General features: G+C 40.1%; 1 protein-coding gene and 2 pseudogenes across 1 annotated transcript in view; 2 read left to right on the top strand and 1 right to left on the bottom strand.

The window, feature by feature from the left end:
* Positions 1-10,120: 10,120 nt before the first annotated feature.
* Positions 10,121-36,975, bottom strand: LOC129084642 (40S ribosomal protein S25-like; annotated as a pseudogene).
* Positions 36,976-38,024: 1,049 nt separating this feature from the next.
* On the top strand, positions 38,025-44,677 carry LOC129084641 (high mobility group protein B2-like; annotated as a pseudogene).
* A 12,962-nt stretch (positions 44,678-57,639) lies between these two features.
* Positions 57,640-64,920, top strand: part of SLC2A3 (solute carrier family 2 member 3) — a 10,111-nt gene continuing 2,830 nt past the window's right edge. The window contains exons 1-7 of the mRNA XM_054590962.1: positions 57,640-57,881; positions 59,485-59,577; positions 60,117-60,277; positions 62,222-62,462; positions 62,742-62,904; positions 63,401-63,588; positions 64,525-64,629. Coding sequence (XP_054446937.1) covers positions 57,867-57,881; positions 59,485-59,577; positions 60,117-60,277; positions 62,222-62,462; positions 62,742-62,904; positions 63,401-63,588; positions 64,525-64,629 — 966 coding nt within the window. The 5' untranslated portion in view covers positions 57,640-57,866. The remainder of the gene's footprint in view (positions 57,882-59,484; positions 59,578-60,116; positions 60,278-62,221; positions 62,463-62,741; positions 62,905-63,400; positions 63,589-64,524; positions 64,630-64,920) is intronic.

The following is a 64,920-nucleotide window of genomic DNA, read 5'->3' as shown; positions in this document are numbered from 1 at the left end:
AAAATATACTTTCCACTCTGCCAGCTACAGGGGACCCGTGGGAAAAGGATAAGAGGTACCCTCAGGCACTGGCACAAGGTCCTTGGCTCACCAGGCACAGAAAGGTCATGGGTTCGATTCCCGTTCAGGGCATATATCTAACTCGCAGGGTTTGGTCCTTCGGTTGAGGCACCTGCAGGAAGTAACCAATTGATGTTTCAAAGTTTCTCTCTCTTTCTCCTTTCCTCTTTCTTCCTTTGGGGGGGGGGGGGGGAATATATCTATATCTATATATAGATATAGATATATACACACACATATATATTTAATGGCTCTAGTCAGGTCTAGTAGGAAGAGGATAAACAACATACAAAATGATTCATTTAGAAAGAGTTAACACACAAAATTTGACCTTACATTTACACATCAGAAAAACCCTAGCTGCTACTTTAAAAGGCAATCTCAGAAGAACAGAACACAGCAGAAGGGATTAAATCATAAGGGAAAAGTTCTTGCCATGGCATTTATTTCCTTTACGTAACGGTAGCTGTGTATTATTTTAAGTTTTATTAATTTAATTCGATATCCTCTACTTAACCCGTTTATTCTTGCTAAAAATAAGACTAAAACTAAGGCCAGGGGACAGAGATGAGCAACTGTGTGGGAAGAGACGTTGAGAAGCAGGATGTCACACCCCAACACCCCAGTTGTTTGGAGGCCCAGCCGCCTAGCCGTTCTGTTCCACCTTAAGGCGCTCTGGCCGCTCCCAAGCACTCAGCTCCTCCCACTCCCGTGTCAGCCTCGACCCGGGAACGTGGGCAGGAGAGGGGAGACGCACTGAATGGAAAGATTGGTGCCAGGGGCTGCAGGGTCTCTCCTTCCCTGACTCTACTGGCACGGGGAGGAGCGTGCAAGCCACCGGGCATTGGGGTGTGGGTCTTTCCCGGAGTATTTAGGGATGTGTTCTGCTGAATTGGGGAGGAGGGGGCAGGTGAGGGGTGGGGCTCATCTTGGGGTAGGGTTGAAAGGGGACCCAACGGGGGCATATATTGTCTGCAGTGATCGCTAGTAAAAAAAAGAAAAAAAAAGTTCACGAGGTCCGGACGCACCTCTTCAAACCATTTCCAAAAGAGGGGCAAGTTTTTCATTCCCCGCCCCAATTCCCCTGCTTCGTTTTTAATTGATTGGGTTTAAGGTAGGCTGGGTCCAAGATTGCTTGCTAATTGGCTACCTAAGTAATCTATCAGGATGACGCAACTATTTGGGGAGGAAGTGAAGATTATTTTGGTACCTCCTGCCCCAACTACTGATTGGTTGAGATTTGCGGTGATGTGAAACGAGGCCTGAAAATGTCCACCAAAGAGAAGGGCCTATTGGCCCTTCTCGCCGGGACGTTGTCTAGGGTGGGACTGGGAAGAGACAGTCGGACTCTGTTATTGTAGTGAAGGACCGAAGAGATTGAAACCCGGAAATGAGTTTCCAAGGGAACTGCGGGGGGGCGGGGGGGGGAGAGGAAAATCCGCGGCACCTTCCTCGCCCTCAAACAAGGTCATTTCCTGCATGAGATCGATAGTTTCCTGTTTACTCAATGAAGCCTGCGTGTATCTTGGCTTCTGGAATATACGTTATAATTAAATTCTTATGCGCCTTTGGTTCTGAACTTCTCATTTACTTACGCTACCTAAGAGAATGAATGACAGAGGAAAGGAAAAGCACGAAGCACGGAGTTTAACACTTCCTTTAGGAAAGAATAGGGAAACTGAGGTTCTTATATGGAAAGCTAAGGATAGCACTGGATCACAGTATTCAAGCAGGTGGGCTTCTAAAAAAACCCTTCATAAAATAATTGGAGAGGGTGGGTGGAGCTGAAAAGAACTCTAAACATTTGCCTGGAGGAAGGGTATTAGTTGCATACAGAAACCTTGAATAGAGAGTATATTACTCATCATTGTATCTCTGGTGCCTGGCAGTTTCTGATACATAGTAGGTATCTTAACCAAACCAGAATAAGTAGACTTGTATAAAGTATGCTGGGCAAATTCTAAACATGTCAGACCTTTCCTATGCCAATTTCATGATCCTGGAAAAACGTTCTACACTTAACCACCCTGAGTTAATCCAGCTGTAGACTGAGTTGTAGATATGCTTGTACCTGTGAAAATGCTACCATTTTCTCCTTAACACCCTGAGGCCTTTAAAACTTAAAGCAGATTTCCTGTCAATCTGCCTCCTAGGAAAATTGGAAGGATAGATGGGATTAAATGAAAAGATCTCTACGTGCAGTGAATGAAAAATAGTCTTTAACCTACAATCTGAGATCCAAGAATAGGAAGGACTACTATTTGAGTGTTGAGAGACACCATCTGTACTATAAATTATGGACTCACTTCCCAGCACAAATGTACACACATTTTTGCAAGTCCAGACTTTTTCTTACAGCTAGACTTAAGCAATGCTTTATCATGGTGTAAAAACTGCTCTGAAACTGAGCAAACAGTGCGAGAACTTTCCATTAACATGTGGACAAAAAGAGGGCCACATATTAAACCTGACAAGCTCAGGGGAGGCCAGACCACATAAGATGGTCTGAAATTAAAACTTAACTGAAAGTGACTCATGGCAGGTAGTCCTGTCCTAGGCCAGTATTTTGCTCGACAAAGGTTAATCTTTACCTTAATGGAGGCAGTCTATTGTCTTTTTGCATCTGATAAAGCATACCTGTGGAATGTCAGAGTACTCCCTTTTTCCATACTCCTTCAGGGCACAATCCCCCACCAGAGCAAGACCCCTTATAGTTATTATCATCATGTTAGTTGTTAACTATCCTATACCCACCTGTGCAAAAGAAGTATGTGTCTTTTCCTTTTGCTCTCTATTTAATCCCAGAGATTTCCCCACTTTGCTTTCTCCCACCTCCCTAATCCATCACCAGTGGATTTCATGTAACCCCCTTACATTTTCCCCCTTAATTCTAATGTGGAAAGTACGTGGTAAAACTGCCATTCTCTGGAGCATTTCTCAATCCGTTGAGATTTTGCTTCCCAGCAATTGTCGTCATTTTGGTTCAAATAAACTCATAAAGTTTTTTTTACAGGTTTGGATGTTTGTTTTGCTAACAAGTATTGTTATAACTATCCCAAGTGCAGGACCCAGCAAGAGCTATTGCTCAAGATCCAGCAACACATACATTCTGTTCATCAGAAGTAATCCCTTCTTTTTATGATTTTCTGGGATCTTCTAGGCCAGATAATTTACAAGAGAGTATATCCTACTGGCTCTTCAATATCATTATAGCAATAGTTTAGAAACAAGGGGAGGCACAGGAGGCAGCTATCTATGCAATAATGAAAGTACCATAGGAAAATTACTACTAGGCTATAAATAATTCTAGCATAATAAGGTATATGTTGCTTACATTGATGGGTGGGAGAAGATGTTAAGAAAATTTTCAAGAATTGTGTTCACAAAAGTGCATTTTTTTTCTGTCAGCATAAGAAACATCCAAACCTGTGGAGAATTTTTATAAGAGTCTATTTGAGCCAAACTGACAACATATACTGGAGAGCAAGATCTCAAATGTTCTAGAGAATACGTTTCTTTTATGCATTTGCAATTAAGGAGAGAACTGTAAGGAAGATTACATGAAGGTGGAAGAAGCAAGTCAGGGATCGGATAACAGGTTAAGATTTTGTGCTCCCTTGAGGGTGCTCATGCTTTAAAAGGAAGAAGATGAAAAGAGGCATTTCAAAGGTTTGTTACAGCCTAGCTGCACAAAAACAGTGGACACGGCTTGCTCAAGACAAAGATGAGCCTTTTACTAAAGAAGTTTTATGCCTGGGTATGACTATACATCATGACCTGTTAGGAACTTTATGATCAGATTACCCTATGAGGTTACCTTCCATACAACCCCATTTTTTGTCTACATTCTTAATATTGTAGGACTTATGTGGAAACATACAAAATGATTTTTAGGTTAATAATTCATATACTGATAACATCGTCACTTTCCTTTTGATGATGCCCAATAAGCCAAGGAGAAGTTGTCTCCGAGGGAACCTAAACCCCAGCACCAATTCTAAGGAAGGGGGGAAAAACCCAAAGCTGTCATTGTTCCTAATCACAGATCCAAACCCTCCAACATGTAAAAATTGTGGATGTAAAAAAGGGGTTCTGTGTATTGTTCCATTGTTTTCGTGTATCCAGGTTAACATACCTTTGAAATAAGCCATAACCATCCCCAAGAGAGCACATAATCTTGTTATCTTCCTGTAATCCAGTCCCGGCCTTGCTTTTCCCCCACCTTCATGTAATCTTCCTTACAGTTCCCTCCTTAATTTCAAGTGTGCTAAAGAAATTACAAAACTGTCATTTTTTTCCAAAATCTTGCTCCCAAGCATACGTGGTCCGTTTGGCTCAAATAAACTCATAAAAATTCTCTAAAGGGTTGGGCCTTTTCTATGTGACAAAATAAACCAGTGGCATCTTGACTGTGAGAACATGAGACACTGAGTCAGAAAGTAGGTAGAATCTTGGACCTTGGAAAAATCCTCACTGGAGTTTAGCTTCTCTTTGCTCTCCTTACCCTGCCACCCCCTTGTGAAACAGTAATCAAAAGTTTCTGGCCCTGGCTGGGTAGTCAGCTTGTTACAGCATCATCCTGATAGCCAAGGTTGTGGGTTGGATCTACAGTCAGGGCACATACAAGAATCAACCAATGAGTGCATAAATAAGCGGAACAACAAATCAATCTCTCTCCCTCTCTCTCTCTCCCCCCTGCCCCCAAAATCAATAAATGTAAAAAATAAATTAAAAAAAAAATTTTTTCCACTCTGCAGTCCCAAGGAACAGCAAAAGGACCTCAAAACACCAGGGATGAAAGCACCAGGTTACACTGTATTTGGCACTTATGGAAAGAAGAACAGGGAAGGCAGAAGTAGAGACATAGAAAGGACAATGTACTTAATATTGCCCAATCAGGTATTCTATCTGTCAGGGTTATTTGGTGTAAACAGGAAGCACTTTATTTAAGTAGAAAAATGCCTCAATACAGAGACATGGGTCCTTAAAAAATTATTTGAAGGACTGGAAGATCAGAGTCTCTGCTGTATCCCAGAAATGGCTCCAAGAATAAGACTACTAAACCCTCCCACCAGGGAAACTTCAGAAAGGGGAGGAATGAAGCCTGTATTGCTGAAATTGTTGCATTTAAAAACACAGTGCCTTGGCCCTGGCCGGGTAGCTTAGTTGGTTGGAACACTGTGCCAAGACGCCAAGGTTACGGTTTGATCAGGGCACAGACATGAATCAACCAATGAATGCATAATTAAGTGGAACAACAAATCGATGTGTCTCCCTCTCCCCCACCCCCATCACCTTCCTCTTTTTAATTCAATCAATACATTTTTAAAAAATGAAATAAAAATAAAAACACAGTGCCCAAGTTGTGATCCAGGAATCAGAAAGCTACCGTTGGTAATGCTGCCTCAACAGCCTTCAGTGGCCACGTGAAGGGAGCCTGGAACAGTGCTGCAAAAAAACCCAGCATCCCATGACCATGCTGGCCAGCAACAGCCAAAGCAGCCAGGAGATGGCCCCTGCCTCACTTCTCCTTCTCAACTGGGGGAGTAGTGGGGTGGGGGGGCGCGGGGAATGGAGACAGCTGCACTTAAACAACAATAAAAAAAAATTACAACTAGAATCTTATGTGCAAGAAAATCTGAGAAATTGCCCTGGCCGGGTAGCTCAGTTGGTTGGAACATCCTCCCATACAAAAAAAGGTTTCCAGTTTGATTCCCTGTCGGCCATATGCCAAGGTTGCGCGTTCGATCCCCGGTCTGGGTGCCTATGGGAGGCAACCAACTGATGTCTCTCACATCAATATTTCTCTCCCTTCCTCTCTTTAAAATCAATAAAAACATATCCTTGGGTGAGGTTTAAACAAAAAACCTGAGAAATACAGTTTTTGGGTTTCCAGTGTTTGCAGTATAGGAAGGTATATAAAAAAACATAGAATGTGGGTCAGCCATATCCATCACAAGTATATATGTATCTATATTTTTTATCTTTTTTATTATTTTTGTACCAACATTTTTAAAATTTCCTTGGGAACAAGTAGAAAAAAAGGATTCTGAGCTAGAAGCAGCACAAGAATGAAGCAAAAGTCTGTTTCAGACTTCTGCATTTTATAAACCATAGGGGCATAGGGGGAGCAGAGAACTTTTTATAATGTCACATAAAGACATTACCAACTGATGTCCACCCTAACTATCATTTTGTAAAAGAATTAACCTTTGTAACACCAAAAAGGTGGGAAGGTTATAACTTCAGAATTTAAAAATTGGATAGATTAACTTCAAGAAAAAATACTACCTGTCCTTTCCTTTCTCAGTCAACACTTTGTTCTATTGTGCCAGGGCTATGAAACCACTGAAAAAGTGCAAGGTCACTACCCTTGCAAGGAAAAAACTTAGCTCCTTGGCCAGCCCTGCTTAGGACTTGCTGAATAACCTTGAACAAGTGATGTTAACACTGGGCCTTCCTTTACTGCTAACTAAAATTAGTATTACAAATAAATATTAACATTTAAAAAAGGAGAAAAGCCCCAGCTGGTGTGGCTCAGTGGATTGAGTGCCTACTTGGCACTGAAAGGTTGCTGGTTCCATTCCTAGCCAGGGCACAGGCCTGGGTTGTGTACCAGGTCTCCAGCTGGGGATGTGTGAGAGGTAACCAGTCACATATCTCTCACCTGTCAATGTTTCTCTCCCTTTCTCTCTCCCTTCCTCTCTTTAAAAGTTAATAAATATGTATAAAAAATAAAGGAGAAGAAAACTGAAAGACATGGTTTCTTTCTCTCTATTTTTTTTAAGAGAGAGGAAGGGAGGAAGAAAGGGAGGGAAACATCAATGTGTGGTTGCCTCTCAAGTGCCCCCTACTGGGAACTTGGCCTGTAACCCAGGCACATGTCCTGACTGGGAACTGAAGCAGCAACCCTTTGATTCACAGGCCAGCACTAAATCCACTGAGCCACACCAGCCAGGGTAGAAGAAATGGTTTCTAAAAGAAGCATATAGTAAGAAAAAAAGTGGTTAATTAAAAAAAAAAAAAGAAAGAAAGAAAGAAGGAAAGGCAGGCATTGGCCTGGTAGCTCATTTAGTTAGAGCATCATCTCCATATGACAAGGATGTGGGTTCAATCCCTGGTCCAGGCATATGTAAAAATTGACCAATGAATGTATAAATAAGTGGAATAACAAACCTCTCTCTTTCTGCCTCTAAAATCAATAAATTTTAAAAATTTAAGTAAATAAGAAAGGCATTAGATTAGTGGACCTCTTATTTCCCATAGAGTTCTAAAAGTCTATTATTTAACTTTTTTCCTGGACTCATAATAACTTTTTAGCTGGACATCAGCTTGTATACTCTACTTATACCAACTTGTTCCAAAATTTAATAAGGAAAAACACATTTTTTATATAATAATTTTTAAAATAGATTTTAGAGAAAGAGAGGAAGGGAGAGCGAGAAAGAGTGAGAAACATCAATTTATTTGTTCACTTATTTGTGCATTCATTTGTTCATTCTTATATATGTCCTGACTAGGGATTGAACCCACAACCTTGGAGTATCAGGATTATGCTCTCACCAACTGAGCTGCCCCCAGGACAGCACTTTTTTTTTTTCATGTTACACTTTTGTTCAGTAGCATTCTATGGCTACTAACTGTCAATAAAATATAATCCAAACTATTCAGTCTCGCATTCACGGTCCTCCTCTACCTGGTCCTAACCCACATTTCTCACAATTCTCTGTCCACCCCTAAAATGACTGGCATAATTTGAATGCATGCCCTTATTTCTGTTATTAATTCCCCTACTTCATTCCAGCAAATATTCATTGAGCTTATTGAGCATCTTCCATGTGTAAGACTTTATGTTAGATTCTTGCACAAGTTCAAAGCTGTGTTAGGCTCAGCCCCTGCTAGAGTGACCATCCATCCTAGAGGATTCCCAGTACCATCTTAGATTTAGCACTGAAAGTCCCCTGTCCCAGGAAACACCTCAGTCCTGGGGAACTGAGACCGTTGATCACCCTAGTCCCTGACCATAAGTAATCTTAAGATCCCTTCTGAAAAATACATAAGATCCCTTCTAACTCAGACACTCGGCCTAGATGCATATTTTTTTCCCCAACTTTATTCCAAAGTAATTATTTTGGACTTCCCTAAAAATTAGCATTCCTATTCCTAAGCAATAACGTTTATGTCTATGTCACCTCCTCAATAATGAACCCCTGGAAGCAGGAACATCTTTCCAGGACTCCGTAATGCCTGCAAGTGTATTTCAGGCTTTTTTTTTTTTTCCCCTTAAAGACTTCTTAAAGTAAAAGATATATGGAAAATGTTCAGCTGAATGATTGTTTTTACGAAGCTAACAGCACACAGACCAACTCACAGAACATACCCCAGAAGCCCTGGTGTCCCTTCCTAGTCACAACGCCCCAAAGGCCAACCACTATCTAGATTCATGACACCATGGATTAGTTTTGCCTGTTTTTGATTTATAAAAATGAAGTCATTCAATACGTTCTCTTTTGCACCTAGTTCCTTTCACTCGGTTTTGTGAAATTTATCCACGTAGTTGCATGTCACTGTAATGCCTTTACTCTCTTTTTATTATATTCCATTGCATGAATATACCACAATTTATTTCTCCATCCTTCTCTTAATGAACACTTGAATTGTTTCCAGTTTGGAGCTATTTTGAAAACTGCTGAGAGGAACATTCTAGTACTTATTTTTTTTTTTGTTTTTAAATATATAATCTTTTTTATATTTTTTCCTAGTACCTATTTTTTGAAGTATATGTATATGCATTTCTGTTGGGTATATAGGAGTGGAATCATTGGGTCATAGAGTAGGCATATGTTCTGTTTTCATAAACACTGTAAATAGTTTTCCAAAGTGGTTGAACCAATTTATCAGTTTACTCTCCCATTACCAGAGTATGAGCCCCAGCAGGGGACCTCAATTGGTTAGACTATTGTCTAGATATGCAAGGTTGTGGGTTCCATCCCTGGTCAGGACACATAACAAGAGTCAACTAATGAATGCATAAATAAATGGAACAACAAAGCCATGTTTCTCTCTCTCTCCCTCTCTCTGTAAAAATCAATTTAAAAAAATGTGTATGAGAGTTCCGGTTACTCCATGTATCCTTCCGAGTTTGTCATTTCTTTCTCTCTCTCACTCTTTTCCTTTCTCCCATTTTATCCATTCTGGTAGGTGTGCAATGGAAGCTCATGTAGCTTTAATTTGGAGTTACCTCATGACCAATTCAGTTGCACAGCTTTTCGTGTGTGTATTGTTCCCTGGGATATTCTCTTTTGAGAAGTGCAGTGCAGACTTTTTAAAAAACCCTGATCACTATTGACTCAACTTTTCACTAAAAAGGCCAGGTTCTCATGGTGAAACTCCATATATTTAGGTTCAGAAAACAATCCCTTCACAACATCTTTGTGTTCTGTCTCTGGGGCCCTCCCCTCCCTTGGACAAGAACAATGAGGCAGCAGAGGACGACCTTTATTACTCCTACCCCCCAAACTCTGCAGAGTCCCTTCCAGTAGGCGGAGGAAGGGGCTTTGGGTTTTCATCGAGGAAGAGCCACTGGATCCGGAGGACTACCAGAAATTGCCCTTGGCCTTCTCAGCCCCGACTCTGGGCCACCCGCAGCAGTATCTGGGAGCACTAATTCGCGGGAGGCTGTGAGGGAGGCGGATTTCTCTTAAAGCAGAGATGCCAACACTCTCCTAAGAGCGACGTTAAGGATGGTGGGGCCCAGAACTGCTTTCCCGTAGAGGGTTCCCTGCTCTTTTCTCCTGAAGACGCCAGTGGGGGCGCCCGATGGTACTGGGACCTCGGACAGAAGGAGGCGGCCCCACTGGTCTGTTGGGTGTGAAGGTGAGAAATCCGGGGGACCACGGCCTGGCCTCGCGAGCCGCACCCTCGCTCCGACCACCGGGGCTCCTGCGTCTTGCTTACGAGGCGGGGGGGAGCGGATAAACCGAGTCACGTTTTTCTACCAGGCCAACGGATCATTCCAAACAGAATCCTTGGCATTTCGGAGCATCGCGGGGCCTAACGGCTACTCAGCGGGCCGCTGAAGCGCGGTGGCGCCGGCACTGTCACTCCGGGGCGCGGCGGCCGGGAACCCGCTGAGAGGTGTGGGTGGCCCCGGAGATGAGCGGTTGAGTGGAGTCGCGGGGTCCAACTGCAGTTGCCGGGTCCGGGTGGTGGGTGCGCTGCGCTGTCCCTGTGGCCAGCAGGTGGGCTTGGGTAGAGGTGGATGGTGGCTGAGTGCTGGGCTGGGCTAAGGTAGAAGGGGCCCCGTGGCTCTGGAAAAACTAGCCAAGTGGCCTCAGGGTTTTAGAGAGATTCACTACCCGAGCACCTGCTCTGTCCCAAGCCCTGTTCTAGGTGCTAGGATCCCACAGTGAAGGAGGTGAACAATGACCCTGCCATCCTGGAGCTCATTAGGAAAGGGACAGACAAGAAAATGCACAGATAGATAATAACATGCTAGAGAGTGATAAATCTTAATGAAGGAAATGTATAGTAGGAAATGGGGGAAGGGGGGAACGAGTATATTAAGTTGGGGGAAGGAGAAGGGATGGGGCTGAGACCTTACTGAGGAGGTGCCTCTTGACCAGATGCCTGAAGGAAATGAGGGAACCTTAGAAGGGAAGTATGTTGGCTTTGAAAGATGTCTACCAGCAAAGTGTTATGCAGATGAGATTAGTTTTGTAGGTTTTTGCAAGTTGAAAATTGGAGTTCTCTTAGAAAAGTAGGAATCATTTAATCATTCCGTGTTGAAGCCATTCAGTTCTTTATTCCTGAAAGTGTGAGAGAAGGGGAGTAAGCCCAAGTGCCTTTGACAAAATATTGTTATTAATTTTGTCCCCGTTTAATGTATTGACTAAATTTAGCATTTCCATTGGTTTTCATGAAGACTCCATCTGAGTTAATTTTACAAAAAACCAAGTAGCGTCTTACTTTTTTAAGAAAAGTATATTTATTTGGTTAAAAGAGTTGTGGGTTGTTTTGTTTTGTTTTTTGTTTGTTTGTTTGTTTGTTTGTTTTCCCAAATGAGGATGACCTAGAAGACAAGAAGTAGCAAACAGAAGAAAGGAGAGAGGTGAGGCTGGGAATGGAAATGTTGTAGAGAGAAGGGAAAAGGAAAAGGTAATGAGGAGGCTTTGGAACAGTCAAAGGAATGACCTGTCCTAATTCACCTCCTTGAAATAAACGTAGGAAATAATCCTAGTGCTTCAACATAGACATTTCATCTGATCCTCAAAACTATTCCGCTACCTGCCAGGAGAGCTGGTAGAGCAGGAAACAGGTTAAATAGAATCATGATTTTGCACTCCACTGCAGCTCACTGAAGCAGCATAGGCTAAGGTGAAGCTATGAGGAGGTGGCTTATTTCAAATATTTAAAATTTTATACAGCCCAACAAGCCACATTAAATTGCAGAGTTTTATAAAAGCAGGATCACCTCATCTGTTCCCTCATCATTTTGCTTATGGGGAGACTGTGGTAGCTGATGACAGAGCAGTGGCTCAGAATGTAGAGGTTCTGTTTGCAACATATTCAGCCCTTTCCCTTTTCTTTCCCCAGAACCCTTGCACTGGCTACTGAACAAGTAGAAAGAGCTTTGCTGAGGACCCCAGAATTGAGTTAATCTAAGACAACATTAAAGTTATATGAGGTTTTACCTTCTTCCACAAGTATTTATTGGTGTGCCCATTGGCTAAGGAGCTAAGTCATAGCCTCTTAAGGAACTTAAGTGCAGCAAATAAATAACTAGCCGATTACAATTTACAGGCAGCAGTACCTGGAAGAAGAATTGGAGGGAGAGTGAATTAGTAGAGCAGAAAGATGGAAAGCAACAAACAGGATGTGAGTATTAAGAGCGTAAGATTGAAATCAAATTGTTTTGCCATGGTTATGTCAATAATCACAATACCTATCATCTTCTAAACTTTGGTTGTCCTGATAATGAGTTACATATATACATAAATGATGGTGGGAGAGACTATTGCAGCCAAAAGACTATGTACAATCCCACACTTCTGTTCACATTTAATTAGTATTTGCTGTATGTGGTATTTTGTGATTCAATATTACCAAGAATAATAAGAATGACAAAATACCCATGTTCAGCATTGTAACTGCAAACAGGCCTCAGTCAAAATATACACAAGTCATCTTGAGGAATCTCCTTGAAGAGAGCCATGAAATATTAAGTGTGAAGAGCAATATCAAGTAATGTATGAATATGCACAATGATAAGAACTATTCTTACAGGGCAGAGTCTAGAATGTGAGTCATATAACTTGCAAAACATTGTGATGAAGATTTACAGCAAGGTATTTTTAAGTAATAGATGAGTTTTTGGAATAAGAGAGGGGTAGGGTAGGCATCATCTGATAGTTCAATCATATATTGCCTGAAGTCAAGAGTTTACCAACATGATCACATTGAGAAAGATTTTAAATAAGCTTGTTCTTTGAGAATTCACTAGTATCTTCAATGACTGGCATCTCAGGCTGCCAGATTTTTTTTCCTGAACTTTTTAATGGCTCCCACTAAAGTAAGCTCACCTCAGTGGGGAGCAGTGGGTACACTTGCTTTTCCTTAACATACTCCGAAATACGATAGATGCATCGTTTGGAAAATATAAAAAGTCAACACATTTTAAAGATGATACCTTTACGTGACAATTGTTAAGACTATTTTAGAAAGGCAGAGGAAGCACTGGAAGAGTAAGATAGGCAACAGAAATTAGAGTGATCCTTTTTAAAATGTGTTCACTCTTCTACCAATCAAGGACAAAGTCTCTGTGCTCCCTACCTCCCCCAGCTTCCCACCAAGCTCGCCCTGATGCATATTAATATCATAATTAGATCTACCTCTGTTATTTGTGGACTTCCTAATTATGCCAGCCTTATCGGTATTCAGATATAGTGAATATCTGATACCATATGTCATTGCTGTTTATTTTAAAAGCCTATGAAACATCTTAATAATACAGAAATGGAAAGACAGAGTCCCCTGACTTTTGGTGGGAATTAAGGATAAGTAAAGGTTAAGATGGTTGTTGAAGGGAGAGATAAAGTGGGGGAGAAAAACATTGATGTGTGAGAGAAATATCAGTCAGATGACTGGGAACTGAACCAAAGATCTTTCAGTTTGCAGGCTGGCGCTCAACCCATGGAGCCATACCAGCCAGGGCCACAATGAATTTACTTTTGTTGAGGCAATTTTGACATAGCCAGATAACAAATGGCTGTGAAAATTTGTCCTATTTCATACCTTTTAACCAGACACTATAATTAGCTTTTTGGATGACATCTATCTTTGCCAATTATTGTAACAATTAAATTAGATAACGTACAGGGTGGGCAAAAGTAGGTATTCAGATGTGAGTATGAGAAACAGAGTTTATTCTTTTATTATTATTTATTAATTATTATTTTCCATATGAAGAAGTGTAAACCTACTTTTGCCCTCCTCTGTATTCTAAGTACTTAGCAAAGTATTTTGTGTAAAGGAAAAAACTCAATTTTTTCTTTCTTATGTAGGGGAAAACCCAGTGCTTCCCTACTGTGATGCTCTCCTGTAAGTCTCCTTTACTAACATGAAATACTTTACTTGTGGTCACCAAAAGTGTGGAGGGTTTGCCCCACACCAAGCATCTCTGTGACACCAGCTGGGTGTCCAACAATGCAATCCAGTTCTGACACTATGAGTGTCAGATCTCATAGGTCAAGAGCTCAGTCCCACAAGACTTCTTGCCCTCTATCCCTAACCCCCCACACCATGTGTGTATGCTCCAGATGCCGATCACAAGTCCATGTTAGCGCATGTGCTTCTTTCTGACCAACTAACTGAAGATGGGTCGTTCCAACGATCCCATCCTTGGGTTCGCTTTATTTGCTAGGGAGGCTCACAGAACTCAGGGAAAACACTTGCGTTTACCAGTTTATTAAAGGATACAATAAAGGATACAGATGAAACAGCCAGATGAAGAAATACATAAGGCAAGGTCTGGAAGGAACTTCTGTCCCCACGGGGTTAAGATACATCACCCTCCCAATGTGGATCTGTTCACCGGACTGGAAGCTCTCTGAACTATTGTGATGCTTCCTCATGTAGGCACAATCAATTACGTCAGATCCAGCCCCTCTTTTTAATCTGGAGGATGGGTGGCAAGGCTGAAAATTCCAAGCTTGGTCTTTCTAGTGACCAGCCCCCATCTAGGAGCCATTCAGGAGCCACCCAGTGTCACCTCATTTTAACAAAAGATGGTCCTGATGCTCTCACCGCTGAGGAATTTACAGAGGTTTTGGGAGCCCTGAGTTAGGGAGGGGGTCAAAGACAAATATTAGAACAATAGATACTCCTGGTGTTCTTATCACTTAAGAAATTATAAGAGTTTTCGGAGCTCTGAGCCAGAAAATTGGGGCAAAAACCAATATATCTATTTTGCTATTATATCATATTAGCATATAAAAGATGTTAAATAATTAGAAATTTATTATTATTTACATACAGTGGTTTGTGAGGCAGAAATTATCTGAAATCTAGGGTTAAGATCTCTAGAAGAGTTATTAAGGTCACGCAACTAGTGAGTGCTACAGCTGACCTACGACCAATGTTTTTACACCAAAGCTCTTTCCTTTCCTCTGTTCTACATTCTCCCCCAGTAGACAGATCAAAAAGTTCAAAACTCAAGGGATCAGGAGAAGTAGATTATAGTGTAAAAAAGATAACCTCTATTATTATCCGCCCACTGGACTTTAGTTCAGGTTCAAGAGGAGATGAGAAAGGAATACAGAGTTAGAAAACAAATCTAAATACTTTCAATCATTCCTGCTTTCTAGCCCTGTGTAACTGCTCAGTTTGATATGATGCTAGAGAATACTAGGGAGGTAAATGACACATAAATATCACTTAGACAAATCATGATGTAAGCTCTGACTGTTGTGGCTCAGTGGATTGAGTGCTGGCCTGTGGACCAAAAGGTTGCTGGTTCCATTCCCCATCTGGGCTCATGCCTCGGTTGCAGGCTAGTCCCCAGTTGGGGGCCTGCAAGAGGCAACCGATCAATGTTTCTCTCCCTCTCTTTCTCCTCTCTCTAAAATTAAATAAATAAAATCTTTTTCAAAAATCATGATGGGAATCAGACATATTGTTTTCTTATTCAAGGATCATTCCTCCTATAAAATAACTTATGGGATAATAAATAGGATTATTTTATCTGGAAATATGTGGTAGTTCTCTATGACATACTTATTCATTCAAATACTTTTTGAGTGCTATTATAAGACAGGCTCTGTTGGTACCAGAAAGTACCCTAATGGACCTTATAGTCTGGTGAAAGAAGTGATACATTCTATGAAGAAAAATAAACCAAGGTAAACACATAAATGGTAGAATTTGGGGAAGGGTCGACTACTCTAAATAATATGGTGGGGGAAGGCCTCTCTAAGGTGAGTGTGAGTGTTTTTATATCTCAATATAAAAAGTTAAAACAGCCCTGGCTGGTGTGACTCAGTGGACTGTGAACCAAAAGGTCACTGGCCTGATTCCCAGTCTGGGCACAGGCCTGGGTTGCAGGCCAGTTCCCCAGTAGGGGGCGTGTGATGTTTCTCTCCCTCTCTTATTCCTTCCCTTACCCTCTCTCTAAGAATAAATAAATAAATAAATAAGTAAGTAAAAAGTTAAAACAACAAACAACATAAAACAAATGGTAGGCTGCATTTGGCTGATGGCCCATTCAGACAACAGCAAGGAACGAGTATGGTGCATCAAGAAGAGTGGTAGGAAATGAGGCTGAGGAGTCAACCCAGAGTCGGTAAGCCCATGAGGAGATGTTTACGTTGTTTTCTAACTATGATGGAAGACCACTAGAAAGGTTTTGACCTAGGAAGAAATAAGAACAGATTTACGTTTTTAGAAGATTCCTGATCTTGGTGGAAGAAACGCTCTATGGGGATAAATGTAGAAGCAGAGAGATTAGTTACTGGCTATAGTATTTTTAGAGGTAACAGTAATTTGGGCAAAGATGGTAGTACCAGGGGTAGCAGAAGCAGTCAGATTCAGCAGGCCGGACTTACTAATGAATTAGGCGTGGAGTTTGAAGGTAATACAGAAATTGATACTAGTTCTCTGTTTTTGGCTTATGCAAAGGAGGAGGAAAAACAAGTTGGTGAAGGGGTGGGTCAGAAGCCTAGAGTGCTTCTGGGTTTGAGATTCCCATTAGTCTCTATGTGGAGACATCCAAGTCTGCAGCTCTGAGAGCAGGTCCAAATTGGAGACTAAGATGGTATTTAAAGCCATGGGCCTGGAGGAGAGCCCAGGAAGTGAGTATATGCAGAAGGGTTTTAAGGATTGATCCTTGGGGACACTCAGCATTTAGACATACTGAGAAAATGCAGTGAGATAAACAGATTGGTATATCAAAATCAAGGGAAGAAATTTCTTTGTCCAAGAAGGGGGTGAGCAGTCTTGTCATATATTTTTGAGTGCTTGAGTAAAAGAGGAATAGAGAATTAATCATTGGATTTGGGAAGCTTGTTGACGATCTTGACAGGAGTAGTTCAAACAGACCAGGTGGTACAAAAGCATAACTGGCAAAAGTTTAATAGAGAATGGCTTAAGGAACTGAAAGAAACTTACTTCATTATTTTTTCAAATTAAAAGGGAAAGTTTCCTTAGAAAGTTACAGAGATAGTAAAAGTGAGCTGTAAAATAAAATGGGCTAAGGAGCCCTAGCTGGTGTGGTCCAGCGGATTAAACACCAGCCTGTGAACCAAAAGGTTAGATTCCCAGTCAGGGCACATGCCTGGGTTGCAGGCCAGGTCCCTGGTTGGCGGTGAACGAGAGGCAGCCAACTGATATTTCTCTCTCACATTGATGTTTCTCTCCCTCTCTTCCCTTTTCCTCCTCTCTCTGAAAGTAAATAAAATCTTTAAAAAAAAAAAAAAAAGAAATGGGCTAAGGAAACAAGTTACAGGGGCAAAAAGAAGGCCCTTGGAGTTTAGGAGAGAGAAAGGAAAGGTAAGGCACACCTCGGGGGAGCAGAGGAAGAAGGGAGAGGCACAACTGCACTCCCAAGAGGCAGAGCACGCTGCGGAATTCACTTCACAGAAAGCACAGATATAGGGTGCTTGTCTTTAGAGGGACTTAAGATGAAGAGAAGAATTATTTCTTTCATTTTTATGAAGGAATATATATGTTATAAGAATTTTTTATGGTGAAAATTTTACATTTAGAATTATCCGGCTGGACTCAGTTTAGATGATCCCAATTTTGTTGGCAACATCCAAAGCATCATAGTCAAGAGACATAGAACATATGCTTTGTCTCTCCATCAGGCCTGATCAGGATGTTGACGTCGGCCACATCAATGTCACAGAGCTCCTTTACAGCCTGTTTGATGTGGTGCTTGTTGGCCTAGACATCTACAGTGAATGCAAGTGTATTGTCGCCTATCCTTGTCACGGCTGGCTTGGCAGTCGGGGGGAAATTGATGATGGCATAGTGGTCAAACTTGTTTCTCCTGGGGGAATTTCTTCTGAGGATATTTAAGCTGCCTTCAGAGCCGCAGTGTGTGGACACCTTTCAGTACTGCTATCTTGACCTATGAAGCCTTTGCTTTGGCTTCAACTTTGGGAAAGGTGAAGGGCTTCCTTCTTTGTTTTCAGCACCGTTTTTGTGAAAAAGGCAGGAATGTTTAAAATGAACTTTTTGATACCTACCATTCTGCTTAAAAAAATAGAATCTTTTAGGTGTTGTAAGATTCTCCTCTAGAATCTTAACATGCCAGAACTATCCACTTTTCTGCATTTTATCTTATCTAAGGAGAGGTCTTATTAAGACATATTATGGTATAGACATGGCAGAAAGGGAAACTTTAATGATATAAGGAAAATACTTTTAAGACAAAATTCTCTTTCTCTTTTTTTATTTTTTAAATAGGGTAGGAACTGTTATTTTAACATGTTTAAGAGATATTTCTCTGTGACTGATGACTTGATATAAAAATCAAACCCATCATACTTTCTCCATCAGTCTCTACATCAAAGGCAATCAGAAATTTATACAAAATGAATATTTGTTTCTGAAACAAAAATTACAAATTAAATGATAACAAAAATACACAAATCAACCAGACCTTAAACAAATTTCTAATGAATGTTTTTCCCTTTTACTCCAATCACCTAGAGCTTCTTACTTCAACCTCATTCTGTGCCTTTTCCTTTCTTTGGTTGGCCATTAACTTCTCTGTATTTTGCTTATGTATCTTGCAAGTAATTTGTAGGACAAAACTTTTGAAGAAGGTGAGAGGGAAAGGGATGCAGTTCTCTAGTGGAGGGCATGGCCTCAAGTTGGGGTGAGTTGGGCACAGGAGACAAATTATACACTTCAACAGCAGGGAACATGAATGTGTGGATATTGATGGTCAAATTAGAGGTAGGGAGATGAGAAATTTCTCTCTCTAGGTTTTCAATGAAATGGGAAATGAGATTGTCATCTAAGAGTGAAAAAGGAAGAGAAAATCTTGGAAATTTGAGGAGAGGAAAAGGTATGACATTGTTTTCTTGGAGAATAAGGAGTGAACTGATTTGGGAAAGCAGAGCTTTGTAGGGCAGTGCTGAGAGCCCACTTGAAAATATCATCTAAATTTAATGAAGCTTCCAGTCAGGATGGTGACATAGGAGGAAATGGCTCACCTCTTTGCACAACCACATCAAAATTATAACTAAAACATAGAACAACCATCACTCAGGAACGTCAGAAATTGAGTTGAATGGAAGTCTGACAACTATGGAATTAAAGAAACCAACCACATCCATCCAGACTGGTAGGAGGGGCGCAGACACCTAACTCACTGGCCCCACACCTACGTGGATAAAAATTCAGGGGGGATATCTCGGGAGCAAAGAGTCCCAGGCACGCCACATCCCCCAGCCCAGGGCTGTAGTGCCAGGAAGACAAGTCCCGATTTCTGGCTACAAAAACCAACAGGGATTGAGCTGATAGAGGAGGCTGCTGGAGGCCTAAGCAGTTCCTCTTGGGGAATGCACCCATGGACTCGCATATTCAGATTTGCTCCCTCTGAGCTCCAGCACCGGGATGGCAGCTTGAAGGGCGCCAGTGGTATACAGGGAGAGACTGAAGTGTCTGGCATCGGAGCGAGCAGAGGTCATTGTCCCTTTGCTGAGCCCTCCCCAACAGAGTTGGTAGGCTGCTGCCATATTTGAGACTCCATCGACCTGGCTAACGCTGTGTGACCCATCTTAGAGATCCAGAGGCTTTACCTCACCCAATTTAAGGGCCCCCCCAAGCTGCTTTTCCATTTGAATGGCTGGGCTTGGCTCCTAAATCCTACCAAAAAAGCAGCAGCCCTCCTATAGTGAGCCTCCTTCAGTGAGCCCTGGCTATAGCCAGACTAAAGCCACAGCTTGGTTTCACCTGGAAATATCCAAGCCCAGCACAAGTATTGTGCTGTAAAGCTCAGGCAGGGTTCCCCCGGGCAAGACACAGGTATGGGCTGACCTTGGCCTGCACCACCCAGGAAATCCCAGGGCCAATGCACCCAGTGGACAGCTGCAGACCACACGGGTGCGCCACCACCCTGCCCCTACACAGCTGGTCCTCCACAGAGGGCGGACGTTGGTGGTCATGGACACTGCCAGTCACTGCAGCTGACTGGCCTGGGGAAATCCCTCCCATGGATCTGCCAACAGCACCCAAGGCTCAGCTATAAGAAGAGGGTGTACTCAACCCACACAAAGGGCACAACTCGAGTACCCAGTTTGTGTGATAAGGGAGGCTGTGCCACTGGACCCTACAAGACACCTACTACATTAGGCCACACTAACAAGACACAGAGTCAAAGCAACTCTACCTAACACAAAGAAATAAACACAAGGAAGCTGCCAAAATGAGGAGACAAAGAAACATGGCCCAAATGGAAGTTCAGATCAAAAATCCAGAAAAAGAACTAAACAAAATGGAGATAAGCAATCTATCAGATGCAGAGTTCAAAACACTGTTTATAAGGATGATCAAGGGACTTAGTGAGGATCTCAACAGTATAAAAAAGACCCAGTCAGAAATAAAGGATACTCTAACTGAAATAAAGAACAATTTACAGGGAAACAACAGAAGAGTGGATGAAGCCAAGAATCAAATCAATGATATGGAACATAAGAAAGAGAAAAACAACCAATTAGAACAGCAAGAAGAAAAAAGAATCCAAAAAAATGAGGATAGTGTAAGCAACCTGTGGGACAAACTTAAGAGGTTCAACATTCTCATCATAGGAGTACCAGAAGGAGAAGAGAAAGAGCAAGAAATTGGAAATCTATCTGAAAAAATAGTGAAGTAAAATTCCCCTAATTTGTGAAGGAAATAGACATGCAAATCCAGGAAGCACAGAGAGTTTACACAAAACTCATAATTGAGTTTTCCATTAACCCAATTATGCATGGATGCCAAGACACCCACTCCACGACACATCATTATGAAAAGGTCAAAGGTTAAAGAGAGACTCTTAAAAACAAGAAAAAAGAGCCGTAGCTGGTGTGGCTCAGTGGACTGAGTGCCGGCCTGCGAACCAAAGGGTCACTGGTTTGATTCCCAGTCAGGCAGGGCACATGCCTAGGTTGCAGGCCAGGTCCCCAGTAGGGGGCGCAGGAGATGCAACCACAGATTGATGTTTCCCTCTCTTTCTCCCTCCCTTCACCTCTCTAAAACTAAATAAATAAAATCTTTAAAAATTTTTTAAGAAACAAGAGAAAAGAAGTAAGTTACCAGAAGGCTGCCAGATGGGAGGAGGTTGCCAGATGGGAGTGGGGAGGAGGGAGAATGGGTGAAGAGGTGAGGGGATTAAGAAGTACAAATAGGTAGGTACAGAATAGCCATGGAGATGCAAAGTACAGTATAGGAGATGGAGTAGCCAGAGAACTTATACACATGACCCGTGGACATGAACAATGGTGGGGGGAGTTGCCTGAGGGAGTGAGGGGTGCTGGGTGGAAGGGAGCAAAAGAGGAAAAATCAGGACAACTGTAATAGCATAATCAATGAAATACAATTTAAATAAATAAATGAAACCTTAAGAGAAAAATAAATAAAATTTAATGAGACCAGTGTGCACATTTGTGGGCTTTTCTCCAGCTATGTTTATTTAGTTATATAGTTAGTGAGTGCAAGCTGAGTAAGTAGAGTTAGAACTAACCAAGTGCTGGGTTTCACCAGGGACTACAACACAAGGGAAAGAAGTGCTGAGGAGCTGCAAGTTTATGCAAATGAGTGTTTCAAGTGATGAATCAGAGAATTTAAGTTGGGTGATGTGGGAAATAAAAACCGAGGAAGGGTGATGGGCAGTGAAAAACATTTACGATTAATAGCTTCGAGATTCTACTTCTATCACATTGTTGGAAAGGAAGTGATGATCAGCATGAGATGCGAGAAATAGCGGTTTTACAAGGAGTACATTTATTGTTAATGTCCAGGGTGAGGGTGTCGCCATGGGAATAAGTTACTGAAGTGGACTGAAAAGCAAGATGGTTGGAAGTGAGTGGACAAGTAACTGAGAAGCCAACATATGGGACAAATTGTTTACATGGATGACGAAGTCACAATGAACGGTAACAGTAGGAGTGGTAGGACTAAGAGAATGAGTCAGGTTTTAAATTTTCCAGGGATGAGAGGAAGTGATCCAGGAGATCAGCAAATGATTGCAGGATTCTGATGGTAGGTACTTCAGAGGAGCTGAGTATTTGAGGGACTAGAGGATGAGAAATAGTTTGTAATAGGCAGTGAGAAGCTCTATAAAAGATACAAATGAAATGCTGAGCCTATGTGCTGTTGTACTTTTAGAGAAGTGATATACCCCAATGTGGAAGATCAGAAAGGGGATCGTGAAAAAGTGGCATTTATGCTGGAGTCTGAAAGACGAAAAGAATTTTGAAAGAAAAAGATTTAGGAAGATATTTGCAGCCACAGAAATTGCTAAGGAAAAGGAAGCTAACACTTTGGCCTAGTGCTTTTGTGAATCCATCTACAGTCCTGTTGTTGTGAATGCTAGTAACATCCTGGTATAGCCAGATCTCTTTAACAGTAGCCCACCAGGTGGCAGTGCATATGTGTGAGTCATCCTTCCTAGCACTGTGGGCTTGTTGTGGCTGGAAATAAGACTGCCGTAGCTCTTACTGAGGTTGGGCAAGTGAGGCATGGATTGTTGTGTTTAGTTAGGCCTGGAAGTGTTGTCATGGTCCCAGCAATAAAGTGGCAAAACCCTCAAAAGAAGAGAATACGCTTGAGAATATTAAGGCAAAAGATGAGGAAGAAGATAAAAGGAATGCTGTTGCTGGTTAGGGATATGGTAGGGTATAAGTAAAGGCAGAAAGAAGGATCCACAGAAAAAGGAAGAGACTAAATTCTTTAAGGCAATTAAGGAAACACGGTCAAAGGTTTTGTTCTGAGTCTATTGTTTCTTAAAAATAACAAACTTAAGTCCATTTCTCCCTCAGGAACGACTTTGGTGTTGAGAGTATAACTACCAGAGTTTCCAGTGCTTTCACAAAAGGTCAGATACCTGGGCTTCTGGCCAAGCATCTGCAATGTCACATGTTGGAGTCATCACTGTATCCCTGGGGGTTGCAGCTTTCTATGTTTGCTGTGGCCGAACCAGGAAAGGAGGCATATGCAGATTTCTACAGAAATTATGATTCCATGAATTATTTTGACATGAGGAAGGCCGATATCTTTCAGAATGCAAAGTGATCTTGGAATATAATCAATTTCTTTGGGTTGGATTCCATGGAAGTTTGTCACTAAACTGTGTTCCTGATCTAGGAAATGTGAATTTTTTTTTTAAGATTTTATTTATTTACTTTTTAGAGGGCGGAAAGGGAAGGAGAAAGAGAGGTAGGGATACATCAATGTGCAAGAGATACATCTACCCGTTGCCTCTCACATGCCCCTAACTGGGAACCTGGCCTGCAACCCAGGCATGTGCCCTGACTGGGAATCGAACTGGTGACCTTTGGGTTTGCAGGCCAACACTCAGTCCAGTGAGCCACATCAGCCAGGGCATAAACGTTTATATCTGAGCTAAGGAATAGTTTCTCTTGATAAGTAAACAATTAAGAAACAAAAATAATAATAAGAAGAACCAGGCTATAATAACCCAAAAATGCATGTTTTGGGGTGGCAAACCCTGCTCCCCTTTAGTACCCAGTGCAAAAAAAAAAGGGTCCCTCCTGGCTGAGGAGCAGGTCTGACAAGTGGACTGTGTGCAGGCTGTATTTCAGCCTCTCCTCACCCTAATACACTACACAACTAGATTTCATCCTCCACTTGGCCCTTAAACTGCACAACCACACACAAAACCCTTGCAGAATGTGTGTGTGTGTAAAAACCTTTGAATACAGATAGAGGTCATTCAATTTGCTGAAATGTAAATCAAATGACAAAGCCACTGTTCATGGCCAAACCACTAAGCTTGAATCAGACTTCCTTTTTATCAGAAAAAGTCTAACTTTCTTTTTTATTTCAAATGAAAATGTTCATACGTGACCCTGTGTCAACCATCCTACTTCTTAATTCTAAGATATACAGATGCTTAGGATTTCTTTACCAATTGATGCTTTTAAAACTGTAAGAGTTTAGAACAATAAAGAGTCACTTGGAAGCTTGCTAATATAGATATCTTGGTCCCACCCTGGAGACATCCTGACTTATCTGATCTGGGGTGGAGCTGAAAATTTGCCTAACACGCCCCCAAGAAATGCTGCTGTTGCCCATCCATGGATGATCACACTGAGTAGCACTGGATAAAATACGGCACTGCCCCTTTTATATTGCCCATCAGTGCTATATTGATTGTCACAGCACTCTCGCTGTGATGGGTTAAGATGGGTTAGGAATCAGCTTCTTTTTTTTAAGTAGGAGAATGTAGTAAAAAAAAAAAAAAAAGTGAGAAAAAAAGGTGAAAACCAGGCATATTCATTAGAAAAACAATTTTAGGAAAGAAAACACATGAAAGTTTTTTATTTTATTTTATTTATTTTTTTGGAGAAAGAGGAGAGAGGGAAAAAGAGGAGGAGAGAAACATCGATGTGTGAGAGGAAACATCCATCAGTCTATCAGTTGCCTCTCCCACACACCTCCCACACCGGGGACCTGGCCTGAACCCCAGGCATGTGCCCTGCCTGGAAATCCAATTGGTGGCCTTTGTGTTTGCAGGCCAGCCCTCAATCCATGGAGCCACAGCAGCCAGGGCAACACATGAAAGTTTAAGATCTGAAAAATTACTTCATTAAAAATGAGTGAGCAGGATAATGGGGCTAAGTAGAACATAAAAAAATTTTAAGGCAGTGAAACTACACTGTATGATACTATAATGGTAGATGTAAGTCATTATACTTTTGTCCAAACCCATAGAGTATACAACACCAGAAGTAAACCCTAATGTAAACTATGAACTTTGGATGGTAATTATGTGCCAATGTAGATTCATCAACTAACAACTGTACCACTTTGGTGGGGGGTGTGGATAATGAATCTAAAAACAAACAAACAAACAAACAAACAAACAAACAAACCAGTTTGAGGACAATTGGATTTAAAAATATGACCAAAGTGGTCAAATTTTACATGCTAGGTTTTACACTAAAAATATAAAATTGTGTGCAAAGTGATACGGCTAACATATATTTTCATTCTACTTCATGTTATTAGACTGGTGCTTTAAGGAAAAACATTTGTGGATTGGAAAGAACAATGGTAAAAGTTTAGGGTAAAGAAGGCATCACAGCCTGATAGAAGATAATATGAAGCTTCCAGTGTATTACACAACCTATTTAGATTTTTTTTCTTATGGTCCCAAGATTGCTAATATAGCCATCTGGGGAGCAAGGGGAGCCAATCTTCAGAAAACACATAGGAACTGAAATGAACCTCTCTTAAGAGGATGTAAAGATATGTTGCCTAATGTCCAGATTGGGGTATAAGAGGTTATCTTGGGAAGTGATGAAGTCATTTTACTGGAGAAATGACACAATGATTTCTTAACCTACAGCGAAAGTGAAATGCCTTTGAGGAAAGTCTGCCCACAGGATGAGCTACTTGCCCCACCTCTGGTTCAAGAATCCTCACCTGTGAATAGATACGTTGGTGAAATCTTACCAGGATTATAAAATAGTAAAACCAGAAGGATCTTTAAAGATTATCTAATTTTTAGAGTTTCCAGAATCTAACTCTGAATCTTAAGAGCAGAGGTTTCCAGGCAATGAAAGGACTTTGTAGATGGGGATCCCTGCAGTCGCAGCGGGGCGTGGGGTGAACCTTCCTCACCTTTCCCCTTTTCTTGCCTATGTACCCTCCCAGACAACTCTCCGTGTCTGACTACCCATCATCATTCCAAATACCTTTTGTTCTTAGGTTATAAAATGTTATATCTATGGTTCCAAATCGGTGGTAGTAAAAGTAAAGGGGAAGAGAGAATGTGATATGGAACAAAATTAGACATGGAAATAAACAGCCCCAAACATGGGGAAAGCCTCTTAGTGAACATTGTGCCAGGCCCGAGGAAGAATTTGTTCATTCCAACAAGGGAGAAAGAGAAGGAAAGGTCAACCACATAGGCTTCTTGCAGTGGATAAACATAAGCTTATTCTTCTAAAACCAATAGAACACAAGGTCAAGGATGCTAAAAAGGAGCAAATGCCAAGTTAGTCAGTACCTGATCATCTAATGAATATGTAACCTTGCTTTTGTTCTGGAGAAACAAACTGAGATTAGCTGGAATATTTTCTAAATGACTCTCCTACCAAAAGGGCCACCAGCCTGCAGAAAGGCACTTACCCATGGTCAGATAGCACATATCTTGGAGGTTAGCAATGGCTTTAAGCCATAACAATATGATATCTCTCTGTGAGTACACAAAGAATTGTGCCAAGATGGCCCAATATAGAGTAGCTGATCAATAAATGTTTACTGAATGAATACCCCAAGGTTAGGTTCTGTATTTATGTTTCCTGCTTTATCACAACCATTTCTATGTCTCATTTTTTTCTTATCTGTAGTTTAGGAAAAACAAAATCAAAAAAGAAATCATAACACCTGCCTCTCAAGGAAATTTACTTGAAAACATAGGTTTACATTACATGTATTTTTAAGTTCTTTTGATACCTGATATTCTGAGCTCACTGCCAGTACAATTCAAGTTATTGTCTCCTGTTAACAAAAAAGCCTCTAACTAGTCTTAGTACTGTCAGTCATCTTTCTAAAATTCCAACCTGCTTACATTTAATAACCTACTAGTTCTCTGTTAGAATAAAGTCCAAACTTCTTAACCTGGCGTATTAGGCCATTTGTGATGTGATCCCTGCTTACTTTCTGGCCTCTTCTCACCTCTATCCTTCAACTGTGCTGAATTTCTGCAGGATCAAGCCCTTCCTCACACAACCTAGAAGAGTCTTTTCCCCTATCTCCCTACCTCCTACTTTGTCAGAGCAACTACTGCAAGGGTTTCAGGCCTTTCTCAACTTACCTTATCAAAGAGGAAGCCTTTTCGGGCACTACCACACCCGTTCCTCCTGCCTGAATTTTGTTTCTCCCCCAAGTCTCCGCCCCACCTTGTGCAAGACAGGAAATTGTGTGCCACCAAGTTACCAGGAAGCCCTATTCACATAAACTCTGATGTGAACGTTAACCTGGGGTGTGCAGACGCCCCCTGTACAATGCTTTGTGGTGTCCCCACTGGACATTATTAGTACCATATATGCTTCCACCTCTAATACTCTGTAGTGACATTGCCCATTATCGTTCTCCCCCACATACCTGCAACCTTTATAATTCTAAGCCCCTACTGAGTACTGGACAAACACAAAGGAACACTAAAGGAATTAATGTTTGTACTCAACTATAATATATAACAAGATTATCGTTGGTCCTATAATAAAATTGTAAAAAAAAAAAAAAAAGGTTACTGTGTAAACATTCAGGGGAACATAATTCATTGTTTCTAAGGATTGGAAAGAATGTAAGTGGAGGGACATTTGAACTGGGCCTTGAAGGTATAGCAATTGGCAGGAAAAGGTAAATAACCATATTTCAAGCAGAGGAAATCATAATAGAAGGAGTCTAGAAGTAGTCTGTGTGACCAGATTAGACAGGAGCGAAAGAGGAAGATGGAAATGAAGGTAATATAATGCGTTGAATGCTTTATTAATCAATGTGAATTTTACTCTGTAGGCAGCAAATTATTGAAAAGTTTGAGCATAACAGTAATATAATCAGATCTTCATTTAAAAATATTTTAACTTATTTTTTACTATGAAACAAATCATGCTTATTCTTTTTTTAAATAAAAACTTATTCCAGAAAAATACGTATTATATTAAGTGAGAAGTCTCTATTACCCCACTCACTAGAGTTAACCATTTGGTATAATGCTCCGTATTATTCCCTGTGTACAAGTGTATGTGTTTATATATAATCATTTATTTATAAGAATAACCATACTTTTGGCCATCGCCTTTTTTAAAGTAATGGTATTTTCCATGAAGGAGCAGATCACACAAACATCAACTACAACAAAAACATGAGCATATGTAAATATATTCCACTAATAACCAACATAGAAATAACATCCTATTTTACCTATGATTGGACAAATTAAAAAGGATGATCAAGATTCAGGTTTGGTGAGGATATAAACAAAAAGAGCACTCTTGGTAGGATAAATTTTAGTGTATTAGGAGAGCAATTCTGCAATTTTTTTCAAAATTTAAGTTAGGATGTCTTAATTTGGGCCATTACTGATTTTTTCCTGTATGAATGCTTATTTCGGTGCTTGGTCTATTTTTGTTTTTCTTGTTCACTTTTCTTATTACTCTAAAAGAGTTCTTTGTATATTATGAAAATTAAGCCTTCATAATATGGATTGTGCATTTTCCAGTTCTCCTTTAGAAATTTTTGATGATGTTTTATCACAACAAAAAGTTTTAATTTTATGTGATCATATTTGTAAATTTTATCCTTTATAATTCAGGCAACTGGTGATGTAGAGGCATATCATGGGGGAAGTGGAGTTGGGGAGATTGAAGAAAATGAGACCAGTTCTTCACTGTAAATTGAGGCAGTAGCTGTAAGAATAAGGAATAGAAGACAGATTTGAGGGACTTTTTAAAAAATATAACAGCTTAATTAAAGTATAGTTCAAATACTATACAATTTACTTAAAGTGTTACAATTCAAGGGTTTTTAGTATATCCCTAGAGAGGTGCAAGCATTAATTAATTTTAGAACACTTACCACCCTCAAAAGATGCCCCGTAACCGTGTGCGGTCATCTGCGTGCCTCCTTACCTGCCTCCCAGCCCTTGGCAAATACTAAACTACTTTCTGTCTAGATTTGCCTATTCTGGACAGTTCATGAATGGAATTGTAAAATGTGACTTTTTATGACTGACCTCTTTCACTTGATGTCTCATGGTTTATTCAAGTTGTCTCATATATTGGTACTGAATTGCTTTCCATGGACACATATTTCATTGTATGATGATTATACTGCATTTGTTTATCCATTGATCAGTTGATGGACATTTGGTTTCTTTCAGTTTTGGGCTATTATGAATAATGGTGCTATGAATATTCTCATCCAGCTTTTTGTGTAGACATAGGTTTTCACTTCTCTTGGGTATATGCGCTGCAGTGAAATTGCTAGGTCATAGGGTAAGTTCTGTTTAATTTATAAGAAATTACAAAACTATTTTACAAAGCACTGTACCATTTCATACCAGCAAACTGTGGATTCTAATTTTTCCATATCCTCACCAACAATTGTTACTGTGTATTTTTTTATTATAGTCATTCTAGTGGGGTTTAAATTGGTATTGCATTATGCATTCAATATGCATCTCCTTAATGGTTAAAGTTATTGAGCCTCTTTTTTGCTTATTGGTCAATTTGTATATGTTCTTTGGAAATGTGGCTATACAAGTCCTTTGCCCAATTTTTAATTGGATTGTCTTTTTATGAGTTGTAAATTCTTATATATTCTGGATATGTTTTTTGTCAGATATATGAGTTTTGTATGTTTTCTCACACTGTGTAGGTTGTGGTAAATGGTGGGTACGTAGAACCTAACATAGATAACCTAACAAGGAGGCCTCTCTAAGGAAGTGGCTTTGAGCTCAGACCTGAATGATCTGAGGGAATCAGGCATTTGAAGATCTTATGTAGACACCTCTAGGAAGGCCCTGCATCAGAAATGAATTTAATATAATAGAGACAATGCCTATGTGGCTGGAGCTTAGTGAAACAAGGGAACAGTGGTAGACAATAGGCAGGAAAGGAAATAGGGATCAGATGCAGTTTTGGTACCTCTGTGAAAAATGAATTCCAGGAGAATAAGGATGAAGTCATCCTGGCTGGTGTGGCTCCGTGGATTGAGCACTGGCCTGCGAACCAAAGGGTTGACAGTTTGATTCCCAGTGTAGGGCACATGCCTGGGTTGCAGACCAGGTCCCCAACAGGGGGAGTGTGAGATGCAACCACCCATTGATAGTTCTCTTCCTTCCTTTCTCCCTTTCTTCCCCTCTCTAAAAATAAATAAAATCTTAAAAAAGAATAAGGATGAAGCCATTAAGCCTGATTTTAAAACTATGGCAATATATAATTTGACAAATTATGATGGTTTTGACAAAGATGGTTGTGATATTGTGATTTGTGATCAGATTCATCTGACCAAAATATATTTCACATATATATTTGTCCTTCTGCCACAATTCCTGACTCACAGCTCCCTGAATTTAGGAATTTGGTAAGAGCTGGGGCGGGGGGGGGGGGGAGTGTGTCTTTTTTTATGTTAATGAGGTGACTTCTGGAAAGTACTTAAAGATGAGGTTTGGAAAACCTTCCTGATTGGTGAACACAAGGAGAGGCCAGAGAATGGCACACCTGGAGAGGAAAGGGAGGAAGCTCCACGCCCCTTCCCACATACCTTGCCTTATGCATGTCTTTCATCTGGCCTTTCCTGAGTTATATCCTTTTACAATAAACCAGTTATCTAGTAAGTAATCTGTTTCTCTGAGTTCTGTGAGTCATTCTAGCAAATTAATCAAACCCAAGGAGGGGGTTGTCAGAACCTCTCATTTACAGCCAGTCATTCAGAAGTACAGGTGACAACCTGGACTGGTGATTGGCACTCTGAATTGAAGGGGGTCGTTGGAGTCTCCAATCTGTGGCCAGTTGTTCAGAAGTGCAAGTAACCTGGGCTTGCATCTGGCATCTGAAGTATGTGGGCGGGGGAGCAATCTTGTAGGACTGAACCCTTAACCTGTGGAATCTGATGCTATCTCTGGGTAGTGTCAGAATTGAGCTGACACTCTGCTGGTGTCTGAGAATTTGTTGGTGTGGAGGAACTCCCCCTCCCCCGACCTCTCCCGCCCCCCTCACCTCCCCGACCCCCGCCAACACACAGTAGAATTGGGTCTGGTAACCTAATTTAGTGGTGCAATGGTAATGGGAGAATAGAAAGAATCTGGGTATATTTTGGGGATAAAGCTGACAGTAGTTCCTGTTGGATTAGATGTGGGAAAGAGAGAAATCCTGAATAGTTCCTAGCATTTTGCAAAAAGGTGAATAGCGATGTTTACTGAGAGGGAGAAGACTAAGCAAAGAAAAAATTGAGGGGTTTGAAAGAGAAATCGGGACTTCTATGCTTAGTTTGAGAGGCCTTTAGGCACTCAACTGGAGATACCACACAGGCTGTATAGTACAGGACACTGGAAATCAGAAGATAAGTCAGCAGTGAGAAACCTTCTACCTTACAAGGCAGCCCATTATATTTCGGATACCTCAAATCACCAGAAAGTTCTTTTCTATTACATTGATATGTTTACAAATGCAATATAAATGTGATGCCCATTTCCATCTGGGGTTGCTGAAAAATGCATGCTTTTGGAAGTACATTTAGTATTTGAAGAAAGTTATCATGTTCTTCCCTAATGTCTTTTCTTCGCTAAACTAATAACCCCAGTTCCCCAGCTGTCCTTCCTACCTTGTTACCAGATACTTCATCATCTTGGTCATATCCTTTTTGAAGTAGGATACCACAGACTAAAGTGATCTGAATAACATACCCAAAATATAGGACTATTGCCCCTCTGATGTATTATTTTTTCAGAAACATGTTCACTTTTTATAATTTGTGGGGGTTTTCTTGCTGTTGTTAGTGTGTTAGGGTGCCTGCCTGTGGCATAAAATATCTCTTCTAATTTTTACCTAATCTGTTGTTGGTTTGGAAATCAAGCAACCAACTTACGCTCTGTATCAGATATTAACATTTTGTTTTGTATGTTTGGAATAGTTTATTGTAAATTTAAAAAGAGAAGGAGTATATGTTTTCTGAGAGGGGCCAACAGAGCCCTCCCATTAAAAGCTTTGAACTCTAGTAGAAAATCTTTTCTTCTTTCTTTGTTTTTCTAATATATATTTAAGACAAGTGAGTTTTTCAAATAGTTGAGTTCCAGATGGGTGAGGTATTTCAAACTTTAACACAAAGCTCTCATTAGAGATTTTCTCAATCTAAAGCAGTGGTTTTTAACCAGCAGTGATTTTGCTTTTCAGAGAAATTTTGGCAATTTCTGCAGACATATTTGGTTGCTGTGACTTGTGGCAAAGAATGCTACTGGCACCTGTGGGTAGAGGCCATGGATTCTGCTAAACAACCCTGCAAAGGACAAGCCACAATAACAAAGAATCATCTTGCCCAAAATGTCAATAGTACTTAGATTTAGAAACCCTGAACTATTGTATTTCTCTGATTTTGTTTACTACCTTTATTGAAAAGAGTGAGTAAAATCTTATATGAAAAAATTTACATGATTTAAATTTAATGGATTAATTCTGCTTCCAACTAATCACTGCTTTCTCCTTTTATTGCATGCCAACCATCTGGGTTTTGCTCTTTTTTTTAGGATTTTATTTATTTATTTTTAGAGAGGGGAAGGGAGGGAGAAAGAAAGGGAGAGAAAAATCAATGTATGATTGCCTCTCACATGCCGCCCCTACTGGGGACCTGGCCCACAACCCAGGCATATGCCCTGGCTGGGAATCGAACCAGCAACCGTTTGGTTCGCAGGCCAGCACTCAATGCACTGAGTCACACCAGCCAGGTATGCCAACCATCTGTTAATAATCTTTCTAGAATTTAATGGGAAAATAACGAGGTACTGGTTTTTTATAAGAAAATATTATTATGGCTCTAATTTTCTGTCACGTCTCCCAATCTCCATAATTTTTAGAATATTAACAATGTTCAGGGATCAAATGTGGACACTGTTTTCAAATGCTTTTATTTAAAGCAAAATAACACTCTCTTCTTATTCTCCTTTCTGGCCTTTGGTTTCTCTTCTCCATATTTTGTTCATTCTTTCTGCTGAAATGCCATGGTCCATGAGGAGAGGAATGACCCTGCCTTTCTTCTGTCATCTCTTGGAATTAGATAAATACAATGCAACTTGACTAGGTGCTCTGTTCTTCTTATCTTGCAGATGCCTCAGTAAGGCGTGCAGCTATTTTGAGATGTGGCTCTCCTAATAATGTCTGTAGTTTTGTTATGAGTGAGATAGGTGGAGGCAGAAGCCACTGTCCAATCACTGGTTGCTTGTATTTAAGAGGTAGAAGTGTGGGGGACGAAGAAGAATGCTGTTGACTGCACGTCCTTCATGGTGGGAACCTGTGAGCCCTTTCCTGGGGCTGTTTCATTTCTTTGTATTGACTACAGCTGTCAAGATCAAAGAGGATGTAATGAGGCACAAGTAAATAGCTTCATTCTCAGGGTACCTGAAAGGAACAAGTTCTGATGGGGATTGAAGTAAAAGGAGAAAAATGAATTCTTTCCTCAGCCATACCCAGAAACAACAACTAGGTGGGTCTTTTCGGATGTTTCTAGTTTTTCACATTCCAACTGTGTTACCACTCAGAATCCTGGGGCAAAAATAATCCATCCCCAATACCTTTATGTTTAGAGCTAAAGATTGATTTCACTCATTCAAGTATCTATTTATGTATCAGGCATATGAATAAACCAAGGAAAGCATCTAAAAATTTGGAAACTTCAACTGTGTATTTGAAAGAAGAATGATAAGCAAATACCTAATTAGTAGTAAAACTCTTTATGTAATTTATCACCTTTCTTTCATGGAGTAATGATATATTTACATGCATGAATCACTACGTATTTGTATAGGCAGAGTATCTGTGGCGACTCTTGAGATTTCAGAGAATAAAACAGCTAGTGTCTTTCTTCTTCAGCCCTAACATCACCTTTCAGAATTAAAGAACTGAGGCACAGATTTACTGACTTAACTATTAGCATAGTGTGTATCACAGCAAGTCAGTACCATAGTCTGAGCTGATACCTGAGTTTTTAAAATTTTTGTCCTTGTTTTTGTTTTCAAAAATCAAAGTGAACGAAGATTGTTTGCAGAAAATGCTTTCCACTATTATACCAAGTTGATTTCCACCCAGAAAGTCATCTAACTAAAACAATGCATAGGATAGTGAAAAGAAACAACAGAGATTGGGGCTCAGGGTTGGGGTTGAGGGGAAGGATATGGAAAGGTGAGATGAGGAAAACCACAGAACAGGGAGAATACTTTAGTTAGGGCAAAGCATGTAAGGTAGAAGTGATGCATTTGGTGTCTCTAGAGCACAGGTGGTACTTTGGTGCTAAAAAAAAAAATGCAATAGAATTTTACTCCATTTCCTACCTAAGGACTCACACTCCAAATAGCAGATCTGGTATTCAAGGACTTCTGCAGCATAGCTCAAACTTGCTTTTTTCAGCATTAGCTCTTACTAGACTCCTCTGAGTACCCTACTCTTCACCTAAATTGGACAAAGCACTATTCCCCCACCTCCCATACAAATTTCCTACCCCCATACCTTTGCTCAGGCTGCTCCATCTCCCTGAAATACCCTTCTCTAATCTCTGCCTTCTCTTATCCTACCCGTCATTCAAGGACCATTCCAAATTCTAACTTCAGGAACTCTTTCTGGATTGTTCCCACAAGAATAAAGTCTCCTCATTCTTTGGCTTTCCTCAGCACTTTGTTTCTAATCAACTTGAGGGCAGGGACTTTGGGACCTCTCCATTGTCCAGCAAAGTGCTGTGCGTTTTGTAGCCTCTCTGGATGTATTTTAAATTTTCTCAACATTGACTTTTAAAAACTCATTAAAATCTTTGTGGATTTAGAAAACTGTTGTCTCTTACTGCTTTTATTAGATGTTATCCAAAGATTGAGAGTCTCAAGTAAGAATGCTGCTAATGGGCAAAAAATCAAATTGTAATAAAGTTTCTGGCTAGGATATGGGGATAAGTGTGACTTTAGCTGAAGGCAGATATTGGAAAAGAGAATGGGGTAGACAGAGGAAGCCATTAAGATGGTAACTTATAACCTGGGGAAAATGGAAGGAAAAGAAAAAGAAGCAAGAAAGAGAAGAAATCGTAGAAATTTTGAGATACAAATATTGAAGAGATGGAAGGAAGAATAGTCAAGAGATTAAAAGGGGTATGTCTGAGTAAGGTTCCTTTGGTTCACTATGGGAGATTCTGTTCCTTGCACTTCAGAACACCACAGGCCAAAAAAGGAAGTGGAAAACAACACAGAAATAAAGATCCTCCCACTAGTCCTTTCCTCAGAAATACAAAAATAAGAATGACTCCGGGAGGGATTTGAGGATAAATACTAACTTTGAACTCTGTTCTTAGCAAGATTGTGTCTATGAGAGCATTTGAGATCTTGTTCTGTGGCATATATTGTAAATTTGCTTCAAACTCTTGTAAAAATTCAAAATAAAAATATTTTAAAGATTTTATTAATTTATATTTAGAGGGGAAGGAAGGGAGAAAGAGAAGAAGAGAAATACCAATGTGAGAGAGGAACATCAATAGGTTGCCTCTGGTGGGTGTCCCAATGGGAAGGAGGGAGGAGGGAGCATGTGCCCTAACCAGAAATTGAACCAGCAACCTTTCAGTTTGTGAACGATGCCCAACCAACTGAGCCACACCAGTCAGGGCAAAAATAAAAATGTTTTTGAAAGATTTTGTCTGCAGCTGCTTTCTCCAGAATCTTGTATCATCTGGTTCCAACACCTGACTGTGTCTCTCCCCTCCAGGGTCTCTACATGTAGCTCAGGTCCCTGGGTTTGCTTATATGTCTGCTGCTTTAGTACCTCTTCTACTCTGTTCCTCTAACTGTGGGCAATATGTCTCCATCTATTCCTGTAAGTTCATAGCATTTTATCACTTCTGTGCAGTTCCTCTTCTATCTCAAGTCTCATTTATGTCTGTGCCTTTTCCTTTTGCTTTAGTCTTTTACTTTTCTCTCTGCATGTCCTCCCATTCCGTTCCTGTCACAGCTTTTCTTTACCAGCTGGCTTAATATGATTTCATCCCCATGGCAACCCCCCTCTGGGGGAAAATGAGGGGAAGTGGAAGGAAGAGAGCGCCTAGGATAGATGGACAATGAGAAGCTGGATTACAGTTGGAGAACTACCTCTGGGACTGAGTTCTGAAACAGAATGCAAACTATGTAGATGGATGCCAGCCAAGCTACACAAAACCTTAAGGGAGCACAAATTGGGAGCCCAAATCCAGTGCCTGCTAGCAAAACTCATTCAGCAAATCTTTTCTGTTTTTTACCAGTTTGTCAACTGCTTTTTCCTTCTGTGATCCCAATTAATTATTTTTTCTTTTCTTAATAATTATTAATTATTAATTATTTTAGGCTTCATGATTTTTATACATGTATGATTTCAGAGGTATTGTATCTTGAAAAGAGATTTTCTTAAAGACTCATAAACATTCATATTGGGACCACAAGATCTGTCTTGCAATACACTGTAGTATTCACCAGAATTTGTTCTGGACATCATAATTTCAGTGATAAGAAAGAATAATGACCTTAGAAAAAGACAAAAAATCAACTATGAAACGATATTGTGTACTCTTTTAATACCAGAATGCTAGATAAGAGTCAATAAACAAGAAAGAAGGTTTTACCAACAATGAGATTTGTTTTACCTAGGGAAAGAAAGCTACTCAGTGAGGTAATGGAATCTTCCTGCCCCACGGTCTTTAAAACCATTAGGCAACCATATATCTATCTGTAAAGGAATTTGGCTTTAAAGATCAGTGCTTCCTAAACTTGACCTCCCTTTTCCCTTGACCTCAACCTAGAGAGCTTTTCAAACAAATTCCTGAGCTCCCCCCTTACAGATTCTAATTCCCTCAGTTTGGGGGTGTGGGGTGCAGGATGATGGAGACAGTATGAATTTGCACCTTTCGTGTTTCTGCTATCAATTCCTTGAGTTCTGTGCTTTGAAACCAGTTTTTTAAAAAGATTTTATTCATTCCTAGAGAGAGGAGAAGGGAAGGAGAGAAGCATCAATGTGTGAGAGAAACACATCTATTGATTGCCTCTCACACACCCCCATCCAAGGACCTGGCCCACAACCCAGGCATGTGTCCTTACTGGGAATTGAACTGGGGACCTTTTGGTTTGCACGCCAGCCCTCAACCCACTGAGTCACACCAGCCAGGGCTGAAACCCGTTTAATAGGTCCTTAACTGAGGAACTCCTGAAGGGCTGCCCTGGCCAGGGAACCAAGGATCCTCAGTCTCTCAGAAACAACAGCTGTGGTTATAAACTTATAGGTGGGAACTCCTTATAGAGTTTGTCATATGTTGCTTTGTCAAACAAGACTAGGCTATTGAGCTTGTCTCCAACTTTGCCTTTGGACCATTTCTTTTTGGCCTTGTGGCCAGATTTGTTCACTGGGACTTTGTCTTTCTTGGCTGACTTTCCAGCATCTTTTTTCTGTCATCTTTGGGTGACATAGTGAAGTTTGGAGAGCAGCTGCTACCACTGCACCCTTTCTAAAGGGTTGGACAGAAAGTGAATTTGCATTTCTAATAGGCTCCCTAGAGATGCCATTGCTGCTGGTTCAAGGACCACAATTTGGTTAGCACTAGTCTTGAGGGTTTTCAAAGTGAAGGAATACAGTTGACATACATAGAACATAAATTTGTGGCCATTCCATTATTCTTTGATTAAAAATAACTTTTCCTTTGGGAATGGAAGAGCATAAATGAGCTAAATGAAACAGGTTTTGTTTTTTTCAAGCCATGGTATCCACTTGATTAATTTCTTTATTCTAGAGAGTGAATAACCATTCCAGTTGCCCAGGGTCTTTCAGTGTTAAAACTGGGACAGTCCAGTGGAAACTGGACAATAAGGTGACCTCTCTGTTCTTCATGTAGCCAGTGAACTAAGAGAAATGTAAAAGAAAAAAGTGAACTTGACTAGGAATCAGAAAATGTGGTTTCTGGTCCTACTTCACAACATATTAAGTTATGACTTAATTTTTTTTTTTAAAGATTGTTATTTATTTACTTTCAGAGAGGAGGGAGGGAGAAAGAGAGGAAGAGAAACATCAGTGTGTGGTTGCTTCTCGTGTACCCTCTACTGGGGACCTGGCCTGCAACTCAGGAATGTGCCCTGACTGGGAATAGCACCAGCAACCCTTTGGTTCACAGGCCAGCACTCAATCCACTGAGCCACACCAGCCAGAACACGTTATGAATTTAAATTGGGCATTTAAATTCTCTGTTTCAGTTTCCATTCCTGTAAAATGGAGATAGTATTACCTACCCTACTTACCTCACCCGCCCCCCAAAAAATGAAGATCAAGTGAAACAATGTATACAAAAGATTTTTATTAAAATTCCATACATATATTAAGACAAAGGCACTGGTTTTTATTTATAGTTTATTATATATTGCCAAAAAACAGCAACCTAGCAGTCTCATTCCTAGGTATATATCCAAGAGAAAGGAATTCGCACAGATGGGATAAACCAGTTGACGCCGGAGCCCAGCAAGGGAAATGCCTCGGCTGGACCCTCTGCTCAGTGGGACTCTGAGGAAAACCTACCACCAGGTAGACACAGTCACCATAGCTAAAGGAGACCCCAAAAAGCCTAGGGGCAAGGTGTCCTTGTATGCCTTCTTTGTGCAAACCTGTCAGGAAGAGCACCCAGACTCTTCTGTCAGCTTTCCTGAATTCTCCAAGAAATGTTTGGAGATGGAAGACCATGTCTACAAAGTCAAAGTTCAAACATATGGCAAAGAGTGACAAAGTCCACTATGACAGGGAGATGGAAAATTATGTTCCTCCCAAAGGTGATGAGAAAGGAAAAAGATCCCAATACTCCTAAAAGGCTTCCATCTGCCTTCTTCCTGTTTTGCTCTGAACATCGCCCAAAGATCAAAAGTAAACACCCTGGTTTTAGCGATTGGGGATACTGCAAAAAAAATGTGATGAAATGTGGTCTGAAGAGTCATCCAAAGATAAGGAACCATATTGATAAAAAGCAGCTAAGCTAAATAAGAAGTATAAAAAGGATTATCGCCACATACCTGCCAAAGGCAAATTTGAAGTGGGAAAGAAGGTCCCTGGCAGGCCAACAGGCTCAAAGAAGAACCAGAAGATGAGGAGGAGGAAGAAGAGGAAGATGAAGAATAAAAGGCTATCCTGTAATGATGTATCTGGAGTACATGTGTGCACTCAGGCAATTGTTTTGCTAAGAATGTGAATTCAAGTGCAGCTCAATATTAGCTTCAGTATAAAAACTGTACTGATTTTTATATAGCTGGTAAGATTCTTTGTAGAACCCTTGCTGGTATGGCTCAGTGGATTGAGCACCTGCCTGAGAACCGAAGGGTCACTTGTTCAATTCCCAATCAGGGCACATGCCCAGGTTGCGGGCCAGGTCCCCAGTAGTGGGGTACACAAGAGGCAACCACACATTGGTGTTTCCCTCTCTTTCTCCCTCCCTTCCCCTCTCTCTAGAAATAAGTAAGTAAATTTTTTTTAAAAAAAAGATTCTTTGTTGAGAAAATAATCTTTTCAAAATGCAGGTCATAGCTTTTTGAGGGGCTACTACATACAGTTAGATTTTAAGGCTTTGGATATTAAATGTTTCTAAATATTTAATGGTTTCTTTAACTTCTGGACTTGTGTATGGTAGCACAGCAAGCTCATAAGAATTAGTCTCAATAGTAAATTTTAAGTTTTTAGAATGTTGTATCTTGTTTTATTAAAAAGTTTGTAATAAAATTATGTATATTAAAAAAATTCACATATGTGGCAAATGACAATGTTTATAGCTCAGAACTGAAAACAATAATGTGTACATCAACTGGGCAATGGACAAAAAATATTGGGCATATCCATAAATAGAATACTACTCAGCAATAACAAAGAATGAACCACTGATACACATAACATTAATACTATAGAGGCTATGTTGAGTGAAAAAAAAAATCCTAGCACAACAGTATATACTATGATTTTGTTCATATATAGATCAAGAACAACAACATTAATTGATGGTGATAGCACTCAGTATAGTAGTTACCTCTGGGGAGGGAGGCTACAGACTAGAATAGGCATAAGAAAACCTTCTGGGGAGCTAGAAGTATTCTAGAATCTATATCTCTATATAGGTAGGGTTTATATAGGTGAATACAGATGTTAATATTCATCCAGCTGTACCCTTAACATTCATGCATTTTACCTGCTTTACTGTATATTATACTTAAGTAAAAAAAGAAAAGAATAAAGAAAAACACAAATAAAAAGACTAAAAAACTTACTTTCAGTTCTAACACCTCTAAAAGACAAATTCTTTTTCTTGAAATGTTTCAGGTCTAACAAGACCCAGCACTATTGAAGAGGCTCCATTTTGTAATTTGAGCTTCTGATGTGTGGATCTAGAGATCAACAAAAGAACAGAGTTCTTGTTCAGATAAATCATTTTTCTAGACTTGAGCAACATATGACTGTGTGGGGAAGTGGAAACCCTGTGTCACTGGGTCAGGAAGAGGGCCTGTTTTACATCAACATTGCAGCAAATCTTTTTTTTTTCTCCCTTCCTTTTCTTCTTTTTCATCTGTGTGTCCTTATGTCAGCTTTTCTTAGGTTGGTTTTTCACCCTCTCCTCATACGACATAACATTTAGGGAGAGGAGCCTTCAAATTTTCTTTATTTCTCCTCAGTAGCCTACTTTCCCATCTTTTCGAATGTGTCTCATTAAACTCAATAGTCCACACTGGCATTTTCTCTTGAGTCTTTTCCAGGGACTCACATCCTGTCTCCCTTCCCAAGGAGCCTTCCAGTAGCCTTGACAGCAATAAAACTGCATTCTCAGACTTTTATCTACAGGTTTTCAAAAACAGTGCCTGTGACATTCCTACATTCGTTAAGGTGTGCCAATTCCCAGACCACCAGGAAATCCATGCTTTAGTCACTTACCACCTAACATCCCCTTGTGGGTTATTCTGGGTCTCCTGGATGGGTTTTATCCATCCTCAGCGCTCCTTAGGAAAACAAAGCAAAACATTTACTTCCCAAGAAGGATTAGTCAGCTGACCAAGTTACCTGAGAATCTAAAAATGGGCAATTATCAGAACTATATAAATAGAGGGAGAGCAGAAAGCTGAGTCACATTATTTGTGTTTTGTTTTGTTTTTTGACATGGAATGGCTCTAGCTTCTTATTTCTGTAAAGACATCCGTGGTTGTTTCATAGAGGGTACTTAGTAAATAGTTGCCAGTATATAAAAAAGATGGCTGCATGACAATAAACTGGAAGGTGTTGTTGAAAAATGACTGAAAAATGACAGAGTAACGTCAGCAAGAATCAGGACGCTGAAGGAACTTTCCGAAAAGGGGTAAATCTGAGAAGAGGTGCTGGTTGCACTGGTGTGTGTATCTAGCTGTTAAATGGTCAACCTGTACACTTAAAATGCATGGATTTTATTTTATCTATTTTATTAAAAAATAAATTGATTTTAAAAAATAGAATAGGGATGCTGCGGCAGCATAAAGAAAGGGAAGATTTTGTAAAGACCCGAGGCCGTGCTGAACTGGGAAATGTGGAATGAAATGTAGAAAAGAAGGGAGAAAAAGAAAAGTCAAGATCTGTGGCTAAGCAGACATCAGTGTCGGGGCAGCTGCAGCGGTTGCTGACTGACACTGCAGAGTAGTGCTTTTAGTGGGGATGTTTGGGGATTAGTTGCCTACAACAAAAATATTTGCATTCGAGGCAAAACCCTTGTATAACCTTGGACACCTCCGCAGAGATGCCTCGGGTTCCTGTAAATTACAACTTTAACCAATCGGGAGGGCCCGCCCGCCGATTCCTCTCTGCATCTGGCCCCAGGGGAAGCCAGGGGGCGGTGTGGGGGAGGCCCGCTCTGGGCGCGTAAGCAATGGCTTTACGTCACGGTCCGAGACGTGCAGGGTGGCACGGTGCGCAGCGCTCTGACATCCTGTGCCGTCCCCCCTTAGTAATCCCCGGCGAGGGCGGCTGAGTCAACTTGGTCTAGACCCTGCATTGTCGCATGCACACTCTTTTTCCTTCTGTATCGGTTCGCAGTTTTGGCTAAAATTGGGCCAGTTTTAGCCAAGGACGGAGAGATGCCGACGAAAGGAGTGAAAGTGGAAAGGGATGGAGGGATTATAAAGAAAATATTGAGTGGAGTGCAAAAGAAGGGAAACGGGGGACGTAGAAATCGGGTAACGGGATGGGCGCTAGAAAGAGAGGGAGAAAGCGCTGTTAGTGGACAGGGCTGGTGCGGAGAAAAGCGATTATGTTGAACCAACCAACAGGCTAAAAAAAAGGAGGCTAAGACGCAGCTTGACTGAGAGGGGAAGAATAAGAAGAATTAATGGAGGTGTAAAGAGAATAAACTTGTATATACTGTGTCATACATGTATTTGTCAAACTTAAAAAGAAGCAAACATATCTATTTCATTTTATATTTGAATATACATGCTCAGAGACAAAAGGGTTATTGGTCTTCGTATATTAAAGTCTGTAATCCCCATTCATTTTATGAACCTAAAGACTTTCCAAAAGGTCTTCAATTACATGGGAGAAGTTAAATCATCACAGAAATATTCTTTACTGAAGCAGATAAATCTTGATAAATCTGGGCACTATTCTAAGTACTTCGCATTATTAACTGATTTAATTTGTCATAACAAGTCTTATGACGTTAGAGAGACTCTGTCAATACCTCTCTTTTACAGACGAGGAAATAGAAGCACAGGGAGGCTAAGTAACTTTCTCAAGATCACACAATGTAAGCGGTAGAGCTAGGATTCGAACCCATGATGTCTAACTCTACAATATGTACTTTTAGTTACACTGGCTTTAAAATATTTTAAAAATAGAAATAAAAAATAAAAGTGAGTATGTAGCCCCAATCCACTCAAAGTTAGGTCCTATGCAAACTGGGAATAGATTTCTCCTACCACCTTCACCACAGTCAGTATCTAAAATGGGGGCTGGCCCTGGCCAGGTAGTTCTGCTGGTTGAAGAGTCTTCCTGATGTGCCCAGGTTGCGTTCAGTCCTCTGTCAGGGCACATGCAAGAATCAACCAGCGAATGCATAAATAAGTGGAACAACAAATGAATGTTTCTCTCTCTACTTCTCATTCCCTTCCTCCCTGTTTAAAATCAATAATTTTTTTTTAAAAAAAAATCAATAAATAAAATAAAACTGATCTGGCAACACAGTAGAATGTATGAGTGAAAGAATAAATTAACCCTGACCTATATCCAATTGTGGATTTTTCAGACTATTTGTCTTTCTTCTTCACGCCTATCGTCACTACATTGATCAGTTGCTGCTCATTAACAGTGTTAAAAGGAGAGGAAGGGAGCCAAAGAATATCAAGCTGTGGGAGAGGAAGAATAATTTTCCTTCTGTTCCTCTAAGTTCTTCTGGCTGGTTTAATAATTCTATGAATATTTAGTGTTCAAATGTGAAAAGTTACTTTGAGACAGAGTAACTGGTGAAAATTATCAAGCTTACTATGTGCACGTGTAGTTCCATAATAATATGGGGCCCATTAGAGGAGACAAATGGTGAAGGACAGAGACATGACTTGGGGTGATGAACACACAATACAGTGTACAGACAATTTATTGTGGAATTGTGCCCCTGAAACCTCCATAATTTTGTTAAGCAGTGTCACCCCAATAAATTCAACAAAAAAGAAGAATAAATAAATTAAAACAATCTAGTCAGACCCTCAAAAAAAAATAAAAAGAATGTTTAGTCTTACTGGAAAATGTTCAGGTTATATATAGTATTACAAAAGCAGATTCTAAACAATATAAACAAATATGTATATATATATATTTTAATAATGTATGCTTGTGTGTAGGTTTATAGAAAAAATATCTTGACACTAAATAAAGCAAAATGTTAGTACAGCAGGGGGAAAAAGAAAAGAACATGGGGCCCAGGACAGATAAGGTGGTTAAGGTTTCTCTGCCATCTTGAGCTAAGGAAAAGGGGGGCAGTTCTGGTTTGGGACTTCAAAGGAAATGAAGGCTATTCACACGGAGATAGAAAAGCAAATGTTTGGTAAATAAATGTTTGCTGGGCCGTCTTTAACAATGGGGCACAGAGAGGACTTTGATCAAACAAGCCCTACTAGGTTTCTCCCTGTCTACCATATACTAGTTTATATTAAACTATAGTTATCTGTGATGTTAGCTCCCTTTCTGGTGCAAGTCCTCTATCTAAATTCTATTAGCCAGTGAGGGGGGAGGCCAACAGTTTTTTCCAAGCCTGTCAACATAACCAGCTTAAAATAACATCTTAAAAGGCATATTTTGGGGTAGTAAGCTCTGCCTCCCACAGCTGAGACCCAAAGCCCTTAACGGCCATTTGTCAAGATTTAATGGATTATCTCTTCCCTCTTAATTTTGTAAAAGCATATATGAACTTTTTTAAAAATTTTAATTAGCTTAAAACAGCTATTTACCAAAAATAAATAAATAAATAAAACAGCTATTTACATGTAATTGGACTTAAACTATATTTAAAAGTCTACCTGGAGCCCTGGGGGTGGTTCAGTTGGTTGGAGCATCTTTCTGTACCCCACAAGGTCTCAGGTTGATTCCTGGTCAGGCACAAACCTAGGTTGGCGGTTGGTCAGTGATCAGTCAGAGTGTGTATTGGGAGGCAACTGATCAATGTTTCTCTCTCTCTCTTTCTCTCCCTTCCTCTCTGTCTCTAAAGTCAGTAAAACGTATCTTCGGGTGAGGATTAAAAGGAGGAAAAATGTCCACCTGGAACCTAAATTTGAAGAATTTAGATTGTGGTTGTAATCAAAGTAACTTCCCAACACTTGTTGTTGCACACATTTTTCAAATAGATACATATTCATTAAGGTTGCATACAACCATGCAAGAAGCGCTCAGAGTTTTACACATTCATGATGAGATCATGAGTTCATGTCAAATAGGGACCAAGAACCAAAGAGGACGAGGAAACGCAGAATTTGGGAGATGCACATTACTGCCGCACCCCTGGATACCATTATCATGAAAATAAATTCCGTAGGGCGGGGGAGCAGCAGAATAATACAGGGACCCGATGCTTCAGTCAGCTCAGGGTGCTGGAATTGGTCGCTTTGGAGAATAGGCTAATGCTCCAGAAAGCACGTCTGCACTGATTACGTAGCCTTCAATAGGCAGGGCTAACCTACAGGGCCGACACCGCTAAAAAGAGATTCTTTGGTTTCTGAGCCCGCCTCATCCAAATATTTCTGTGACTGCCTGACTCATGAGGCTGAAAACAAGAAAAGCAATGGCCCCGGGTTTTTTCGAGAAAAATATGTAAAGTAGTAAAACTGATTTCTTTTTTCACTACACAGAAAGATCACATTGTACTTCCACATGGTGTGCGAAGCACGTTTAGAAGACATAGAATTATTATAAGTACAGTGGCTAGAACACTGTGTGATGTGTAATGGGCATTCGATAAAATTTGTTAAATGCATGTAGACAGTTTTGAAAAGAAGAATACATAGTTCTTAGTTTAGCTCTAGAGAGCTGAACTCCACTGGGTCACATCTCTTCCTCTTCAAGCTACTAAAGGCAAATGCTAAAATATTACCATCACCACTTGGATGAGTAAGCATGAAGTATTTTTAGTGTCTTCAAATTATACCGTGTTCTGAGGATGGGTTGTATTTCTTGCTAAAGAGCCCTAATACTAAGTGGCACATTCCTACACTCTAAGAAGACTGCTTCCTCTTGTCCTCCCCACCCCGCTAGAAGGGAATTAGAGCCTCTGGCTTGAAAAAAGTTTATTCTTTGTGATTCCACCTGTAGCCCAGATCACCTCTAAGAGTGGAAGGAGAAGCAATGTGAAAACAGACATTACCTGTGATTGACACACTACATTTCCTCTGATGACACCGGAAGGGTCAGATTCTTCTCCTCCCCCTCACTACCGCTACCGCACCCAGGGTTTGGCAGCTCCTTTGGCTGTCTTCTGGGTCCTGTACTCATTTTTGAGACTGTGGTAAGAGCTTATGGCCTGCCTCCCCTAGTAAAAGTGCACTGAAATACAACATTTGCATGGCTTTCAGGAGGGCTGTGTTTCTGCCTAGTCCATCTTAGAACCCCATGTTAATAAACACCACCCTAGATCTTCAATTGCCTGTTTCTTCCTAGAGAACATGATGATTTTTTTTTCCTCTGAGTTGGCTCTGCTGCTCCGGAGGTTCACCAAAGTTAGGGAGGAGCCCTGCTGAAGGAACAAAGACCTTTAATTGTGAAACATTGTATTGAAAAATGGCTTGGCCCATTACCTCAATTCTCAGATTGACACTTGCTCAGTGTTTTTGAAAGGGTGGATGTGAGTCAGCGGGGTACTTCAGTTATCAGTATTCACTGACTGTCTTCCTGGATATGAGCCTGGAAGGGGTATCCTGGAGATAAGGTGCAATTAATAACCACACAGAGAAGGAAGGACATTTTCCGTTTTAGAGGACTGCTAGAGTAAACTTGAGGAACTCAAAGGGAGCTCTCTGTTTCCTGAAAGCAATAGTCTGTTTGTCCTATTGCCATTTGTATAGAAGTTGCCATTTGAAATACTTGTTTAAAAAATAATAATATAAAATAAAAATACAATAAAATATTTGTTTATGGCCCTGGCTGAGTAGCTCAGTTGGTCAGTCTGGATACACCGAGGTTGTGGGTTTGACACCCGGTCAAAGAACATACAAGAATCAACCAATAAAATGCATAAATAAGTGGAAGAACAAAACTGATGTTTCTCTCTCCCTTCTCTCTCTCATTAAAAAACAAACAAAAATCTTTTTTTTTTTTTTCGATCCAGTAATCACACTCCTTGGTATTCAAATAAGATGATGAAAACCTACATCCACACAAAACCTGTGTACAAATGTTTACAGGAGCTATATTCATAATTGCCAAAATTTAGAAGCAACCGAGATGTTCAATAGCTGAGAAAACTCTGGTAAATTCAGACAATGAAATATTATTCAGTGCTAAAAAGACATATGCTGTAGCCCTGGCTAGTGTGGCTCTCAATTCCCAGTCAGGGCACATGCCTGAGTTGCAGGCTAGATCCCTAGTTGGGGGCATGAGACAGGCAGCCAATCAATGAATGAGTCTCTGGCACATCGCACATCGATGTTTCTCTTCCTCTTTTTCTCCCTACCTCCCCGCTCTCTCTTTAAAAAAATAAATAAATAAAATCTTTTTTTTAAAAAAAGAGGCCTATCTGGAAAGGATACATACTGTATGATTCCAGCTATATGATATTCTGCAAAAGACAAAACTATGGAAAGAGCAAAAACACTATTGCCAGGGAATGGGGGATGGGGGAGGGGGCTGGGAAGGAGAGATGAATAGGCAAAGCACAGAGGGTTTTTAGGGCAGTGAAACTATTCTATATGATATTGCAATGATGAACACATGTTATTATACATTTTTCCGAACCCATAAAATGTACAAGACCAAGAGTGAACCCTAATGTAAACTATGGAGTTTGGGTGACTATGATGTATCAATATAGGTTCATCAGTTGTGAAAAATGTACTGCACTAATGCAAGATGTTAATAATAGGGAAGTGGAGAGGGTATTTGGGAACCGTATGTACTTTCCACTCAATTTTTTTTGTAATGTTAAAACCTATTATAACCTATTAATTTTTTTAAAAAAACCAAAATAAAAAACACCAAATAAAACCTATTAATTAAAAAAAAAAACACAACAAAAAAACCCTGCTTTATGTCTCTCTCCATCCCCTTCCATGAGACCTTAAAAACAAGAACCATGTGTTTTTATTCCCAGAATCTAAGGATGAAATAGGGATGTTCTCTTATGAGTGCATAGCCTAACAATAAAGCAGACTTAACATGTCTCAAACAAAACTCTTGATTTGACCTCTCAAAACCTGCTCATCTCTCTGCTTTACTGATTAAAACAATTAACAACTCCAGTCCTCCTGTTGCTTAGGCCAAAATCCTTAAGGTCATTCTTAACTTTTTTTCTTTCTTTCACACCAACATCTAGACTTTCAATTAACCCTGTTGGTTCTATCTTGAAAATGTATTTTAAATCCAACAGCTCACTGCTTCCACTGCTACTACTCTTGTCTAAGCTCTCATCATTTCTCACCTGGAACAACAGCTTCCTAACTGATCTCTATGTTTCCACTTATGGTCTTCTCTGTTAAACAGCAAATACTTTTTAAAAAACACAAATTAACTAATGTCACTCCACCCAAAAACATCATTTAAATTTAACTTTTTTAAAGGCTCTGTCTCCAGATACAGTTATATCCTAAGGTACTGAACGTTAGGTCTTCAAAGTATGAATTTTAGGAGGATACATCATCTCAAAGCCTAAAGTCTCATGTGAACATCATCAGATGTACCTCAAAACTCTTCCAGACTCTAACCATTAGTTCCAAAACTACTTTCACATTTTTAGGTATTGGTTATAACTGATAAACAGAGATTTGTTTTAAGAAATTTTCTCATACGATTATAGAGGCTGGCAAGTACAAAATCTGCAAGGTGAGCTGGCAGGCTAGAGACCCAGTTGCAGTTGAAATTCAAAGGCAGTCTGCTGGCAGAATTCCTTCTTGCCTGGGGAGAGAGGGATGTCAGTCTTTTATTCTAGTCAGACCCTCAACTGATTAGATGAGGCCCACCTACATTATGGAATGTGTAAAATTCTAAAAGTAAAGCAATTTGCTTTACTCAAAGCCCACTGATTTAAATGTAAATCTCATTTTAAAAAACCCACATACAGATCATTCGATCAAATATCTAGGCACTGTGGTGGCCCAGCCAAGTTGACACATAAAATTAACCATCACAAAGGCCTTCTACATTAAAAAACGTAAGCTTTTTGAGGATAAGGACATTTTCTTAGTGACATTTGTATTGCCTCCACCTAGAACTCCACCTCGCATACAGTAGGTATTTAATAAACACTTGATGAAATTGCATAAATGACTGACCAACTAACTGAAAGAGTATTTGCTAGTGCTTTAGATTTTGTTTTTTTCACTTGCATTATCTCATTTAATTATTACAATAATTCCATAAGCTGCGTGTTACAGCCTCCAATTTAAATACTAAAAGTAAGAAGTTAAATGACCTGTTCAGATGTCTAAATTCCAGTTCACATTTCAGAGTTGGGACTCAGATTTTGCTCTTTTGACTTCCAATCCTCTGTTTAGTCAACTACACTAAAGGATTCTCAGTCCTTCCTATTCTTCCTAATGTTGATCATAAGAGGAAAGAGGAAAGTAACATGATAATGTCACGCCGCTGCTGTGTGTTAGAAAGGACAAGTCGTGAGTGAGTGAGTGAATAAGATATCTGTGCCCCACCCAAGGCACCTCTGATCAGTAAGGGGAGGTGTCAGAGAAGAGGCTTCTGCTTTTCTCTGGTGGATGATCATTTCAGGATAGCACTGAGATACACTGCAAAGAGAGTTTCACTTCTTCCAGTACTCCTGGAAGACCAGTTAAGAAAGCCTTGGAGAGAGTCTATAAAGATAAACCCAAAGATTTTTCTTTGTGTTGATTTTTAGAGTTAGTGTGGCAAATGGGGATTTGGGAGAGTTTGGGGCTGAATTGTGAGCAGGTGTTATATGAAGTAGTAGTTCTTGTTCATTTGAATTGTGACATAGACACTCACTTCCCCCACTTAGTTCGTTCTTCCTTTTTCTTCAGATCTTTATCTATTAGAGAGACCTAGTTATCTCTGTAGATATTGTTTGGAGTATGTCCTGACATATTATTGTTGATTATTCACAATAAGTATAATTTACATGATGCTATGGCCTAGTAAATCAATTTACTCTCTGCCAAGTATTAACAACGACTTGAACCAAAAAATAATAATTACTTGGAATTGACAAACAGACTTAAAAGCATGAAATGAGGTTTCTAAGGAGGTAAGTATTAAATGAGGACATACATTTAAAAAGTTTAGGGATATGATATCAAACAGCAAACTTCACTGTTCTTTTCATAGGATGTTTTTACAAACTAATTAATTGTTCAATAGAAATTAATAATTGGATTTCATTAAATTCAACACAAGAGGTTGATTGATTAGACAGGGCTTAAAAGGCAAGTTATGCTAATGGCATTGTCCAGACAGATTATAAATTTGTAATTGTTCCAATAAGTTTACCAATAAGAATGAAGTTTATATCCAATCAATACATCCTGCCTCATACAGAACTGTCTGCCTCCAAAGTGAAATTATTTAATTTCCCTAAAATACTTATCAAGTATATATTCGAAATAATGCACTGTGCCAAGCATTGAGAGGGTGATAGAAATGATGCTAAAGGAAGAAACACAGAAATGAAATGAACACAGCCTCTGCTTTCAAGAATGGAGAAGATTGCTTGTACAGGGCATTGGTCGTCTTTTCTTTTTTCAGATTTTTTTTTAGAGCAGTTTTAAGTTTACAGCAAAATTAAGAGGAAGATACAGTGATGCCCCATATACCAGTTGCCTGCACATATGCATAAGCTCCCCATTATAAATATCCCCCACCACAGTGGTACACTTGTTACAAATGGTGAACCTACATTGACACATCATAATCACTCAATGCCCATGGACATTACATTAGGGTTCACTCTTGGTCTTGTACATTCTGTGGATTTGGACAAATCTGTCATGACTTGTAGCCATCATTATAATGTTACAACCCTTTGATCTGCCTATACATCCCTCCTCCCACCCCCACCCAAACCCCTGGCAACCAGAGATCTTTTTTACTCTTTGTAGTTTTGCCTTTTACAGAATGTTCCATAGTTAGAACCATACGGTATGTATCCTTTTCAAATTGTCTTCTTTCACTTACTAGTGTACATTTAAGGGTCTTCCATGTCTTTCCATGGCTTTATAGCTCATTTCTTTTTAGCACTGAATAGTATTCTATTGTCTGGATGTACCACAGTTTATTTATACATTTGTGTTGAAAGATATTTTGGTTGCTTCCCAGTGTTGGCAATTAGGAATAATGCTGTTATAAACATCTGTGTACAAGTTTTTGTGTTATCGTAAGTTTTCAGCTCCTTTGGGTAAATACCAGGGAACATGATTGCTGGATCATATAGTAACAATATGTTTATTATTGTTTGGTTGTAGGAAACAACCAAACTGTCTTCAAAAGTGGCTGTACCATTTTACATTCCTGCTAGCAATGTATGAGAGTTCCTGTTGCATCACATCCTCACCATCATTTCCTTCTGTCAGTGTTCTAGATTTTGGCCATTCTAATAGCTGTTTAGTATTTTTTCGGGAGGTGCCTTTGTTATTATCTAAAAAGTCATCACTACACCCGAGGTCATCTAGGTTTTCTCCTGTTATCTTCTGAGAGTTTTATTGCTTTGTATATGACATTTAGATCTATGATCCATTTTGAGGTAATTTTTGTGAAGGATGTAGGGCCTTTGTGTAGATTGATGGATTGATTGATTGATTGGTTGGTTGGTTGATTTCTATATGTTTGGCTGTCCTATTGTCCCAGCACCATTTGTTGAGGAGGCTATCTGCTCCATTGCGTTGCCTTTTATTCTTTGTCAAAAATCCATTGACTATATTCATGTGGGTCTTTCTGGGCTCTTTGTTATGTTCCATTGATCTATTTGTCTATTCTTTCACCAAAACCACAATGTTTTGATTACTGAGGCTTTATAGCAAGTTTTGACATCAGGTAAGTGTGTCAGTTCTTCAACTGTGTTCCTCAGTATTGTGTTTGTTCTACTGGTCTTTTGTTTCTTCATATAAACTTTAGAATCAATTTTTTTATACCCACAAATATAACTTGCTGGGATATTGATTAGGATTGGATTGAATCTACAGATCAAGCTGAGAAGACCTGACATGTTGATAATATTGTGTCTTCCTACCCAGGAACATGGACTACCTCTACAATTATTTAGCTTTTCTATGATTTCATTTATCAGTTTTGTAGTTTTCCTCATATAGAGCTTATACGTATTTTGTTAGATTTATATCTAAATATTTCCCTTTTGGAAGCTAATATAAATAGTACTGCATTTTTAATTTCAAAATCCACTTTTTTATTGCTGGTATATAGAAAAGTGATTGACTTTTATATATCAACCTTGTATCTTGCAAACTTGCTATATTCATTCAACTAGTATATATTAGAACCCTCTTCTATTTTGAGCCACATAAAAACAATCAAATCAGATCCCATGGAGTTCCATGGAGTTGCAACCTCTAAATATCTAAAATTTAAGATAGAGCCCTGAATGACCAGAGGGGCTCAGTTGATTGGACATGATCCAGCAAAGTGAAAGGCTACTGGTTTGATTCCCAGTCAGAGCACATTCCTGGGATGCAAGCCTGGTCCCTGGTCGGGCTGTGTGCAAAAGGCACCCAATCGATGTTTCTTTCACACATTGATATTTCTTCTCTCTCTTCCCTCCCTCCCTTCCCCTCTCTCTAAGAATAAATAAATAAAATCTTCTTTAAAAAATTCAAGATACAATGACATATTGTAAGTCATGTATAATCTTCAAATGGATTTTCTTTGGCTGGGAGGATTTTAATTGACTATTGAATGATGAAAATGGTTTTTACAAGTAGGGATGAAGGAGATTTGTAAGAGAGACAATAGCAAAGTAAAAACTGCAAGACAGGAAATGGGGCCTGTTTGAAAATTGACAAATCGTTCAATTTGGCTTGGGCAAAAGGGAGAGATACCTCTTGGGTTTTTGGTCCACATTCCAGATCTTGCCAAGGAGTCCAGGTCTGCACCATCCAATAGGTTAGTCACTTGCCACATGTGGCTATTGAGCACTTGAAATGTGACTAAGTGTGACTAAGGAGTTTAATTTTTTTTTTTCAGCAGCTGCTGTTTGCGGTTTAGTTTTGCTACTCTATTGACTTTTTAAAAACATTCTGTTGGAGTATATTAGGTTGAACCATGTGAAATTACTGATATTTGGCCAATAAAAATAGCAGTTTTTAGTAGTTCAACCTAATATGTACAGAAAATCATAACATGGATTTTCACAAGTGAACAGGCCCATGTAATCAGCCCCCCTGAAGTGCCTCCTTTGTGCTTCTTTCCAGCCACTCCCCCAACCCCCTTCAGATTTCCTGGACTTTATATAAATGGAGTCAATGTGTTTGGCTCCTTTCACTCAACATTACACTTAGGACATTCATCCATATTGTTAGGCACAGCCATAGTTTGTTCATTCTCATTGCTGTGTAACTTCCACTGTGAATACTTTAACTGGCCGGGAATACTGTTGATGGGCAATGGCTTCCTTTCCCTCTTTGGCTGTTATGAGGTGCTGCCGTAAATGTTCCTCTTCCATGTCCCTTAGTGGACACATGCATGGATTTCTGTTCGGTGCAGACCTAGGACTGGGATGGCCGAGCGATAGATGTGTCTGTTCAGCTCCCATTGATGGCAGCAGTTCCCAGCTTGTATTGTTTAGTAGGTGAAGTCCGCTCAGTTCTTCAAGCAGAGCAGGAGCCTGCAGTACAGGGCCCTGGGTAGCGCTATGTACTGTGGAATCAGGGGTGCTTGTCCGCCCTCAGACTCCTGTCTCTGCAGTAATGGCCCAGAAAGGCTGTGGGGAAGAAGGGAAGCTCCATGTGGGGACGGGGAGGAGGAAGCCCCAGGGAGCAGAGAGAAGCAGGGGTATTTCCTCTACAGGGCAAGGTAGGGGTTTTTAGAACCTGGACCCCCCCCAACCTGGTTCTTATGTTGGCCACAGTCTCCACCACATTCGGGAAGCCCTGGAGGCTGGCGCTCTTCTTTGGCCCTGCTGCTCCATCGTCCCGACACTCAAGTGGGAGGCATGGGCTCTGCAGTCGCGTCCCAGAACTGGACCCCTGAGAATGGCCTGCAGGGTGTGTCCCTGAGTGACGCGGCAGTTGGAGTCTCACTGCCGTCAGCATTCACGGCTTTCAGTCGTGCCTGGCCAGTAAGGGGCACAGTGGCTGAGAATCATCTCAGGACATTTGTTTTCTGGGGAAGGAATTTAATTTTAATTCATTTGAGTTTGTATTTAAAAGTCAAAGCAGTATAAAAAAAATTGAAACTGTTAAAATGTTTTTGTTAAACACATTTCAACTCTGTCATTGAAAATTTAGTGTTCCAATTAAGATGTGCTGTTAAGTGTAAAGTACAGGTTGGATTCTCAAGGTCTAGCTCCAAAAGAGAGAGAAAACTATCTCATTAATAATTTTTATATTAATTATATGTTGAAACGGGAAAGTTTGGATATAGTAGGTTAAATAAAATATATTAAAATTAACACTTTGTTTTCATTATTTTTTAATGTGGCTACTGGAAAATTTTTAATGTCATATATGACTTACATATTTCTATTGGGCAGGACTGGTCTTTATTCAATAACCATTGGAGATACTTGCATAGGAGATTGATATGATTAAAATTTTAATTTAGGATAATGCATCTAGGACTGGTATGTGATGTACTGATTTTTTAAGGAATTGGAGGAGAGAAAACCCCTTTGAAAGTGATCAGGGTCTGGGAACTGGGATTAGATCCTTTGGGGTCAATTGGAGTGATGAATAATTGAAACCCATTTTAAACAGGAAAATCAACATTTCTCTTTTTGTTTTCTTTACCCCAAGGGTGTATTTTCTAAGGTGTTTTCAGACTCAAAATGAATTTTACCTACATTTAAGCTAATAAAGGAAGATTAAAAAGTGTATGCTAAAACAAAAGATGTTCTTTATGAGAAATACTACAAATACAAGCAGGGAGTGGAAGTAACTTTGGCAGACGTCAGAACAGTCACTAGCTTTTTGTGTGTTTTAAAATGCCATTTACATTGTTCCGCGATAGAGGCAGTTTTCCCTGTCTTTATCTTGAAGTGGTTAAAGCCCCGTAGTATTCCCTGACTTGAGGATTTTGGTTTGTTTTCCCGCTTGGTTATCACACTAGCAGGCATCCTCCCACAGAGTTAACATGACACTAGGATTAAGATTTACCTCTGCAGGTATCCATATTTGGATCTAAGGGATTTCAGACCATAAATCCATTCATTGTCTTTACCCTACACAGCCCTACATTAAACTATTAGGTAGAAATTTCATAACATTCTTCCCTAACTTACTCCATTTTGAAATTTATCTACCACATTTCCTCCTCTTTTGTTTTCAATAGTAATGGAAGAACTTCTCACAGGAATCAAATGACACAGTCTACCCATTTTAGGACATTAACCTTGCTTGCCTACTCTAACATATTTTCTCTAGATCTATCACCAGAGCTGTGACTCTTAAGTGAGTGGAACTCGAAATCTAGTGGTACCTACTCCCAAAATGCACCCAAAACCCCAATCAACCAACCAACCCCCCCAAACACATCATCAAGCAGCAGTATTGAGCAAGTATTATCTGTTGCCCATGGTGAGGATTGCCTAACTTGGACCTGTCTATACTGAACTCCATACTGAGCTGGATTTTGAGCATCAGGAAATTAGATCCCACTTCTTTAAGAAGACTTCATCTTAACATATGTAGCACACTTTTAGATTTTTGAGATTTCGGTTGAATTCCACTTGTCAACTTTCAAATATATATTGCTAAAAGTAGTCTTTCTCTCTATCATAAATTCCTACCTAGCATTTTCAAGGTAATTCACTCAGACTGAGTTTCCACAGAGAAAACGAACAGGTTTCAGATCTCCCTTTGACTCTCCCTCCTTTTTACCAAGAATAAAATATCCTTCATGTTATGGTGGTTTTATACAAACTACTTGGGGACAGTCATAATCCTGGGCTTTCACAAATATTTCATTTACTCTTTCCATAAATACTGGGCAAACAATTACTGTGGCAAACACTGTGTTCTGAGTTACCGGTGGACCCTGCTCTGAGTAAATGAAAGGGGCAGGGCAGGCCTGCTTTTAATTTCACTGGTGCCATTCGCTCTTGGAAAACATTAAAGAATACATATTCTAAGGCTAGGGAGAGGGAGAAAGAAAAGAAAAAGCGATCTAGAACCAAATGACATTTGTGAGACAAATAATAAAGCCAAAGATAAAAAAAGAAAAAGCGAGAGGAAAGAGGACATTGTGGTTATCTTATTGGTAGCTACGAGGTTGTGGCCGTTGAGTACTTACACATGGCCAGTGCAACTAAGGAAGTGAATGGCTAATTTTAATGCTTTTAAAATTGAAGCAATTTAAAATATTTTCCCACTAAACACAACTTTATTTTTTTTGATAGAACAATCTATTACTTTAACTGTGGGAAACTTAGAGTCTAAAATGAAGGTGTGTTGTAAATGTAAAATATGCACTGAATTCTGAAGACTTGGCAGAATTCAAATGAATTAGAAAAACTCATTTGGCAGAAAAAAATGAATTAACTTTTATGTTGATTATGTGCTGAAAGGATATTATATAGTATTAGAAATTAAAATTAATTTCTCTGGTTTCTTTTAAAAATTTTAATGTGGCTACTGGAAAGTGTAATATTACATAAGTGGCTCCAATTATATTTCTATTTAACAGCAATGAGATACCGGGTGTTCTTTGTCCTCTGGCTGCTAATTCAGTTGCTGTAGTAACTAAAGGGGCCCCTAGGCTCAGTGTTTCCTGGAAGACAGGATGGGGGGGTGGTGCGGGGAGGGAGGTGCCCTTAGGAAAGATTTCCATAGATATCACAGTTCTCAGCTTTAGAAAATATCCTCCTTTAAGGGAAGGAGACAACAGAATCTGGCTCATTTCAGGTCCAGTAATTTCAGTTTGAATTCTAGGGGCTCAATCAAAAGCCCAAAGTAATATACACTTCCTTTGGTTTACCTAGAAAAATTGTGTCCATCTTCTGTGCTTCCCTCAACCCACACCCTCTGCTCCCATAGTTATGGGGTTGCGGGGCTACAAACTATGGGCATTAGGAGTTTGACCAATGATATTTTCCCTCCGTCAAATCTCTGATTTTATCTCTAATTTACCCTACTCTTTTAACTACAACTAGTTTGCTTTGCTTTGCTTTGTTTACCCTCACACAGAAGCCTCTTCTATCTCCTTTTGTTATCCTTCATTTGTCTCCCTCCACATTTTTCGTATCTGTTTTTTCTACTGACCTGCTCAATTTTCTTAATTAGCTTAGTGTGTGATATTTATCTCACGCTTTCAAAGAATTCAAAATCTGTGATGAATAGGATATTGATAATTCTCTCCAGTTGTGTAAGAATCATTTGAGCCTCGTTCCCCTCCCCACCCCACCCCACCTTGAGCCCTTCCCCACTTTTTGTAGTGGAAGAAGGGAGATGCAATAAATCCTTAAGGGCCAAGACTCTTGTCCTATATACCAATGAATCCCCAGCTCCTTGGAGAGTAGCTGATACATACTATGTGTTCAGCAAATACCTGTTGAACTGAATGTGATAATTGTCCCATCTCTAGACGCTCTACACCTGAGACTAGAGGGAAAACTTGCAGAAAGGGTAGAATTCAGAATGGGTGTTTGGTGTATGTTTTGGTGGGTTAAAGAGTTTGGATCCCATTGCATAGGCAGTTGATTCTCTCCTTCCTGCAGCTTAAGGCAGTTGGTCTGGTTTCTGGTTATTCACATTTCCTTCCTACCTGGAGCAATTATGCCAATCAGAGGACAAGGAGAGTGACAAATTGTCCCAGTTCTCCCCTCCGTTTTCTTCTCCCTTACTGTCCTTTCCTCCCCTTCAAGACTGTAGACCTAGTTGACAATCAAAAAGCAGCTGATAAATTCATAGGATCATGAACTCCTTCAAATAACCTTAACTCTCAGATAGTAGCACCCACTTGGCCTTAATAGATAGCATTTATTCTCGTCTCTGACAGATTGATTTAATTCTGAGCAGATGTTGGAGCAAAAAATAAAGTGAATTTGCCCTCCCTCCAGGCTTTTCTAGAAGCATTTTTGTCTGTGAAACTAAGAGGCTGTAGAAAAGGGAAGGACTAGCTTTAAAACCCGAGCGAGATTGGTAGAAGGATGTGGTTTTAAAAGGAGGGCAGGGCTGGGGGGCGGGGGGAGTTGTTGCCTAGTGTGGGGATTTACAGGGATATTACAAAATTCTGAGAGGCGAAGGGATTATTTGGGGGCGGTTCTAGGGTAGAGCTAGAGGCTAGGCTCCCATCCTGGCTCCACCCTTTGCAGGGATTTATAAATAGGTGCCCGATGTGCTCTTAGACATTGGGAGTGAGAGTCGGGGTTAGATGTAGAGCATTATTGAGGACCTGAAGAGAGAAGGACATTTTGAAGGTTTTGTTGGCTGAAGAGGTGTCTTTGGAATCCCACTTCTAGATCTTTCTTGAAGATTTGAAAATAATTAAACTAGGGCCATGGGGACACAGAAGGTAAGAACGATACAATTACCAGTTATATTTGCGTGTTTGGGATACATTCTGAAAGGCAAACCGTAATAATGATTGCTGTGTTCTATTTTATTCTAAGTCACTAAGCCATCTTCAGGCCTTTCCATTTCTCCTCCAGCCTGCAGTGCTATGGTTTTACTAATTCTCTTTGCGTGTCATATTTTCGAAAGGATTTATTCCAGGCCCATCACCTTCTTGTCTTAGGGAAAGTCACCCGGAGAAGTTGTGTTTGGTTCTCAGGTTTATTTTGCGTAATTACACTCTACTGGCGATGAACCGGTTCACCAGGGGACCAGGGGCCACTGTACAAGTGTGGGTCCTGGCGCACTATGAGGATTTCTCTGGAAGCATTAGATTTGGAAAAGACCAGATATTTATTTGGGGTCCTGGTGTCCAGCCATCTGTTTGTTCTATGACCTATGAGATTCCTTGGATACTAAGAGAGAATTCCAGTTGTCCTTCCTATTGTGGTTATGATTGTGCATTCACGATATAATAATATATTACCGTGCATTATGTATGTTTGCAGCATTTGTAAGGGAAAGGCATTTTCATTAAGGTAAACTTATTTGAAAATAAAGGAAGGTAAAAGGAGGGATGAAAAAAATGGGAAGGAAGAAGAAAAAGGCTATCAAGGGTAGTATGATGAAGGGGAAAAGAGTTTTTTACAAAAGGGAAAAGGGTTAAATAGAAAGAGCTAGGTACTGGCAGGGGGCCTCAGGGATCCTCACACGTAGTTGCCTGGGAAGCAAGGTCAGTTTTGGGAACTAAAATCCTCAACCTGTGACTCATCCGACTAGAGAGAGGAAGAGTTTAATGAATGTGTGAATGATGTGAAGGATGGCCTGGAGCATAAATATTGAGCTTTATTTGACATGGAAATCTAAGATAACACTGACTTGAAATATGCCTGGCAAGCCAAAAGATAACTGGGTTGATTTCTGTGTCCCCTTCCCCCAAGAAATATCTCCTACGCATCGGGAGTGAATTGTGCTCTCCCCCTGCTGGGTGATGGATAGCAGTACAATATTAAGTAAACTGGAAAAATTTCAAATGGGGCCAGGACACAGTGGGTAGATTCTTTAGACTGGATGATAGAGAGAGGGGTAAAAGAGCAGCTCATTGGTGAAGACCCACCACTGCCGCTATCGCTCTGGGGTACTCGTCAGACTGCACGGGATCTACCTGTTTCCAAGATAATCGCTTAGGATTTCTAAATCTGTCTTTTCTTCCTGTGTCCTCCCTACCAAGTTCTTAAATTCCTCAGTACAATTCTGTTTGCTTTTACCTGGGGCAATATTTTTGAATTCCAGGCTGACTAACTCAGTGCCCCTTAAACTTTTTCCTTCCCAATTTTTCTAGCCCCTTTTCCCAGGTTTACTCTATACGCTTGTCTAAGTATTTCCAAGTAAGGCCTTCATTGATAACCTGTTCTTTTGCGTTCTCCATTCATTGCGTAAATCTCATTAAATTTTTGTTCTTTCATACTACTTGTAGGCCATTATCTTAATCTATCTCCTTAATTAATAAGAGACGATTATCAAGAGTTAAGGACTGTTTCTCTCCCTCCCCCTTCTACTCCCAGGTCACCGCACCTCTGATCTTTGCCATCACCGTTGCTACAATAGGCTCTTTCCAGTTCGGCTACAACACTGGAGTCATCAATGCTCCTGAAACAGTGAGTACCAGGCAACTCAAGTTAAAGTTTGGAATAGGGGAATTACTCCTTTAAGTAGGGTTTCAAGGATTAAGAATGTCAGGCAAACTTCGTGTCTAGCTTGATTGAGATTGAAGAGGGAGAATAACGTTGGTGGGGAGTCTACTTGAATCATGAAAACAAAACTTCATTGCTCCCTATATCCTGCATCGTACCCATTCTTCCTCTCAGCCTATGGTAATATACTCCCTTTATTTTTCCTTTATGGTTGGTTACAAGGGAAGGAAAAGGCTCTTAGGAGAGCACTGGAGTATTCACTGAAACCAGTGCTACTACCTGCTGGGATTTTCAGAACAAATGAGAAATTGGACTTTTCAGAGCAACAGTAACTCCAGAGTTACCTCTCTTCCATCCCCATCTAGTCACTCCCTTGGTTCTCTATCGAGAGAGCAGTAATTGTAACGTTCTCCTAGGGAACTGCAATGTTCACCCCCAATGTTTGTCTCTTTTCTCATCCAGCTGTAACAGTCTTCCTTCCCACCGACCATTTTAATTTGCAGATCATAAAGGACTTTATCAATTACACTTTGGAAGAGTACTCAGAAAACCTTCCCAGTGAGGTGTTACTTACATCTCTCTGGTCCTTGTCTGTGGCCATCTTCTCCGTTGGTGGTATGATTGGATCCTTTTCCGTTGGACTCTTTGTCAACCGCTTTGGCAGGTATGGACCAGAAACTGCGCAAGGAAGGGGGGCTATCCTGGTTTGCACCGAAGGACAGGTATTGAGAATTAGGATGGGATAGTGATGATGCATTTGAATGAGAGCACTTCAATTTCTGATCAAGGGAAATCTAGTCCAACTGGCACTGACTATGACTACCCTTGCCTGGGGCTCTCCTCTCCTGAGTAGCTTCCACCCGGCCTCTAAGAGATGGGCCATGTGAATGGCTGGCCTTTTCAGTCCAGGTTAAGTTAATTGAGTTTTCTAGTGAAGTTCATGATGGAGTTTTCCAGAAACATACTTTATTTACAAGGTCAGTTGTTTACTTTTCTTAAAAATTTTGGGGTATTATGGAAACGTTTTCATTACTTTATACAGCAAGATAGGGAGGGGAAATTTTGTAATTAACCTTAGTCTTTGGCAAATGTGAATAATGGCCAAATAACTAAACTGAAATGTTTTTCCCTGAAAAAGGAAAATTGAATCTTTTTACTTTATGCTGGCTTAATACAATAAATGTCTTAGAGGGGAGAATACTTTCAATAATTACTGGTGACAGAACTATTTAGTTTGCGAATTAGATGTTCCTGAAAATGTAAATGGAACTCACATTTTCTTTTAAAAAAATGAAAGCACTTTTCTTTTCAGAGGCTGTGAGGCTAGGGGGATGACAAAAGATCTCATTATTCTACCAGCCCTTCCACCCTCCCCTGAAGTTTCTCAGTAAAATGGTTTGATTCTCCACCCCTCAAAAATGAAAGGAACTTATTTTATCTGAGTGTTTGGTGGGTTTTTTGTTTGTTTGTTTATGAAGGCATTAAAATTTTGTCTACAAAAGTTATTAAAATTAACATGGGTTTCCAAGAACTAACAGGGTTTCTTTCTGTTATTTTATTAGTAAAAGAACCAATAGAGGAGGGAGGGAACAGGGAAAGGAATGCAGAGAAAGGCAAAACTGAGACTGAGGGATGAGATTTTTCTCTAAGAGGTCTCTACTGTGACTTTACCTTTAGTATCTCCTGGGGAGCTTTTAAAAGTTCCAATGCCAGCCCTGGCTGATGTGGCTCAGTGGGTTGAGCGCTGGCCTGAGAACTGAAGGGGTCATAGGTTTAATTCCGGGTCAGGGCACATGCCTGGGTTGCACATGCCAGGTCCCCAGTTGGGGGCTTGCAAGAGGCAGCAATCGATGTTTCTCATACATCGGTGTTTGTCTTCCTCTCTTTCTTTCTCCCTTCCCCTCTCTCTAAAAAATAAATAAAATAAAATTCCCAGTGCCAGGCCTGAACGTGTGCATCAGTATTTTTCAAAGCTTCCCATGTAATTTTAATGGGCCCACCTAGGTTGAGAATCACTGTTGAGGTATCATGGTGCTGGTTCTTCCCAACAGCTTTAGTAAGCTTTTAGTGTTAATCTTTTACTTCTATCAGCTGTTTTGGTGGCTCTGTCTGCCATGTCTTTAGTGTATAAATGCAGTAATTTATTATTTGACCCTGGTTATCAATACTAATTTTTCATGACATCATCACACCAGCCTGGAGGAGAGTTAAAGCTGACTGTTTTTGCATAAAATTGTTTTGTGATGTGGAAAAATTTGTCTGAAATAATCTATCATTATTAGTATGTTGCTGATGTATCTAAGCAACTACATTATGACTAAATGTAGATGGAAGCATCGGCTAAAAAATATCTCTTGAGCATGTTCACGGACCAGCTATACATATCAGAATTGCCTAGAGCAGTAGTTCTCTACATCAGTTCTTTGCATATAGAAATATAAGAACCATAGATCCTGGTTATCCCAACTAGAAATGTTCTCAGAATGGAAAGTGGAAAAATTAAACCAAAAGAAAAGATATATGAGCTTGAGGAACAGTATAATAAGGAAAGAAGGGGAAAGATAAGGATTGTTTTATTAACATTACTTGTTTTTGTTTAAACTTGCAGGCGCAATTCAATGCTTATTGTCAATCTATTGGCAATCATTGGTGGCTGCCTCATGGGATTCTGCAAAATAGCAGAGTCAGTTGCAATGCTGATCCTGGGCCGGCTGGTTATTGGCCTCTTCTGCGGACTCTGCACAGGTTTTGTGCCCATGTACATTGGAGAGATATCGCCCACGGCTCTGCGGGGGGCCTTCGGCACTCTTAACCAGCTGGGCATCGTCATCGGGATTCTGGTGGCCCAGGTACTCTAGGACTTAATGAGTGTTGTTTCAGACTCATTAAAAGAGTTAACACAAAGTACTCAAAAGAATGTCTGGTACATATTCAACTATATATAAGTTTCAGTTATTATTATAGCTCACCAACAGCTGAACAGGCAGGCAGAGTAGAAAAGGAAAAGAAACATTTATCTTTTCCTGTGGTAAAAGAATGGATGATTTTCTGAACTTTTTTGTTTGTTTTAATCAACTTGTGGCCCGTAAAGTATGGGATTTATAGTATTATTTTTGTCTGGTTTCTAGATCTTTGGTCTGAAAGTCATCTTGGGGACTGAAGATCTTTGGCCTGTGCTGTTGGGCTTCACCATCCTCCCAGCTCTCCTGCAAAGTGCAGCCCTTCCATTCTGCCCAGAAAGTCCTAGGTTCTTGCTCATCAACAAAAAGGAAGAGGATAGTGCTAGGAAGAGTGAGTATCCTGCACAGCTTCACTGTAGGAATTATATGATTGTGATTTGTTGTAAGACGAGGATGTTGGATCTGTTTTTGGTCATCTCCTTTCCCTGACCCTCAGAACCCAAGTGAAGAGTTTTCTGATTATTATTAAGTTAGGAACTTTCAACCCCTAAAGAAGGGGATGAGAAGCCCTGGCTGGTGTGGCTCAGTTGTTTGCAATGTCGTCCCGTGTGCCAAAAGGTGGCATGTTCGATCCCCAGTTGGGGCATGTACAAGAGACAACAGATTGATGTTTTTCTCTCACGTTAATGTTTCTCTCTCTCAAATCAATAAACATATCCTTGTGGGAGGATTAAAAAAAAAAAAAAGAATGGGGTGAGAGGTAGGCATTGGTTTGATTTGCCATGTCCAAAGCTCATTTTCGATGGCTTCTCCCCAGCTGTCTATGGGAAAAGCGGAATTGGAGCAGCACCTTATCTTCATCCTTCCCTCTTTGTTTTCTTCACCAGTCCTCCAGCAATTGTGGGGCACCCAGGATGTGACTCAGGACATTCAGGAGATGAAAGATGAGAGTGCTAGGATGGCACAAGAAAAGCAAGTCACTGTGCTGGAACTCTTCAGAGTACGGAGCTACCAACAACCCATCTTGATTTCCATCATGCTCCAGCTCTCTCAGCAGCTCTCTGGAATCAACGCTGTGAGTGCTGGCTTTCATGTCCAAGGCACCCTACAATATCTCACTTAAACACCTCACCAGAGGTGAACAGCTCACCTTCTTGCACAGAGAGTCCCTTACAATGCTTGCCGTGTAGCAGCCACTCAGAAAATGTTGGATATCCAAGTTTTGATTTGGTTTTGGTTTTATTTCTTAAAATTATACTTATAGTATGTGTTTTCCATGTGGAAAAATGAGGAAATGAATAAGAAGGAAAAATTTGTCTCCCTTAGTCTTGGAATGGACAGTCCTTTTCTAGACTTTTTTCAATATATAGGGCAACACAAATTTTTGGACCACTTATTTTTTATTTCCCGCCCTCTTTCTCTCTTAAATGATGTTATCAGTGATATTGCAGGCCATACAGAGTAGACACCTGAGAATTTTTATGCCGTTGCCTTTCTCTAGGACTTTACATTCTAAAATCTATGTAAAACGCTGGAGAACAATTAGGAAATCAAGAAGTCTGGGATCACACTGGCAATTTCAGACTGAGGTGGCCTTACCTGTCTGTATATTTTTTTACAACTAGAATAGAGACTGCAATAGTTGAGAGTTGGTGGGGACAAAATGAGAAGCTAGTAATTGACAGCTAGTCTTTATATTCTATACGCTAATGTCAGCTTTCTGCTTTTGAGTCTTGGTTGTGGAAAGAGAGGATATTACTATACCTCCTATCCATTTGCAGATAAAATATTTGGATATGAGAAACACCCTTGTCCCACCTCTTTAACTACTGGCTTCATGCCCTGACGGTTTCTCATCAGTCTTTGATTGATATTAAATCATTTAAATAAAAAATATGATTAAAGGATTTTTCGAAACAAGTTGATGCTCAAAATAGTAAGTTGGTCCTATTTCTCAGCTGCCATGAACAATTGCTATTTCAAAGTTGCATCTTCTTTTGTTTATTCCTAGGTGTTCTATTACTCAACAGGAATCTTCAAAGATGCGGGTGTTGAGGAGCCAATCTATGCCACCATTGGAGCCGGTGTGGTTAATACCATCTTCACCGTAGTGTCTGTAAGTTGGATGGGTTGATCATCTTTGGGGGACAGGGCTTAGCGGGGAGAGGAATTCTTGCTACACATGTTCAAAGATGAGTTGTGTGTGCTTCCACTTCCCTACCAGTATTTAAACCTTTTGTTGTTATTGAATTTGTCTTTGAGGGGAAAAGAGATATTGAATGGTAGGTATAAGTAGTCTTCACTTTTTTCAAACATATATAGAGTGGATGGGAAAGAGGGAGGTTATAGAAGGGGTCATTATAAAAGATATATTAAACTTTGAACTGGAAAAGGGGAAGTATAACTG

The sequence above is a fragment of the Pteronotus mesoamericanus genome, unplaced genomic scaffold (assembly GCF_021234165.1).
Source record: "Pteronotus mesoamericanus isolate MK-2021 breed Mesoamerican mustached bat unplaced genomic scaffold, CSHL_Meso_final scaffold_21, whole genome shotgun sequence".
In the NCBI taxonomy this organism is placed as follows: domain Eukaryota; kingdom Metazoa; phylum Chordata; class Mammalia; order Chiroptera; family Mormoopidae; genus Pteronotus; species Pteronotus mesoamericanus.
This window is presented reverse-complemented; position numbering and strand designations above follow the sequence as displayed.